This window comes from Nicotiana attenuata, unplaced genomic scaffold (genome assembly GCF_001879085.1).
Source record: "Nicotiana attenuata strain UT unplaced genomic scaffold, NIATTr2, whole genome shotgun sequence".
Taxonomy (NCBI): Eukaryota; Viridiplantae; Streptophyta; class Magnoliopsida; order Solanales; family Solanaceae; genus Nicotiana; species Nicotiana attenuata.
This window is the reverse complement of record NW_017670593.1, coordinates 375,893-447,101: the sequence shown is the minus strand read 5'-3', so window position 1 is coordinate 447,101 and position 71,209 is coordinate 375,893. Positions and strand designations below refer to the sequence as shown.

The window sequence follows — 71,209 nt, the reverse complement described above, 5'->3', positions numbered from 1 at the left end:
GCATGAGTAATTGTTAAAAAGAGAAATTGATTTATTCGGGTAAATATTCCGATAAGTTCTTAATTGACTGATTGAGCATGTATGTCTATGTCGCCTCGGCAGATTAAATAGATGCATCTATGGTTCGTGCCGTTCGACCCTCGGCAGTGCACAGTTTACATTTCTGTGATATAAATTGATAAGATAAAAAGAGTAAACCTTGAAAATCCTTGATTATTTGTTGAAGGTGTTTACCTGTTTTCTGGCTTCGCGAATTTGAAATACCATATAAAACCATGATTTTCCTCGCATTTCTAGAATATTGTTAATTGACCTCTAGTGAGTGTCGAAGTTGGCCATCTCGTCTCTACTTCTTCGAGATTAGGCGGGATACTCATTGAGTACACGTTGATTACGTACTCATATTACACTTCTGTGCATTTTTGTTGCACAGGTATATATACCTCTAGCAGCTTACTGGGCGTAGCAGCGCGAATGATCTTTGGGACTAGGTGAGCTGCATTGTTCGAGGCGACCCGCACCTAGTGTAGTTCCTTTCAGCATTTTATATTTTATTCCCTGTCCACTGTATTTCGGACAGATGTGGTATTTTATTTTCCTTATCAGTAGTTGCTCGTGCACTTGTGACACCGGGTTCTGGGATGGTTTCGAAAGATTTGTACTAATTATTATTATTTAAATTTGAATTCAAGTAGTGATCTTTTATTTATGAAAAATGGAAGGAAAAACCTTAGAATTTTCAAAAGTATTAAGAGAGGATTTAATTGATAATTTAGTTGGCTTGCCTGACAGAGGTGTCTGGCGCCACCACGACCCTTAGTGGATTTGGGGTCGTGACATCCATCTTTCACCATACGGGTGTATTAATGGGTAAGTCATAGACATGAAACTTGGGTGTAAATATGTGATTCTTTGAAGTCTGTTTTTCCGATGTTCTACTATAACACCTCGCTAGAAATTTTCAACAGTAAGATCACCAATTATTAATCTCGCAACTTCAGAAGCTGTGGGTATATTGTATTGTCGGCCATATCTTGTCCTATCAGATAGGAGCCGTAGACGAAAAACAGACTCGGGATGTTGTTTATATCTATCCCTTGCCATTCGAAATGTTTTTGCCAGAATATTATGCTCGTCTAGCATTTCAGATAAGCCTTGGACAATTTTAGGATCAATTTCTTCATGGAGCAGACTATTCATTCTATTATATATCTCATTTTCAGTATCATATATATAGAGCTGGGCAAACTGTGGGTTTTTCCCACTTTCCGGCAACAGAGAGCCAATGTGATGATAATTTTGACCAGTCATCCTGAAAACGTATGGGCCCTTTGAACGATTGATGCTTCTGTCAATTCGGCCTCCCATACATGTAAATGCGAACATCTAGTTATAAACTCTGATATTTTTTCAAAACTGATACCTAGTTGCCCAGAATCTGTGCTCAAAAGATATTTGAGATAGGGTTGGGGGTTGGCTCATTAACGATAGTCTTACATTGCTTTCCATACAACAAAATGAGAATTTGGGTCGTGTTTTCTATTTAGTATTTTTGTCCGTTCTTCATACCATAAATGGCACCATAATATTGGCAAGTGTTTGTAGGAGGACCAAAATTCCATGTTGATATTATGACCTGCCAAATACAAATTTGAAATATCAATATGAACTATCTTTGAAGTCTAATGTTATTGACATCTGTATGCAGAGATATTAGGTGTTTGCGAGCTGTGTTTGAAGTCTTTTAGAGATTTGTATGTCAGTAGAAAGTGCTGAGAACCTCTAATGCTAAAGACCTCCATGTTATTGAGTATTGGAATGAAACAGGTCCGAAATGAGTGAAATAGATATTGATGATTTATATAGCCATACCAGCAAGCTTTATCATGTTCCAAGAACTGCAAAGAACACTGGATATTGTACATGAAGTCCGTTGATTGCAACTTTCTGCTAAGTTGAGCAACATGCTACATTTGTTCCTATTTGGTCCTTGTGAAGAAGGATTTAGTTTGTTCAAACAGAAATTCTATAGAATTGTTATCCCCTTTCTGTTTCCATATCAGGAGACTTAGAGCCTGTTTGGACATAAATGTTTTTTTTTTTTTTTAAATTACTTTTTTCGAAATCAACGTTTGTTCATAAAATTTCCAATTTTCATTTGAAGACGCATTTTGGAAATTTTTGAAAAACTCCGAAAAGCCATTTTTCAAAATTTTCACTCAAATCACTCACAAAAACTTCAAAAACAACCCAAACTGAAATTTATGTCCAAACACAACTCTGAATTTCAAATACCATTTTCACTTGAAAATCACCATTTTTTGGAATTTTACAATTCTTATGTCCAAAGTCCAAACGCCTACTTACTGTTTTCTAAAGTATTTTAGTATGCAACCTTTGAACATGTTATGCACAAATAACAATGTGTCTTTTACCCTTTGACTCCTGTTTTTGTTATGTTTGAAAAATTTCGTAACAACCAAAAAATATGTATCTGTATTGTACCCAAAAATATGTACCTGTATGTTGAAGACTGCACAGTGCATACATGATATATGCATAACTGAATGATTAATCACTCCTCTAAAGTCAAAGACTTTGGGTAACTTATACCACATTAAGCAACTACAACTAGTGAATAACCTTTAAGCTACCAACACATGTTGTAGCCAGTACCCACGAATATTAATTGATCTATCAAGTTCCTTCTTAATCTTGATTAATGTGTTGGTGAGGAGGCCAACTATAGAGTTTTGCTTGTTTTCTCGATTTAATTAGGTGGTTAACATATCATGCAACTATAATGTGCAGTGAGTTGGTTTTGTTATTATGATGGAGAAGAACAAGACTAGTTAGCTGAAAGTGCACTTCAAATAGTTGTATAATTGTGAGTTAGAGGTTTTGGAGTGGTTGATGTTTGTCAAGTCCAAATTTTATTGAGTTCTAGATTTCTTCCAAGTGGATCAGATTGGGCAATTTAAGTGGAGTTTAGGTCTACGAAAAGGTCACTTTATCACTGCTGCACAGTACTCTTGCTTGAACATGAATCTTGAGGGCACCATCATGGCCAATTACTTTGGGCTTTGTGAGTGGTCCTTTGCCGGAGCATTGAAAGGATGAGCTGTGGGAGGATGACAGGTGGTTGTTTGTGTCCAGTGAATGGCAAGATATACTTGACTCAAACATCGTATAAGCATAAAGGTTAACAGTTCAGAATAAACTGGTTTTATCGAAAAATGTGGGTGGAAAACACTATGGTGGCTAGAAAAACCCTAACTTCTCTTTCAGCTGGCTTAACTATGAAGAGGATGGGAATTCGTATTATACCCCACTCAAGATGAATGCACTGCGATCCACTGGTTATACTCATCCATCCAAATTATAAATGAGCTGGAAGTAGGGGAACACCTCCACCATATGCCTGCATGTTAAATAAGCAAAGCATTTGTGGGTATGAAAGGTAAAGAGTAAGAGACTATGTTTGTATGTGGGAGGGTGGGCGGGAAGAGCATAGATGGCAGCATAATTTTCACAGTTAGTATAAGGAGTCGTTGTCTCACTTAGTGGTGAGGAATATCTTCAAGATGAAGAGAAGTGAATCATGATGCACACCTTGGCAACCTCTGAAGTATCAGTAGCAGCATCTACAGTCCTCAGACACATCTTGAGATTCTTCCGCTAAAGGTATATGACTGCTCCTATAGGCCTGGGGTATAATAGAATTAAAGTAAATGTAGCTGTTCTATGTACAAAATTGAGGCAAAAGCATCAAATAACCTCAGATATGCTCTCTTCACATAAATAGTCATGAATGTGGATCATGAAGCTTTTAATTTTTTACTGAACTTGAGATCTTTCTGGTTGGAAAACAAAGTATTAAAGGTCTCGCTGCCCATGCACCACGTTAAAGAAAAGAAAAGGATAAATAAACATAGAAACCTGAGTTCAGCTGCAGCGCTTTTCTCGTTAGTTTCTTGCCAATTTCATCACTTAAGTCTGAATTTCCATCACCTTTAATCCCCTAAAAGATAAAACAAAATTTAGATACTCAACTTAGTCATCTTCAGAAATGGAAACAAAAATTACAATTATAAACGAAATAGATGTAATATTGCTAAGCATGAATAACCTGGCATATGGAACACCAATAGAAGATTGAAACAAGTCAAGCAAACAACTGTACAACATGTTATGAAGAGCTGAAACTAAGTATTCTAAACCCTGACATGCATTCAGTTGTGCTCTCATGGACTTCATAGTAAATTGATTGTTATGGATTGAATTTGCCAACATAAAGAAAACGTCATAAAGAATTATTCTTTACTAAGCATTCACCATAAAGTCCTCTCTCTAGCCGAATTTTGAAAAACTTATTCAGCAACTTCTGTGCAGCAGCCAGTCTCTTTGAAATATAGGAGTTACCATTAGCAATTAAATCGACAGTGGTGATCCCCATTAGCTGTTTTAGGAAGTAAAACAAAATTATTACTGTTATACTTTACTGAGGAAAGACATATTATGTGAACGGAAATGCAACATGAATTTATCTAGTTCATTCTCCATCTGTGCAATAAAATAGAAAATCTACATAGCATCAAATGCGTACTTTACTATCTCCGGTAAAAGAAAAGAAAAGTGGAAATCTTATTATACCAAAAGATACTACTGCATTGCACATATTGCTTTGAAAAAAGGCCCTTTGGAAAAGCGAAATGAATGCAACCCCCATCAAATATGGCTCGGGGAGTACAACCATAAAAAATAGATTACCTCCTTGTTATCATTTTGCAAGGGAAAAGAGACGTACATCTAAGTTTAACCGGAAGGTATTATCCACAGGCGAACTTTAATCGCAAAGATTTACAGCTGTTTAAGCAAATTTGTATCTCTTAGTTGTTGCACGTTTCACTCAATCCCCAGCCAGAAAGAGAATTAACTGCGAACCTGTTCATACATATGTGGATTAGTGATGCAGTTCAGTTTTGAACGCCACTAGATGATTCCAATACCAAAGGCTGTAATATCAGCCAAACTCCACCTGCGAAGATCTCCATCCTCGATATATTTCAGAACATTTTTAATTTGATCTTGAAAAGTATAGTTTAGCAAGCTGATAGCATCACCCTCCTGTGCATTAAACAAACACATATATCACCACTTTAGGAGCTAATCGATTTGAAAACAATCTAACCCAAAATAAGTATTGTCAGTGAGCACTCACAGACAATAGAATGTACCTTACTGGATCCAACCTCTGAAAGCCTAGAAGAGAAATGTTCATAGACAGCAATAGAACTAGATTTCTCAAGGTTGACATGAAATGCAAGACTCCCATCAGAAATTTAATTCAAAGGGAGCTCCAAAAGTGCTGACTTCCGGTGATCAAACCCTACTATCATAATTAAAATTTTAAAAATAAATCACTTGCAGGACCACTATCAAAGTCAAAACCAACAGCCCAGCTACTCAGCTAGCATCTGATGAAATCTGGATTTATTAAAAAATAAATAAAGAAACCAACTGGCATGAGGTCCAGAGCAAGCTCCACTGCAAATCCTTTAGGACCAACAAAATCAAGAAAGTAGCAATTCTACAGCCCGTCAATACACAAGTCTTCAACTCTATCAAAAAAAATTACAAACAAAGGACAAAATTACATGCTCAGCCGCTGAGACATGTTGAAATAAATAATAAAAGGAGACTCCTGGGTAAAGTTACAGATTCTATTATTCTTTTAAAATATGAGCAAAAGCAAACTCCTGCTATTACTTCAGCAATAAAACCTGCCTGCAATGCAAATGACCTAGACCGAACAGCTTAGCTCAATTAACCACACTCAATCAATTAGGCCTCAATCAAGAATTTTAGGATGGAATGCATGATTCTTCTTTATCCATTTTGCTCTGTTCAGGTAGTTTAAACTAATTTTTATGTCAATTTCCAGCATTCCTCCTCCTTGATTTCATTTTTTACTTGCAACTGAGCTTTGTGAAGCTCACAGATGTCGACTAGGTACCTGAAGGGTTCAATGGAAGAAAAAGGCAAGACGAGGTAAGGGAGGTTGAGACGAGAGTGAAAGAGGTGAGCGGAAAGCGCATCAAAAGCTCCAGAGAATGAAGGATAATTGTAGAGTATGAGGTTTGGTATTTTGTCTTCCGACGCTTTAGCCAACGCTTTCAATGCTGCTTGTGACCTGAAGCACCGAATTAACGGCGACACAAAGCCGTAACCCCGGTACCGGAAAATTGACAAGGCCATTACGCCGTCGCAAGAGCGGCTAATCTGTACTGAGACTGAGGAATTATGTGCACGTTTGGCTCAATAATTTAGTGAACATCGCATTTGCCAAAGGAAATAGGTCAAATTTACGATATAGTCCATATTTAACTTTTGTTATATTATTTAATCAAATTTAATATACTATTCGACCAACAAACTTATAAAAATTACCTCACAGCCCATTAAGTAACCCAAAATCTTCCAAATTTCTTTGATTTAAATCACTTTTTCTTCTTCCTGATCTACTATTTTTAGAAATTATTGCATGCTAAAGGTACAAAACTATATAAATTATTCATGGATTTTTTAATTATCATTGCACCCACTATTTTACCAAAAAAGTGTCAAACCTTTTCTTAACACGAATTAATAAGAAACAGGGGGTTGAATCCTAGTTAAATATAATAACTACTAGATTTGAAGACTTAATGGGTTAACGATGTAGGATCATGTCCGATAATATTCAATGCTGATTAAGAGTACTCAATGATTGTCAATGAATGCAATAAAGAAAGCCTGCATGAATATAGATAATGACAGTAAATGTAATAAGAAGAAACTTGTCCCCCAAAAATGTTAGGTGACTTGTATGATTCTCCTTCTAGACAACAACGTGGGGACAATATAAAATAAAGGTGGACAAGAGATCCTTGGATCTTGTGAGTAAAAGAAATATGTTGAATAATGGAATCAGTGGACAAGACAAGTTTTGTATATTCTTTGTAGTCAACCTTTACAATATGTTCTTATCCCAAAAGTGAAGATCCCCCTTTTTGTTATTTATGTCTTCCTATTTATAGGGGATATTCTTAAGAAACCCTAAAAAGTACAACAGAAAGAATATCCAATGGAATATTCCTTCTTTCTATTCTAAAATTATTCTAATGTTGCTTCTGTACATTCTTTACTTGACCTCAGCACTAATCCTTCTTAAGACGACTCCTCGCCATTGTGCCGTGATCGGCTTAATCCTCGACCACGTCCATTTGCAGTAATTAAGTGTAGTCCAAATTTCGACCAATACACCCCCTCCACTCCTTGTGATAATGGAGCTGGAATTACTTTAAAATGTTTATAATTTTTCAGTCATATAGACATCGCAGAATTCAGTAGGTGTATTTATTGAGTATTATATGTGACTATTAACCATGTATGTACATGTGTATTCGAATATATTTGGTAATTGTCTGGTTAATATAAAGTTAGGTTAACTAACTTAAGAGTGCACAATGTATATGCATTTGATTAAAACGAAGTTAAATTCGAAAATGCAAAGTTTTCAAGGAACATCGACTTCTATCACTAATACTTGCAAAGTCTATGTACCTTTGGTGCAACGAATTCATTAAATTTATGGTGTTGTAAATACTTTTGAAATTTAAACAAGCTACCTAATTTAGATTCTTCAATTTAATTTACTTTGTTTACTAATCACTGTATTATTTTACTATGTCTTTCTCTTTTTTTCTTTTTCTAATTAAGAAAGAAGGTAAATGCCAACTATTTTGAAAATAGTGGATCAAGAAGAAGAATAAGTGACTTAACTAAAATAATTTAAGAGATTTTGGATCACCTGACATATTAAGGGAGAACCTTTAAAAGTAATTTTTGCTGAATAGTACTGAGGGAGAACCTTTAAAAGTAATTTTGGCCGAATAGTATTGATAGTAATTAAATTTGGCCGAATAGTATAATATGTTAAATGTAGTTTGACAGTAGAGACGTAAATTTTGACATTTACGTTAAATGAGATGTACAGCGAGATTTTATAATGACAAAAGAGCCCCTTGCTGATGAGCAGAAAAAAAACGCAATATTTTAATACCTCTGTCGAATTGATCCTCCAGATATTTTCTTCTCTCTCCTCCCTTCTTCTACCAAATTCATTCATTCACAAATGCCACTGCGTCCAGAATGAGGTCATTCCTTGCTGTTTGTGTGTTCAACTAAAGCTCTTCTCTCGGGCACGACGTCGACGACAGGTACGGTCGTAACTTACATGCATTACGCAACAGCGATCTTTCATTTTTCTTGCTATTGAATCTTCTTAATTTTTGTTTCTTCGTATGGGTGCTGAATTTCTTGCTTCGTGACACGTTAACAAGCCCTCTTAGACAATCTATTTTCCTTCCTGCCTTTAGGGGTGTAGTCGGATCGGTTGTTTTTTTTTTCATTTTTTTCATGCTGGAGTATAATTATTGTTTTGAAGATGGCACCTGTTGTTGCAAGTTGAGATCTTTTTGTAGATGCAAGTCGTTTTTAGACAAAAAAGTCTATTTGTTTTGTTCTTGGATCCTAGTCATTAATTGTTGGAATACCAGCAGCAAGACCAAACATCATGTTCTTTTACTTCATTTTTTAATTCACTGGGTAAATGCGGTATGCTTTGTGCACCGGGCTGCTCCTTTAATATATCTGATTCTGAATTAAAATCAGGGAGTGGTCCAATAGTTTGCCTTCTTCTACTGAATAGGATTCATTTGCTAATACATGTTGAACCAAAAGAAACTTAAAGAAGCTGAGATGTCATTTCTTTTCGTTTAATTGTAGTGCTTATTGCTTTATATGCTTTCTAGACTGTTGACCTTCAGCTAGGTTTCAGGATTATCAGCTTTTCTGCTCTTTACAGGAGTTATGTTAGGATGCAAATGAGTTCAGGAATATTATATATCTTGTGGAAAGCTCGGATATTCAACAATGATTGACAATTTTGTTGTTCTTGAGACCGTGAGCATGTCATGTTTGTGCATATAGTTACTGATGTATTTTAAGTTTTTTTCTATAGATTTATTGTCCCATGTTCCACATCATGGTATTAACATTGTCATTCTTTTCTAGCTTATCATGTTGAAGATATAAATTGCCTATCGGCTATTACTATATTTGCATACATTGGCCAGTTAGATTATCATTGAAGTCCAATTATAAATTTGGAAAACTATAGGACCTAAAGGAGGTGACGTATTGCACAGAAAATACATGATATATGCATAACTGAATGATTAATCACTCCTCTAAAGTCAAAAGACTTTGGGAAACTTATTTATCAACCACATTAAGCAATTATAACTAGTGAATAACCTTTAAAAACTACCAACACATGTAGCAAGTACCCGCCAATATTAATTGATTTATCAAGTTCCTTCTTAATCTTGATTAATGTGTTGGTGAGGAGGCCAACTATAGAGTTTTGCTTGTTTTCTCAATTTAATTAGGTGGTTAACATATCATGCAACTATAATGTGCAGTGAGCTGGTTTTGTTATTATGGTGGAGAAGAACAAGACTAGTTAGCTGAAAGTGTACTTCAAATAGTCTTATAATTGGAGTTAGAGGTTTTGGAAGTGGTGGATGTTTGTCAAGTCCAAATTTAAATGAGTTCCAGATTTCTTTCAAGTGGATCAGATTGGGTGGTTTAAGCGGAGTTTAGGTCTACGAAAAGGTCACTTTATCACTGCTTCACACTCTTGCTTGAACATGAATCTTGAGGGCACCATCATGGCCAATTACTTTGGGCTTCGTGAGTGGTCCTTTGCCTGAGCATTGAAAGGATGAGCTGTGGGTTTGTGTCCAGTGAATGGTAAAATATACTTGGCTCATACAACGTATAAGCATGAAGATTAACAGTTAAGAATAAACTGGTTTTATCGAAAAGAAATGTGGGTGGAAAACACTTTGGTGGCTAGGAAAACCCTAAATTCTCTTGCTCACAACTCTTTCATCCTTTTTCCATTGACTTTTTCTTACTTCAATCTCAAGGCATTGTCGCCTTGGATTCCGAGATGGCTTCTTTTATCACCAAACCTGAGATATGCAGGCTATAGACAAGGTGGAAGGTGGGCTTAAAAGAGAGGTAGCTAAATGGCAAATTCTCTCGTTTGGTGGCAAATGTTGTCACTTCTCTTGTTTTAGGTTTAGCATATAACAAAATAGTACATTTATTTGACCTCTTTACACTTATTTTCTCGTAATAGAAACATATTCCAAATTTGATTTGTCAGAAAAGGCATTCTTGGAATCTGAGAAATCATGTGTAATTTTATGAGATGCTTAAATATTGACTAAATTAGGACCTGTGTTTTTTTTCTATTTCTTATTCTAAACCAATTTGAGGTCAGAGCTTTTCCAAATTTGGCGTATTCCTTTTGCGGAAGTCTCAATTCTCAATTCTCAATTCTCAATTTGCAGGGCAACTTTGGGATGAGAGAACTTGCACCAACTGCCATTGGTCCTATTATATATTGTATAGATGTCCCAAAAGGTAAAACCTCCTTTGCTGGTGATCCTTTTCTTTGTATTTAATCACAACTTTGTTTTAGATTTACCTTTTGCTGTGGAGTTGCATTTACTAATGAAATTCATAGGATTTCTTTTCCTGTTCTTTTCCTTCTCTTTTTCTTCCTCCTAGGTGAACTGAAAATTTTGATAAATTCTCTTTGTAATTGCATTCAACTCCCAGCCTAAGTTTCTGTTAGCCAAATGTAGCAACTTTGCATGTAGCTGTTTAGTGAATAGTGATAGCCAATTTTCACTGCAGGCTTAAGGCTCTGTTAGCTAAAGTAGAAACATGTCTAAGCTTATTGTTTGTTTCTACTCTTTCAAAGTTTATTCTACTGTAGAGTCATGTCTGGAGTTAAAATTACTGCTCTTCTTAGTCTGAATTGGCTGATATAAAAAGGTGTGTGATGAATTAGTATATTTTGTCCGACTTCCCAATTTAACAGGGTTCAGAGGTTCTTAAAGCTTCATGTGCTTAATTATGTGTGAATTTGATGCATTGCATGTAGGCACTGTCAGTCCTTATCACAATTGAAACATGTTAATGAATACTTATGGAATGGACCTAATGTTAATATTCCTTTGTCATTTTTTTGTGTTTTCAGCAATATTTTCCTATTTCACTTAGTTTGACAGAAAAAATTAGGTTAACTGATAGGATTTTGGCAATTGCAGTAGTTGTGGTAACCTCTATGTAATAATTTGCAAGGTAGTGCATTACTAGTATCTTAAAGCCTTTTCTGTTTGAACTTTGATCATTGCCTTAATTAAGCCATAAGATGAGCATTCTCACAAATAAATTGATAACCTTCCTATTATCAAATTCAAAATTTCCTCTAGCCTCATTATCTTAAGGGACTCTCGAGTATCGATGTAAAAGTTAGCCTTGGAACCCAAAAAAGGTTTTCTCTGAGCTTGATGCATCCCCGTACAGTTCCATGAGATCATATCTTATTTTGAGTCATCCTGGATAGGAGGCACTAATCACAGGCTCATTTAACGTGTACTGAAGCAAACCCTGATATGTGATAATTTCCACAATTTTATTCTTAGTTTAAGTTAACATTACTTTACATAGATAATTTCTGCATGTTTACAGCAATCAATAATCACAAAACTATCCAATATCTAGGCAGAGCTGAATGTGCACTCAGGCTTGATGAACTTCTTTCTTCTAGCTTGATCAAGAATGGGATTCACAGAAGTATCTCTTAGCTATAGGGCTAGTTGAGAAAACAGAGAGCTGTCAGTCTTCTGTCTAATGCAGTTGTAACCTGTTTTGAATGTTATAGTGGCAGAATTAGTGTCACATTTTCTCTCTTGCCCTCTGTGGAGAGAGGCTAGAGACTGAAGGATAATTCTTCTGATAGAGAATTTACCCAAGCTGCATGATGCTTGTTGATGTCTCACTCTTCTGTGTTTGTGGCTGGCTTAGCTGGAGACTAATTGGTGCATGTACATCATATCCATTGCTGATTGCATGTGTGTCCTGAACACCCCCATTTGGTTCACTTCCAAATCCTTGTTCAGAAACCTGGAATAGGTAACTTCTCCTTTAGATAAGGTCAAGGATATCTATGCTTGTGGTAGAAGACTAAAATGTAAAATCAAAATTTTATGGTACATCTTGAAACAACAAGTGGAGGCAATATTCTCTAAATTAATACCTTTTTCTTCAATTCTGTATTCTCTTGTCGGATGAGGTTTACCTTTTTATAGAGTTCTATATTTTCTTGATGAATAAGATTGCCCTGCAGAAGCAGTATTAATCATCCGGGTACCAAAATTTAAAGACAAGAGAATATGGGAAGTTGTGATATTTTTTCTAGTAGAACCTTTTGATTTAGTTCTCTGATTTCATCAGTCAAAATCTGCTCCTGCAAGAAAAAGTAATATATTCAGGATAAGTCGTAGTCTATATAAACATAAGTTTCATGACCACAAAAGAATTTTAAAAGTGTGGATTTTACCTTTTGCTTTCGAACGCCTTTCAAACTCATTTCAAGTTGGTTTTCAAGATTTGTTAGATCTTTGATTCCGAGTCCAGAAAGTTCTTCCCCCAGAAGCTGCCTGTTGTTCATAAAAGAAAGGGATTAGTTAAAATATTTCTCCCTTAGCAGCTTAGCTTACTAAGCTAGATCTCAGACATTGAAATATACACGTTTTATTGTTATTTGATTGCATGTTAAGCATGCCGACAAGCTCGGATACGTTGCTACAGAAGGGGATGTTCATCTTAATATTTTTTATAGTTATTCTTCTCTCCTCCAAGAGTTGTTCACAGAAAAACATGGAAGAAAACAAACAATCTAAAAAAAGAAAAACATGGAGAAAACATTGCAAATTCAAATCGTGGTCCGTGGATGTCTTTTTTCGTTAGTAATCCTTAGATTTTTTTAAAATTTTGTTTTTGGGCACTTTGCAAGTTCTTTCTGGATCGACTTAACTTTTTGATATTTGAGTTTGACTAGGTTTTTGGCTTTTTAGTTAAATTTTGGTGTCTACATTTATTGTTATAGTTCTTCTTGTTACTAGCAATCAATCGCTAGCAACTTCAGCAGTACAAAATTATTTTACTCGGTTCAGAGGGCACTTCTAACTTTAGTTGTGCCAAGAGATGCTAGGAGTGTATCTTATAACCTCCAAATTAAATAATCATGGCATCTTTGTGTTGTTCTGTTTTCCCAGTCTTTGCTCTAAACCATAAATTTGACCATAAGCTTCAAGAAACCTGAATTACTCTAATGCTTGTGAGAAATGAACCTTAAATCAAAATCAGTATGCAGCATCTTTTTCCTTTTTTGTTCCATTTTCCAATCTTTTATTGGCCCCAAGTGTAAAGACTATGATAAGAAGAAGCTTTGAGAAACCTGTCACCTTACTCAAAAAAAGGAAAAAGAAAAAAAAGAAGCTTTGAGAAACCTTAAACTGTTTCAAACACTAGAAAAGAGCCCCTAAAAGTCCTTGCATATTCAACTGAAAACACCAGCAACAGCTGGGGATAAGTAGGTGTAGATTACTGTATAAAAATATTCGATTGGTGAAAATATCATAGCTATTTTCTCGGAAACATGATAAAGAAATTTTGATGATGTTTTAGAAATTCTGGTTAATTACCCAAAATGGCATTTATTTGTGTATGAAGTAAAAGTAATAATGGATTTGATTGTTGATTGGATTTGTCAAGTGCTCGTATTACTTAAACTTTATCTACAATAAAAGTTTTAACTTTTTTATGCATGAAAACTTATAAGAACATAAAGTAAGCAAAAAAAAAAAAAAAAAGAATCAACAATCTATCTTGGAGAACTAGAATAAATAAATAAATGTTTGCTCTCTAACAGTTAACTCAGGCGAGTTAGTTTTGACAATTCACAATCCCGAATTCGAGTCTCATTGCTATCTTTCATGGAATGATTTGTTATGTACTTGGTCCACTAGACAAAAAAAAGCTGACACGTGAGGGTCGTGTTAAGATATAATTAGAAAATGTGTCCACTATAATAATTTTCACATAAGTCAACAGATTAAAAGGTATCGAATTGCTCAATTTATAGTGTATAAAGGTATCACATTGTTCAATCTAGTGTGTACAATAAAAGATCCTGTGGCATAGAGAGGCATGTAAAAGATATACCTTGTCAAATCAATTTACCTGTGATTTTCTTGCAAGTAATGCAGTTGTTGCCTCAAACTTGCTACTTCCCTTTGCCAAAACTAGCCAAAACCAAGAAAAGAAAGAAAAATAAGAAAAAGAAAAAAGTATAGTGCTTAGAAGATGAAATTAGAAGGCTTAATAATTCCTGAGATGAAATCAGGTAGATATTGCTTTGATCTTTCTTTGTAGTGCTTGATGATTATTGCAACCCATGATAAATTCAACCATTCAAGAAAAGTACTTTAGGATGATGAGAGCCACATTTTAGATGTAGAACGTTCTTAGTTCTGATTCAACTATGATTCAATCTAAAATTAGACGGGCTCAATTATATCTACGTAGCATTTTTTCGTAACTTAGAAGTTTATAGAAAGCAAATACATTCATCTCAATTTGGATCTTGATCATTCATCTTTGCGACACTCATCTTGTGGATACTTAGAGCATTTAGAGGCCTACATTTACTCCCATGTATGTAATATTGCTGGTCTTACAATCGTTTTATAGAATTTGCATTTCACTTTGGTAGGTATCCTTCTATTACATAATACTCCGGTAGCAAATGTCCACTTGAACCACTCTATTTTGATCCGATGTGTAACATCCCCATCTATTGTGCCGTTCTCTTGGAACATCAAGCATAGATATATGAATTGGTTGCATTTAAACCTTGCAATCTCGTTTGGTCTCACCTCAACTTCACTCTTCTTATGCGGGTTAAACTTGTAATGCATGTCTTAATTTTACTTATCCTAAAACTTTTACTCTTTAGAGTGCGTATCAGAAGTTCAAGTTTTGGTTGATATCCTTGATGGTTTCGTCAATTAGCACTATGTCGTTTGCAAATAGCATGTGCAATGGAACCTCAATCTGTATAGTGTGAGTTAGCGCATCCATAAGTAGGGTAAACATGGCTCAATGCCTATTCTTGGTATAAACACATGGTTATGGGAAACTCTTTGTATCTCCTACTACTGCTCTCACACTAGTGACGACTATTTCATATATCATTTATGACATTATATATTTAATATGAGTTCCTTTCTTCTCCATCACCCACCAGAAACTTTTCTTGGCACTCTTATCATTCACTTTCTCTAAGTCAATAACACTATGTCTAGATTCTTCATCTGGCAATAAATATTCACGAATCTTCTTAGCATATAACCTTCATTGTATATCTAGCCAAAAATGGTTCTACATTACTTTTATTGTGTCCCAAAGTCTATGCTCTATCGCTCTTTTCCAAAATTTCATAGCACGCTTCATGCTTTTAATACCACGATAGTTTGCAAATGTTAGGGATGGGTGGAGGGAGGAGGAAATGATGTTGTGGAAGGAAAGAAGAAGGATCCTGTTAAGGAGAGGGGAAAATAATTTGGTTCCCAAGCAGGGGCGGATCTATGTAATGAATTGGGGGTGGTACGCCACCCGGTCTCTTGGGTAAAATCTTATATATGTACTAGTATTTTCCTCAAAATATTAACATAATTAACGGGTGGCAACCCAAGTCACAAAATGACTGTAGGTGCCACGGTAAAACAACTGAAACCCCACATACAAGGCCTAGGATTGAGACTCTCTAGGTTGTGGTCCTAGTTGTTCTCTTGTTACTTTTTTCCATTTTCTTTCTTTCTTTATGCTCCTTTTCTTAATTTCTTTTAAATTCTTCATCTTATTTATTCACTTTTGTACAATCCCATTTTTATTATTTATTTAAATTGTATATTTGCTTCCTTTGTATTTTTTTAGATCTTCAAATTTATTTGAATGTGATTTTAATCATTTTCTTTTTTCATCATCTAGTGTTATTTATTAATTTTAGAAAAAATTTAGAGTGATGCATCAAAGACGTAGTATTAATCGTGGTGTATTTCCTAATTTAAAATTCTATTTTTATTTTGTATTTTTTAATCACATTATCCGAATAGAATTTGAATCGAGAGAATTAGACCGAATTAGACAAAACTTATTCGGTTTTTTTTAATCACAAATTCATTTATGCACAAAAAATCTTCTAAATTGAATTGAAGTTATTCAAAATGGACCGAACCGAATTAATCCAAAACGGATCGAATCAACTAAATGTACATCCAAAATTCAATCTTGTCACTAGTGGTCGGTTCGCATTACAAGCAGTGGCACCCGCAGCCGTAGCCTTCAAATCCAGGATCCGCCTCTGTTCCCGAGGGGCGAGGGTTGAAATTGCAGAGTGGGAAAGGTTGGGGGAAAAAGGTGCATGAGGACGGTCAAGGACTGACGTGGGGGTGGGTGGGTTGGGGAAAGCAAAAGTTGGACCTGGAAGAAAGGATTAAGAGGGGGAGATTGAGGAAAAGAAATGAGAGGGGCTTGTCCTCTATTTTTAGATGAACCTTTTGCCTCTTATACTAACTGCTGACCTAGATTAAAGATTAATAGTTATCTGCTGATCAGTTTTTCTCTTAAGATTACTATTAACGTACCTAGCTAAAAATTGGGGGAGGTAAACCTTATCAGGTGAACAGTCTGTGTAAGAATGACTCCTAATCTTCAGGAAGCAAGAAAGAAACCTCTGTTACAATTGCTCAACATGCTTTAAGAATTAGCTTCTCACAAAACTTACATATGCATTCTTGGTCTTTCAGCACCTTAGACATTTGGGATGTTTGGTCAACTAATCATCTATTGGGGACCTGTGATTATCACGGGTAATTAGGAAGTTTACTGCCCTAGGAATGACTATGTGTAATAATGAGCGATGAATTATATAGAATGAGAGGAGGTTTTCCCTTCTTATTTGCATGCTAGGGGCATTTGCTATTTGTCCTACGTGAGTACCAGCCTAATTAATAATCTTGTCCTCACTGGATTGAGTTAATTAATCTTGTCGAGAATAAGTCCATACGAAGTTACATATCCTATCATCTGCGCAATCCATGTACCAAGTGGACCCTGGTCTTCAGGGAGAAAGAAGCATTTATTACAATTGCTGAGCCTGGTTGTAGAAATAATCTCTTAGCCAGCAACTCCATCTGCATCGTTGTGCGTCAGCACTTTAGACAGTTGGATCTCTGAGATTTTAATTAAGCATCTCTTCGACCTGTAGTCTCCCTGCTCAATTTTCTAATTAGGAAACTTGACACCCTTTTTTTGAACAGGTAAAATGGAACTTGACACCCTTGTTTGATCATAGAGATCAACTAGCGGTAAACGATGTATGGCAAATATGTATCGTGTCTCAGTTTTTCCATAGCAATAAGAAACAAACTCTTTAGCGATGAATGACGGAAACACACATTGGTTGGGGTTGATATTGCCTTTCAGGCTGGAAGGATAAACTTTTATCATTGACAATTTAATGACGGAATTCGTAGTGAGATTGAAGTCCTGGAAGAATATAGAGAACTCCTGTGGATGGATTATGAACTTTATATGTATGTGAACATTTTCATTTGTGTTCATGTCCTTTTACTCTCAGGTTATCCTCCTCAGATGGTCAAGGGTGTTTTTTTTCCAACCGGAATGACTGCTTCAGGAATCATTTTTTTTTTTTTTTTGATTTGCACCGGGTGTCCGAGTCTTTAAGAGCCCCGACTAATCCCGGGGGTGCACAGGCCCTCGGCAAGGAGTTTCCCGCAAGTGCACCACGGTTAATTCAAGTTTTATCCAGTCCGATGGCCCTCAGAAATTTTTTGCACCCAGTGGGTTTCGAACTTGAGACCTTGAAAGGGAGCAAACCCCAAGGCTCAAGTCTAACTGCTTCAGGAATCATTGCAAGATTTTCCTCACGCCCTTGCTTGTCTCCAGCCTTAGAAAACTATGAATCCATATTCCATGGTATGTTTTGATTAATCATGCCCTTGGTCATTGACATATATGATTTGATTAATCATGCCCCGAGTCTTTAAGAGCCCCGACTAATCCCGGGGGTGCACAGGCCCTCGGCAAGGAGTTTCCCGCAAGTGCACCACGGTTAATTCAGGTTTTATCCAGTCCGATGGCCCTCAGAAATTTTTTGCACCCAGTGGGTTTCGAACTTGAGACCTTGAAAGGGAGCAAACCCCAAGGCTCAAGTCTAACTGCTTCAGGAATCATTGCAAGATTTTCCTCACGCCCTTGCTTGTCTCCAGCCTTAGAAAACTATGAATCCATATTCCATGGTATGTTTTGATTAATCATGCCCTTGGTCATTGACATATATGATTTGGATTTTATGGAGCACCTGAACTTTTACTTTCGTGTTATTTGAAATTTCTGATAATACTTATTCCCTCACTGCCTTCTTCCCAGTTGGATGCCTTTAATGCTATCCTCATTGACCCGTCGGTAAGTCAAGGATGGTTACCTAAGATATCCGTCAGCTCTGGTGAGGGATCGGTCGTAGATATAAACATGTAACACTGGAGAGACCTCTTACGGCAAAGAATTATACCACAAAGCCCCAACTAGGTACTACCACTTATAGGAGTCTTCTTTGCTAGTAGAATGCCCCCACGAGAAGAAAGAATAGTGGGATGCTCACGCTCTCGTTGGACGTGACAGTCAGTTACAGTGGGTAAACTAACGAAGGGAATAGATGCTAACTTGAGAGCACAAAAGTCTGATTTAGCACCAGGGAAGGATTGATTAGGTCATATCTGAGATGCAATACCAGGGTGCTAGTTTGAGACAGAAGACCAGGATACTCAGGTTCAGGTTATTTATTAGATATGTTAGGTTCCATTTGTTGAATTATCACATGAATTTGCTCCATGAACTATGCTCCCTACATGGGGAAGACTAGTTATCATTATAACTTAATCACGGTATCCATGGATAGGAATTCAAACTTAGGTTTTCCATCTAATTTAATCTATAAACAGTTGCGATGTTGAGCAAATTGTCATAATGTGCTTAGGACCTCTGGTAGGGTTTTCAATCGCTAAACTTGTGTAGACATTTCATCCAACTGAGTTTTTGTATTTTGTGTTTGTGGAATGGTATGCTATTGATGCGGTGAACACCAAAATCTCCTCACGACATATTCCTTTTTGAAATTTTTATATTACTTACCTTTGAGAGTAGATCCTATATCGATTTAGGTGGGGTTGAGACATCCTCCATCCTCTCCTCTGATATAGGGATCTGCAATTTTAAAGCATTCTCTGTTAGACAAACGAACTATCCTCTAATGGAGTTTGTTAAAATAGTGTCTCATCTGGACCTTCAACCTATAGCATTGCAGATGTCTTTTTGGGGTTTCACTTCATTCTTCTGCAAATGCAAATTAAAGAGGCATTAGATCCCAGTTTCAGAGCAGAATGGATATATAGGAATCATATAGCCGGCCTCAACTGATTTTGGATTATGGTTTAGTTGATTAATTAGATCATGGATTCAGCTTATGCAGAGATAAACAAACTCTAACTCCGGCTTATCATGTCAAGACCATCGTATTCCTTCTTCTGCTTGTTAGCCTAATTATCTCATCTGGCAGGCGGATTCCTCTAGGTTATATTCTCTTGTCAGTGGACATGGTGGAGTGGAATTAAGCTGTAACGGGTGAGCATTACTAGTTTTATCGCCACCTTATTCTCCAGTGACCTCCCTTATTCAGGCATCACGACTGTTTGATGGCTGACTTTTGGTCTCAAACTAGTATACCATAAACTGGGGAAAAAGAACCGGTATCAGTTTGTTCCTGCACTATTCGTCTGGGATAAACTATTCCAATTTCCAGCATGCATCTGTTTGATTTGATATGGTATTTCTTGTGGTTTATCTTTCTGCTTATATAGAACTTGTTGAAACAACAAATGCTGTATCAGCCAGAATCTATAACTGTCTCTGGTGATGATGACAGACGACCTGAATCAAATATGTGATAAGTGGTATATTAAGTAGATGGAAGTATCTGCCGTGCTCCCCACCTGGTCGGATTTTACTGGGTAGTTGTTGTTGGAAGTATCTGCCGTGCTGAATAACTCTAAGATAATAGTAATTACCACATGGATTAAGAGTTGATACTTATGGCACTTTTACTTACTATTAGGATGGAGGATTGGAAAAACTTCCTTTAAACAGGTTCGAATCTGCTATTTTGTAATGCAGACAATGCATGAAGCAGAGTGTAGCGGAGACTTTAAGGGAATTCAACACACAGCTCTTGGATTTTTCAGGTTAGTAGTGGAAACATGTAGGTAAATATGGATCTCGACCTTGAGAAGAGAGCTTGTTAGTTATTCTAGGTTGGATTTCTGCTTTCAGTATATTATAGATGATTATAGAGGACTTACTGAATTTGTTTAGGTTCCATCAAAGTAGTTCGCTACTATGGCATAGAATAGCGAAGATGTTGCAATTCATTATTCAATCGTTGGATTTGAACAAGTATAACTTGTTTTGGAACTCTGGATGAGCGTGGAATTAGGTTACAATAGGCTACAATTACGAATTAATTGGCATCCGAACAAACCCTAACATAAGTCCTAATTTGTGCTAATAAAGCATTAACCCTAACAGAGGATCAAAGCATAATTCCAAAATCCTTTTCAAACTAGTTACTATTTAACTTTCTTTATATCGTCATGAGATATTTCTTCTGTTGAGCCGAGAGTCTCCCGGAAACAGTCTCTCTACCCTTTTCGGGGTAGGGGTGAGGTCTGCGTACTCTCCCCAGACCCCACAAGTGGGATTATACTGGGTATGTTGTCATATCGTCATGAGATACAGCATTTGACACACAATTTGCTTCATGCTTATAGAAATCTTATAGAGTAACTGAGTGGCAGTGTTAGCATATGAGCCTGTAGGATTTGATTACACTTGATCAAACTGCTCCAAGGAAAGAACAGGAATCAAGTTTTTGACTGGAGTTAAACCCAAGGTTTATCAAGCTTCCTAGATCTTGATGAAGGAGAGTGAGCATAGCACGAGGAAATGATACTAGTGCCCTTTCAACACAAACACCTCCAACAAGGTCTCCATCCCCCTTTATGTCACCAAACCTTCTCATCAATATCCATTGACAACATATCATAGACAGAACTAACTAATGAGTCTCAGATATATTTGCATTGGAAGAAGGTTAACCGTCAATAGTATAAGAACCGAAACATGAAGCAGGGGGAGAAGGCAAAAAGGACAACAAGATAGGCGTCTATTCAGGGATGCGGAGAGACTAGGAATCAGCCAACAACAAATAAGCAGGAATAAGAGGGCAAAAGAGAATAACAAGAAGACAGCAGAACCACGGAAGAAGACAGCAAAAGTACTTGTCAAGTAATTGTAACATAAAGTAAAATGAAATCATTTAACAATCAATTTTCTCAGAAGCTATAGTTGAGGGTAAGCGGTTTATTTAAAAAAGAGGTCAATCTTAGGGGATACTGCAGTTGATTGATGACTCTGTTCCCATCTCTTTGACTGAAAGCTTGCATCATTCAAATTTAGTAGCTTCTAATGATATCACTTAACTTAAAAAAATGAATCATCTTTCAAATTCTGGCCATACAATATCTTTGATTGAGATTTCGATAGAAAAAAATTGAGGGGATAACTAAAACTCACTAGCCAAAATAAAAAATTTAAATAGATAATGTTTCCCATAGAAGTCCACGCGTGGTTGAAGCATAAGAATAATAACCTGAAAATTTCCAACTATAACATTTAGTTTGAGCCTATCCATTCTATCCTGATGAGTTACTCAATATGTATTAATATTTAATGATGTCGAGTAGTAATATCCCACAATGAATTTACAAGGTCATTTAAAAGGGTAAATAGAAAGAATACAACAACAACAAAGTGACAAACAACCTTGTGGGATCCCACAAGTGGGGTCTGAGGAGGGTAGTGTGTACGCAGATTTTACCCCTTACTCTGGGAAGGTAGAGGGAAGGTAGAGAGACTGCTCGAATAGACTTTGGGCTCAGAAAGAAAACTTAATCCATTATCTTAAAGATTTTTAATTGGAAGTTTAGATTCTTTGACATAGAATGAGAGCAGACTTTTCCTAAATCCCTTCTCACAAGGTAGTGAGTAGTATGATGTAACACATCTAGTATACAAGGACATCCAAAAGGGTATATACCCTCGCAATTCTCCACTTATGAAAACAAAAATTAGATTACACGTTGGTGGTGTTTAGGTATATAATTTTGTTCTTACCAATGTGTATGTATGAGTTAAATTCCTGTGTTAAACTAGTTATCTGTGTGCCAAATTAAACTATACATATGATTCTGCCTTTGCAAGTCCATTATTCCATCAAACGAAATTCTATTTAGGCAATTCTGAAGCAAATTTAAATATAATTAAAGAGCTATACCTTGACCTCTGACATAGGATTCATGAGGTTATGATGCTCCTCCTTCATCTTGTTGTATCTATCAATTATAGCCCTCATGCTGGTAATATAGCAAACATATAATTGTGTCAAGAGTTTAACTTCTCACACTAACGTTATGAATTAAACTTTACATTATCAAGCCACCTAAAAGATAATTATTGTAACTAACTATTCATGTATAATAAGCAGGACTAATAAGAAAGGTAATTCGCCACACTACATTAACAGTTTACAAATTTTTTACATTATCAGTGTGTATGAGTTAAATTCATGTGTTAAACTAGTCATCCGCGCCCTATATTAAACTATACGTATGATTCTGCACTGTGAGTCCATATTCCATAAGACGAAATTCTATTTAGGCAATTTCGAAGCAAATATGCACATAATTAAAGTGATCACAACGTAACATGTATGTTAGTTGATCTGAGGGCCACAAAAGAGTGACAAGTTTCTGGATGCAAATAAAGTGTAGAATTAAGGAGCATCCCGTTTAATTTGTTAGTTTACTAGAACAATATATTTTGCAGCATAATAATGTTTGCATTCACTGATGTGGGATTAACTCAATAAGATCAAGGACACGAATTGTATTAAATCTCATATGCTTTGACTCTAGGGAAACTTACACAAATGTCCCATATAAATCTCAACTTACCAACCTCTAGCCATTAGTCATAGACTTACCAAAACTAGCCAACAAAAATTAAAAACCCAAATAATAGGGTTCTTTCTATCAAAGGATCACATGCAAAAATCACCTTCCATATTTTTAAGCGTGATTAGCAACATTAGATACAAGACGGAAAGGAAATTTCATGGACAGGGTAGCAAATAAGGTGATGAAATATAAAAATCTATACAATATTCCAAAAATCTAAACAAAACAGGAACTTTTTCAATGGGTATAGTTGAAATTCATTGAAAATATATAGATAAGTCAATATACAAAATTTGAGGAAGATTGGAGGTGATTTGGACTAGTTTTGTATCAAAATTCTTAATTAAATCGAGTTCAAAAAAGTCTTCTGCGACACATGTATCAAACATGTATCACGCATGTATCTCACACACAGGTATACATGGATATACACGTGATACACAATTGATACAAATATGATACATATGTGATACACAAATGATACACATATCATTTTTTTTCATGTTCAGCTTTTACTTCGAATTTTCAGTTCAAACCACCTCAAAACTTCACCAAATCATCCCAAAAATGAGATTCAAGCTCCTTAAGTTGTGCCCAATCTATTCTAATAACACCCACTCAAAACAAAGCAAAAAATTTGATATTTTTTTGCTACAAATAGCTAATTGGCTAATTTAGCTAATATTAGTAATATTTTATCAATTGGCCAATTTTTGTAATGAGCTACTTATAAATGGACATAGCTAGTAATTTCCCACCCCGGCGGCCGGTCCTCATCATTAAACCAAATGACCAGGGGCCGAGCCAATGAAGAAGTTATAGGTTCATTTGAGCCCAATAACTTGGGCTTAGGCTATTTACATGTGTTAAAAATTCAGCTAATTAAGTGCAAAAATAGATTTTAAATGGATTAGTTACCTCCTATAGCAAAGGTTGATATCTTATTCATTTTAAATAAATACCCTTTTAAAAAATTATATTCCATAGCCACCTTTTGATTTTTTATAGCCAAATATCTATTTATGGTCACCTCCTACCCTTAAGCCATAAAATAAGCTTTGTATTATTTTTCTCTCTCCACTCAAATTTCTCCTATCCCCTCAAATTTCTCTATCCCTACCCCATCTATCCTCCCCCCTCTCTCTCTCTCTCTCTCTCTCTCTCTCTCTCTCTCATCTTCCACCCTTCATCTTACTACCAGAACTCTCTGGCAAAGCATCATAATTAGAGTTTTCCGGCGAAGACTTTTGGGATGCCGAGCAATCATCCGATATAGAAATTTTCTACGGCGTAATAATGGCAATCGGAGGCAACAGTGACGGCGAGACGACATTAGGGCTGTTCTTGAACAAAGACGACGGAGTTTGGGCTGAGCACTTGAATTTTCTGTTAATATATTTCAATGTATTTCAATTTATCTCGCTGTATTTCCATGTATTTCATTGTATTCATTGTCTTTTTTTTCCATTGTATTTCGATGTATCTCGCTATATTTTATGTATTTCATTATATTTGCTGTCTCGTTGTATTCCATCAATGTAGTCATATATTTTTTAATTAATATAATTTATGTATTCAGATGTATATATGTATTCAAATTGCTCTGTTTTTTTGTATTTATCGGCTGGAAAAATTTTCAGCATATTTTCTCTGAAGATTGGTATGTTTTTTGGGGTGTTTTTCGGTTGAGAATCTTTTTTATAACTGGAAATACAAATTTTGTGTGTAAAATTGAGTTTGTTGAGTTATATTAGGAGTCTATTATGTTAATTGATTCACTTTCCGTTTAAAAACAGCTGAATAGACCATGAATTGCGCTATTTACGTTACTGTATTCACAAATACATATCGTGAATACAGTCGAATACAATAATCTGTCTAGCTGTAATCCTCTGTTTCACGCCGTGAATACAGTCGCATACAAAAATCTGTTTAGCTGTAATCCCCTGTTTCACGCCTAGAAATGCTATGTATTCATGAATACAGTAGTTTAAATACATCTAATACACTCTAAAAAATCTGAAAACATAGCTATAGGAAGTAATATAGTAAATGGTAGATACAACTAGCTAATAACCACTAAGACATAGTGGTTTGTCTCATTTTAAATCTAGTAAATTAGACGCGATATGGTAGAATTTCGAATTTGAACCCATAAAGTTTAAATCCTGGATCCGCCTCTGCAAATGACACCTTAGGGTTTATGTGAAGAGTACTGAAGAGAGAACAACAATATTAGAAGTTATTTCTTACTTGCACCAAATAGAATACAATAGAGATAGTTATCACTGCAGAGCTTTAAACCAAATTCTAAAGTGCGGTTTGTAAATATTACTACTCCTATTAATCGTTCACATTTGGAAAATAATTTCCAGAAAAACATGATTTTTCACAGAGATTGGCTTCTATCATATCAAAAACACAAAATTACTTTATGTAAGAAAACCAATAAATAATTAGTATTCTGATAGGGTAATTAGATACTAGCTTCAACTGTTCAACAAAATGATGCTTAGTCCCTCACCAGCAAAATAAGGCATTTAGGAGTCTCACATCTACTATATATTCTTTCCTTCTGGTTCCTTTTTTGAGGAGTACTATCGAAAACTTTAAATTAGGGCCACGGAGAGCAATTACACCTTAATTTACCCATCTAAACTTCACAGATATTCAAGTTCTATACTAGGGGATAATTAACTCAGACTGTGTAGGCTATATATAGCTTACATTATATTGTCGGTCCCAAGTTTGGAGAAATGGGAGAGTAGCGGTAGGCTGGCAGCCAGCGTAAAATTTGCTAATTCATGATAAATCGTCATAATACATATATGTTCATGATATATATGAGCTGAGCCTAAAAAAAGTAGTGAGGCTTAATATAGTCGATCCCAAATTATTGGGACGGAGACGACGTTGTTGTTGTTGTTGTTATAGAGGATGAGTAGGCTGCTTTAAGGTTTAAATTTCACATGCAAACTGATACTGGACTCTCTCTTCACTGAGGTATAATTTTCACTACAATAGCCTGTAATTTTCTTTAGAATTGCTGCATGTTGTTCCTCGAGTCATTTTCTCAACATTAGGTTTGTATAGAATGGGCCAGGCAAGATAAAATACCTCGTGCATGACAGCCAAATTTAATCGCTGGATTAAAAAGCAAAGCTAGTTTAAGATTTCTCTCAATATTTGAAAAACAAAAACTGAAAAAACAAGAGAAATTATCGTAGCATGCATTTATAAAATATGCACGTTGGAATCTTGATGCAGTAACATCGGTTAATCCACGATCGCATCCGACTACTTTTTTTCCACATACGAAGTACAAACTGGAAAAGTACCAACTTGGTAATTTTATAAATAAAAAATAGCAGTAAATGGAAAGGTACCAAGTTGGTAATTTTTAAACAAAAAAATTACAAAAAACGATAAGAAAGAAATACATGAATATATGAAATAGAGGCAGTTCTACAGCAGGAAAAAATCCCATATTTCAGTCCAAACTTTTCCCAAAGAAAAGGAAGAATACAAAAATTATATATCTCTAAGTTTAGGACCAAACTAAAATTAAAGAGGGGTAGAAATTAAATATGTAAAAATAACTAACCTGTTGCTGGAAAATTCATAGTGTTTTCCAGTACTGGAGAAAATAATGAGTCCAACTTCAGCATCACAAAGGATTGCTAGCTCTTTAGCCTTCTTGAGCAGTCCATTTCTTCTCTTTGAGAAAGTCACTTGCCTGCTTGTTGTATTGTCAATCCTTTGAATCACAATTTTTCCTCTCCCCATCTCTTCTAATTTTAATATATACTTTGATACTAATTATATTTACTTTAGTTCGAGCTTGCTTCTTTCCTCTGCAAAATCAATGAAAAGGGTCAGAATATATAGCTCATAATGATTAACCTATATAAAACATGAAATTAATTAAAAGGTAGAAGTATATATACGAAGAAATTATCGATATAGCTCGAGCTAAAATTAGAAAGCATTTGAGCTATCAAGAAAATACTAGATTAAAATACATCCATAATTAATTTGAGAATCTGATAAAATATACCCAACTTGTTTGGAATTGAGACATAGTAATTATTACTATTGTAATATGATAAAACAACAAATGGGCAAAAGAAGAAGAGAAAACAAAGAAGCTAATAATTTTGAGATTTTGTAGGAAATTAGATAGAGTTGCATTTTTTCTTAATTATATCTAGGGTTTTGACCTTGTTTCTCTCCTCTCCTAGATCAATCAAAAGGGATCAAAAAAGAACTAGAATATTAACAAGAAGCTAATGAATTTGTTTTTTGAAGAAATTAATCATCGGTAGCTTGAGCTAAAATTAGAAAGTTTTATGAACAATCAAGAACCACAAAAATAGAAAGAAATTCAAAATTATATGAATTTGACAAAAAAAAAAAAAGTAAATAGAAGACAAAAGTAAAAGAAGGACAAGAGCAGCTTACTAATTTGAGAGATTTTGATAGTTGATTAGGGAGAGAGAAGAGAAATAGTGGTTTAGTTCTTTTCTTAAAAGAACGATTAATTGAAAGCTTTATATGGAAAGCTTAGCTAAATGATGGTTTTCTTTTTTAAGAGAAACCAGGAACTTGTTTTCTAAAAACCTTAAAACCACTTTAGCAATTTATCTTCCCCACTCTCGCGAGTGATTAATAATAGTTTCACTCGCCGACACCTGTCTAGACAGATCATTACAACTGCTTTGACGCCTAATAGTACGGGTATAAGGATCTGCCAAATTTACAGATTTGCCACTTAGTGACAGCTTTCGAGAATAAAGAGCGAGTAAAGTCAGTACTGTACTCGAGAGAATGGGCTTAATTGGTATCCTCGGAGTCTCAGAACGCTTTTGATTGAAGAAATGGTTGAAATGTTTGTAGAATTTTTAGGTCGTTAGGACGTATAGATGACTGAAAGGTGTCGACATAGCAATGGCTTTTGACCATTTTGGGGGTCGTTTCATTGTTCATTGACCTTTTAGTACTACTTGTGACATGTCTAAATTTTACCAAAGTGGCCGTAACGCCGATAAGTACTCCTTCTCTTTAATTATAGATTTTAGGTTCGAGCCAGGGATATAGAATTGCATGTATTAGGGAAAGTCTTACCCTCCAATGTGGTTTTGTGATGAATTCGAATTTGATTGGGCTCAAATACAGATGCCATACACCGAAAGAGAAACCAAACAACAAACATGTCCAAACTATATTAATGCTCGAGTCTTTCTCAATTGACTAATCAACCCACCCTTAGTATTATTTCCGATTTGTAACATCTTTAACCTTTTCATTCATTGTGTATGGTTGCTCAATATGGTCAGAGATTTCTCACCTTTTCCATCTTTTGCTATTGGAAAAACTGTTTGACCAAAAAGTATTAAACTTTTTTTGTTAAACTAATTAAATAAGAAGATAATGGGTAAATCCTAACTAAACATAATAAGTTCTAGATCTGAAACATGTTTGTACAAATACGTAGGATTGCGTTAAAACCAATTTAATACAATGTGTATTAAATGATGCTATTATGAATGAGTGGGAATAATGATAAGCAATAAATATGTTAAATGGCAATAAATGTAATAAAGAGAATAATTCACCCTATACTGAATGAGGTGGATGATTCCTCTTTCTAACAATGATGTAAGATAAATGAATATGAGAATATATGAAGATTTCTCGGATCTGATGCGTGAAGTATGGAATAGACAATAAATCGAATCTCTTTACATTTGAGTGTCAACTTTTCAAGTGCGCTCTTATCACCTAGAATATTACCTGCCCTTTTCTTCTCTCTACCTTTCTATTTATATGGGACATATCCCTTACCTAACATAAAGTGCAAGTGCAGAGAATATTCAATAGAATATTCCCCTAAAATGTTTTGCTACAAAACTAGCCTTATGGCCGGGCTGAGTATTTGACCTCAGCCCCGGTTACTCAGCTCACCAATGGATCCTCCCATCTTGAGTACGACCTCGGCCTAATCGTCTCTTAGTAATCTGTCTTTGAGCAAGATTCCCTTGGTCAGATTTCGACCCATACAGTTAGTCCCTCCGCTCGTCGGGGTTGTTTTTTGGACGAGCTCGATGGGCGGACTTCGCCAGTTGCAACGTGAGAAATCTGGGCGTGCAGACGGATTAGTAACCTTTTTATGGTGAGGTTACAATGTGGCGCTTCGAGAGCCACATTTGACCATTACGTCAGTTTGAAATGACATCATTTCATCGTGCGTCATTATGGAGCATGTTCCCGATACATTACATCATTTCCCGCGCCTCTTCTGTTTCAAAATCAATGTGGCAGCGCTTGGATTTCTCGATTAGGGTGCCAGTATTCTTATAAATAGGGACGGGAACCTCCCATTTGATTTGTTGCATTTCTAAGTATTTGAATCTTCAAGCTTTCTCCTCTCCTCAGAGTTCTTGCATCCTTATTTCTCCCTATTATAGCGCTTTCTGCTCTTATCACCCCTTTCGTATCTGCAATTTCTTCCCATTTGCGCAACAAGAATGGTCAGTGATTCTTATAACACGGAGGGAGCTTCTGATTCGGTTCCATCGAGGGTGGACATGCCTCCTCACGATGAAGGAGAAACCATGGCTGCAGAAGATGAGAGTTTCCGTACTGTGGACGAAATAATTCCACGCTCAAAAAGGGCCATGTCTGACTTCTCAAAGCGACCTGAAGATTATCCCGAGCCTGCTATCTCTGAGATGGATGCAGCGGCTCTTGTTGAATTTAGGGCCAAATGGCGAATCCCGGACCATATCAACCTCATCCCGGCTGGTGACGACGTGGTACAAATTCATCGCCCAGGATATTGTGCATTCTACGCGTATTCATTCGTCGTTGGCTATTTGCTTCCTCTTCCTTCTTTGGCGGAGGACTTCTACCGCTAGTATGGCGTCCGCCCGGCCCAGTTCTCCTCGTACATCTATAAGTTTTTCTTTATGCTGATAAAGTACGCGGAGCTACCCAACCGCGGGATCACTCTCTATCATCTAATTTATCTCTTCGCCCCAAGCTTTCACAGGGGTACGATGATACACCTTCGCCATCGAGGGACCAAGGGACTGGTGGTGAAGATGGGCGATAAGACAAATCATCCTTTTTGGGTTAAATTCTTCTACATTAAGATAGAGCACGTGGTGTCGAACCCTAACGGATTTCCCGAGGAGTGGAACTTTGCTCGTAAGTATTTTCGCAAACTGGCTACTCGCTGTTGCTCTTTGGTGACTTAATCGTTATTCACCTTTTCTTTTTTTATATGCAGTTGAGAAATCTCCTCTTTTGTTGGTTGCCGATATCCGCGACTGGGTGAGCCAAATTTTACCTCACACGGTGGGGATCCGTGAGTGGTCACAGTTCAATAAGAAGTTTGGACGTAAGCCTTCTTCGACCGGTGAGTCATCTTGTTTCGATCTTAGTAGCCTCGACCTTCGCACCGTCTTCTTTTTTATACTTAGTCTTTCTTTGTTGATAGGTCGGAGGGCTCCGAGGAGGGCAATGGCTCCTACTCCCTCTTTTCGTCAGTCAATTGCCTCGACTGGGTCTCTACTCGCTGCGACTGCAGGCGAATCCGCTCCGATTGCTGTTCCTTTCCGGACCCCGGCCTCGCGTAGGCCTCGCCGTCATGCTGCTGCCCCAGCAGCGAAGATTCCAGCTTCTCTAGTATTGCGTTTAGTGGATGAGTCACGTAGGGCGAGGAGGAAGAGGCTCCGCTAAAAAGGCGGAGAATAGAGGTTGGCGATGGAGCGACAAAGAACGAAGGTCCAACAGAGGGTGATCCCGAGCCGACAACGGCCGAACCAGAGGGCGGCATGGCTTTGGACGGAGAGATTGTGCCCCCTTCAAATGTGGAGATTGCTTCCGTGGAAGGAGGGGGCGATCAGAGGCAGCTGCAATCATTTCGAGGAGTGATCCGTCATCGTCAGAGCGGGATGACGTTCCTTCCTCAACTGAGGAGAGGGGAAAGGAGTGGCCATATATGATTATGGATCCGGCTCCGACGTCCACCCCGAAGAAGAGAGGATATTCGACGAAGGGTTTACTCAGGTCGAGGTGAGAACGGATAGATCATCTCGTTCGATAGTCACCCTCTTGACTGCGACTTGTTGACTGACATGGAGAGCATGGTCCCTTCTTTGGTCCTTCTTTGCTCTGGCGCCGAGAACAGGACTCTACAATCACTTAGGGATGCTGATCTGTCGTTAGGCATGTATGGGATAGCTCTGAGGGTGAGTTTTCCTCCTTGTTGTTTTTGTACTTTGCATCCTTCCCCCTTTCTTTCTTTATTGACTCTTTTCGGCTCTTCCTTTTTTTAGACTCTCATTTTGGAGATCGAGAGCACCCGCCGAGAGGATAAGCGGAAGATTTTATTCAAGAAAATGGTTTTGAAGTACCGCAGGTATCGCAACAAGTATCATGAGATGCGTGTCCGGCTCAGTGTGGGCGGTAACCTCCTGTCCCTTAGAGATGAGTTGGGGCAGAAGGATGATGAGCTTGTGCGGGTCATCGCCAGATGCAGTGAGCTTGAGGGGGCGCTTAGAGCCAAGGAAGACAAACTCGAGGTGAGTAAAGGGGTCTGGTTGAGTGTGTCGACCTTCAAGTGCAAGTGGCGCCCCTGCCGGCCGAGCTTGAGCAATGCTCGATCAGAGCTGTCGGCTTAAGTGATGAGTTGATCGGGAAGGTGGAAGGGTTGGAGAGGACCGATGAGGCCAGGGTAGCGGCTTTGGCGAATGTGACGACATTAGAGGACTCCATCCGTGTCCTTAGATCTGAGCAGGCAAATGATGCGAAAACGGCCGTGCTCCGGGAGGCAAAACTTGATGAGTGAATTGGTGGGCTCGAGAGGGATGTTTCAAGCCTTAGTGATCAAATTGCTGCTATCGAGGCCGAGAAGGCTCGACTGTTGGCCCGACCGTCCTCCTCTCATACTTCTGCTTTCCCTGATGTTCCGCGACACTTATACAAGATGTGGATCCACGCCGAGGCTCAGCTAGACATATATAGGAATTTGATGATGGCGGGGAAGGTTCCTGAGGCTGATTTTGGATATGCTCGTGTTAAGGTGCGTGCGACCAGAGTCTGTTGTGGTTATGACCCAGCTACTCCGGAGACCGGCGATGGCGAGGAAGAGGAATTGGACGAGCTTGAGCAGGATGCCTGGTACGAGGACGAATATCCTCAATGCAATGGGGAAGATGGCACTGTTGGGCCGGGTGGTGAAGGTGACGGTGACGAAGGCGGGGACGATGTCGAGCAATGCTTTGAACTTAGTTTTTGTTTTCTCTTCTTCTTTTTTTGTGTGGGCATCTTTCTAGCCCTTTGTATGATACTTTTTTTAATGGAATGATCGTAACCATTTGTTTTATATTAATGGGTCTTTTATTTTTCTTCGAATGTTTTTCAAATAGTTGCTTTAGAAGGATTGCGTCCGTATGTGTTATCTCGAGCATGGTCGAGTATATACCTGATTGAATCTGGGTGAAGTTTTATGTCATCGTAATTAACTCAAACAAAGTTAGCTTGTAAATCGAGCTCAGGTCAGGTTGAGTATGAGCTAAATTCGAGCGAGGTCGAATGTTACTCGTAATCAATTCGAACGGGGTCGAATGTGAGTTAATTCGAACGAGGTCGAATGTTTAATTAATTCGAACAAGGTCGAATGTGAGTAACTCGAGTGAGGTCGAATGTCACTTTAATTAATTCGAACAAGGTCGAATGTGAGTTAAAATGTCACTTTAATTACTTCGAACAAGGTCGAATGTGAGTTAATTCGAACGAGGTATTTGAGTTAATTTGAACGAGGTCGAATGTTACTTTAATTAATTCGAACTAGGTCGAATGTTACTTTAATTAATTCGAACAAGGTCGAATGTGAGTTAATTCGAGCGAGGTCGAATGTTGACTCTTAGTTGGTTTGGACGAGGTCGAATGTGAGTGCATTGTTCGGTGCGGAGTTAAAACTTGGAGACAGGCGAGCATCGTGTGTTTGCATGCCTTGCTTACATATATATTGGAGAATTTTACATGTTTTTTGGGCTGGTATTCCAGTCCCAGTCTATGTAGTCCCTTTATTGTTCGGCCTAGAGAGGTAGTCGAGGGGTCGAGCGATGAACTTGCCAACATGTAACCTAATTCCACTCGAGTCTTAAACTTCGAGATGTCCGTCGCCTCATTTAAAACCTTCCCGAGAAAACCCAATTGGGACAAAACTCGGGTGAGGGAAAAAGAGTGCAGCTCAGAGAACATCATTCCTTAGTAGTTGAATTACTTGAGGTGGGCGATGTTCTAGTTGTTTGGTAAAAGCTTCCCCTCCATTGTTTCTATTTGGAATGACCCTTTGCTTGCTGCCACCGTGATTTTATATGGGCCATCCCAGTTGGTTCCTAGATTTCCTTCTCGCGGGTCCTTCCTCGCCTGTGTTTTGGCTTTGAGTACGTAGTCTCCTACTTTGAGCGATCTGACCTTGGCTTTATTGTTGTAGTATCGCTCTGCTTGTTGTTTCTGAGCGACCATCCTTACGTAAGCCACGTCTCTTTGCTCTTTGACCTCATCCAGGTCTTGCCTCTTGATTTTGTCGTTAGTCGGCCCGCTCTCGTGTGAGTATCTCTGACTTGGATCTCCGACCTTAACTAGTATTACTGCATCAGTCCCATAGACTAGTGAGTATGGTGTTTCTCCTATGCTTGTTTTCGGAGTTGTGCGGTATGCCCATAGTACTTCTGGCAGCAATTCCGGCCACAGTCCCTTGGCGTTCTCGAGCTTCTATTTCATGATGTTCAATATTGACTTGTTGGAGGACTCTGCCTGACCGTTTCGCACGGGATGATATGGAGTGGAGAGTATTCTTTTGATGTGCCATTTTTCAAAGAACCCGGCGATCTTTTTCCCAGTGAATTGGGGCTTGTTGTCATAACTGATTTCTTTGGGGATGCCGAAGCGGCATATGATATTCCTCTATATGAATGTGATCACTTCTTGCTCGCGTATTTGGGCGAATGCACCAGCTTCCACCCACTTTGAAAAATAGTCAGTTATAGCCAAAAGAAATCGTACATTACCTCGTCCTGCTGGGAGGGGGCTGATCAGGTCCAACCCTACACCACTATAGAGTGGCAAGAGCGGTCGATGCAGCTTTTACCCGAGAAGGTCGGGATCGAATCCACAGGGAGCTAGAATAAGTTTGGGATTGGGTTCCCCTCTAAACTAGCAATGCGCGATGTAATTGTTTACACTTTCAAACATGCTTTGATATTTTTACTATTCTAATTTTTATACTAATGATGCAGGAAATTTGACTAAGTATGATATTTTTTTGTAGGGTTTTCATAATTGGTAAAGAGGCACTAGGGAAGTGACTTACTCCTAGGTGAGTATCTAACGGGATCTAAAACTTAGGGCAATTTGTTATAGCTGGGATCGTGATATAGCCAATGCACGAAACTACTCACTCTATACCTCTCGGTAGTTTGAGTGACTTTGCCCTAATTGACTTTCTCAAGTCCAATTGGGTGTTCAAGTTTGTGCAAGCAAAGTTGGCTCAAGTCGGGTAGTACTATCTCTAGATTTAACCCTTTAATTGGGGATATCGATCTCTTGAATGAGATAGAATGCACCCCAATTCCTTGTTGGCCTGAATTTTCTAAACTGGGGCTCTCTTTCTTAAGAAGAGCCTAAATCAAAAATGCACAAATTAGTGTTTGCAACCACCAATTCAACATTAAAAGCACAAAACAGGCCAAATATCATTCACCTATAAACATCTAAGCCCTAAAATAAGAGACTCATTAAATACCCACACTAGAGTTGAGCCACAACCCTAGCTAATGGGTTTAGCTACTCATAATTGAAGATGAAATCATAGATTGAGATGAAGAATAACCCATAAAATGTAATTACAAGAAAAGATTCTAAGATTAATTGCTAAACAAGCTACAAAATTACTCAAAATAGGTAAAATATGGCGTTCACGTGCTCAACTATAGATAAGATGACCTAAAAATTTGAAAAAGTAGTATTTATACACAGCTAAATTTTTCAGACAAAAATGCCCCTGGCGGAGGTACCGGTGACAGCGAAAAATGGACCGCTGCAGCGGTGGGGCTACCGCGGCCGCGTAAAATCAACCGCGGACCGCGGTCTTCTAGTTTTAGCTTAAACTTTGGCTCTCTGAATCTCTTCTCCGCGGACCGCGGAAAAAGGACCGCTATCGCGGTAAAGGTACCGCGATCGCATAAAATCACCGCGGACCGCGGTAACTTGTAATCCCAGAAAATGCATCTCTCTGAACTTTGCCACCGCGGACCGCGATGTAGGTCTGCTGCGTCCGCGGTGGATTTTCCGCTATAGCGCTGCTTTGACTTGGTTCTGAACTTGTGCAGGTTTCACTCCTTTTTGAGTTGGTTATGACATCCTTGTCTCTTCTTGATCAAACACTGCAAACAAGCACAACAAGTTAGCTTTTGGGAATACTTGTACCCACTTTTAATGCACAACTCAAGCAAAAGGGAGCATAAAATAGACTAGAATCCCTAGTTATCAGGGGCGACGATGTCCGTCCCCCATTGATGAAAGGCCAAGGCGAGGTGCCGGAGTGGAGGTGCTCGCTTTCTTGATGGATCATAGAGGCGTATCTTTGGCATTGTTCGCATTTTTTCACGAAGTCGACAACTCTCTTTTTCATTGTGGGCTGGTAGTAGCCTGCTCGTATGAGGCATCTGACTAGGTCTCGGTTGCCGGTGTGAGCCCCGTAGTGACCCTCGTGGATTTCTTCTAGGACGCGTCGTGTTTGGTTTGGTCCCAAGCACTTTGCTAGAGGGACACCATACGTCCTTTTGTATAGGTTGTTATTGATGACGCTATACCTGGCTGCTTGCATTCGAAGTTTTTTGGCTTCTTTTTTGTCGTTTGAAGCACGCCGTCCTGCAGGTATGCGGCAATACGATTGCGCCAGTCCTAAGTTAGGTTAATAGTACGCACCACGATTTGATCGATCGACGAGTGGAGGAGAGTAACCACGTTTCCTTCTCCGGTTATGCTTTTCGTGGCCGCCGCCCGCGAGACCGCCCGCTTCGATGTTCTGTGCTCGGGGTATTTGATCGAGCTGGCATTCATCGAACTCGGGTAACAATTTGCGGATTTTGGCTTGGTATTTCTGTAGCCTTTGTTCCTTGATTTGGAAAGTACCTGTTGTTGATACCCAATTTTTCCCTATATATTCTAAATATCTATAAGTTCCTTCAAAATAGCATATACATGCATATATAAGCATGCACAAGATTTTTTATAATTTTTCCCATAATTTTAAGGATTTAAATTGATTTATTTCCTTCCCTTTTATTCATAAAATCCCCAATAATTATTTCCTAAATTATTGTTATGATGATTTATTCATTTAATTTATATACTTATGCCAAAATATGGTTAATATATTTTTTATGCATTTTTATAATCGCATTTGGTATTTTTAAACTAAATTGCATATAATTACAATGTTAGCCATTTAATGGATAATTACATTTTTATATGCATAAAATTGGTCCATAAATTTTTAAAATGATAAATATATATTTTAAATCATTTTGGTAAACAAATCTATTTTTTAAAAATTGTTTATTATGTATTATAAATTAATATAAAAAAAATTGGCTATTTAAATTATAGCCAGATTTGGCTTTCAATTGTAGCCTAAATTGAACCCAATCCCAGCCCAATTTCCTACCAAATTATCCGACCCGGACCCTATATACACTTACCCAAACCCGGAATCCATCTACCCGATCAAATCCTGGGTATTGATCTCCTAGATCAACGGTCCATACGATCCCTTTCCTTTTTTAATTCAAACGACCCCTAACCCTAGTCATTTCCTTACAGCCCGCCGCCCTCAGATGCTCTCATCTCCTCTCTTCTCTCAACCTAACCCTAAACCCTTTTCAACTGCCTCCCTTCTCCGATGAGCACCCTTAGACCCCAAGCCTCCAATGGTTCCTCCATTGCCTGGCTCATCCTCTCTGAGGCCTTCAAGGGCCCTGGGCCACGCCGACTTGTATCTAGGGTTGCTGTTTTGGCTGTTCATGGATTCTCCAATGTGATTTTGAGCCAAATCACACTATATTTGTTACGATCTTTGAGGTTCTATACAGGTTCTTCCGTTTCTATTTGGGTTTCCTTTGGAACCTTAACTTTCGTTTATATTTCTGAGATCTGTGCTATTTTTTTTAACAATTCGAGTTTGTTCTCCCTATGTTTTACATTGTTCTCAAACCTTTTTTTAAAGTTGTTTTACTTTCTTTTAAAATTAGGGTTTTTTCGAAACTTCTTATACACTCTGTTTAAATCGATTCTTCATGTTTTAATCTCTATCCTTTGCATATCTCGACTGATTCTGTATTTCTACTCCTTTTTCAAACTCGTCTATGCTGAAAACCCTAGTTCTTGATCTTAACCCTGGGTTCTGAGTCTGTATTTGATGATTTGTTTGTTTAATCTATATGCTTGCTTGTTTCTCATGAATCCCTGTGTTTTCTGTGATTTTACCCTACTATGCTCATTAGGGTTTCTAATTTTTTTTGCTTCTTCCGCCTATGCTATGTTTATTCTGTTAAACTCCTCTAATCAGTACTATGTTCCATGCGAATCCCGGATTTTGCGTGATTTTTACCCTACTGTGCTATTAGTGTTTCAGATTTTTGCCTCTTCTTGCCTATTGTTTGTTTATTCCATTTGTTCATAGAAATTTATGGTAATTCCCCCCCCCCCCTAAATCAGTACTGTTGTCCATCGGAATCCTTGATTCTCTGTGATTGATATCCTTCTAATCTCTTGTAATATTCTCTACTGATTTTCAACCTCTAAGTTATTTTCCTTGCCTTATTTTATGGTCGACTATGTTGTCAACCGATTCTTATGTTATTTCCTTAATTGGGATATTATGTACTTAGCCTTAATTACATGTTCTATACTTGCACTATGCTGAATCTATTTCCTTGTGTGTCATATTCCAGTCTTATATGATCTCTTTCCTTATTTGTCTTTACCATTTGAAATTAACTCCCTTAATTAAGGGAGTACTTCTACTAATTTTATACTAATTGATACCTAGTTCCATAATTACTGCTTGACTTTGATTCCTACCTTATTATTCTACCTAGTTTCAAACTATATTTATGCTGTCTCATTAACACACATGGACACGGACACTTGTTTCAAAACTATCTCTCATACTTAAAAAAATATCTGCTCTCTCTCTTGTGCTACTCGCTACTGCTCTAAGTTAGCCGGCTGCAAGCCAAGGCTAACCATTTGTGCTATCTTGTTCTTTCATTCTACTCACTATCCTCTTTACTGGTATGTCCTAATTTCAATTAAAAGTTTCAACATCAATATGATTCTTTTATTGTTTCAGTTCATCTTGTTTCTAGTTTGTTTCTATTTGTGGTTTTGTTGTGAAACTTGTAGTTGAGGGTTACATTATTAGCATGTTATCATGTCTTCCCCTCCCTTGAGATCAATATATTTCCCCTTCTGTTTGTTTCTGAGCATGTCTACACCAATCATCTCTTACTTGTTATGTGTTTACCACCATGAATCCCCAAATCCCTATCACCCCTCTATGTGGTTATTTCTTCATGTCTGGTTTTGTGACTATGTCAGGGTCAGCTGTTTCTGAGCATGTCTAAACCAGTCCTAGATCTTTGCTGGGTTATGTATTTGCAGTCAAGTGTTCTATGTATCCCAAACCCCTTGACCCCTGTGTGTGACTACTGAGTTTACTTGGTTCTGTGAATTGTCTATGTATAAACCTATCCTAAGATGTTTGGGACTTCTGTTCATTTCTTCAATCTCTTTTCAAACAGTCTCCATTGCTTTACTAAATTACTTTCAAACAGACTTTTGTTTTAATGCAGTTTTTACTAAAACCTTTCAACTTGTGTCAATCACTTTCAGTATACTCTTAGTCAATAAGTTCTGCCCCCTCTAGTATGTGTACTGCCTTGGGATCCTCTTGAGAACCCTCTGAACTCTGGCATACTGAGGCTGGCCTTTCCACACTGCACTTGTTCAATTCTTGGTTACTAAGTCTAGGTGTAAGCACTGCCTGGGATCCTTGAGATCCTTAGGGAACTTTGATGCACCTAGACTCTGCATTGTCTATGGACTTGAGGCAATTATAGGCTTTGGGAAATCTGGGCCTAATCGGAGGCTCCCAATAGAATAGTTTCTTGATTTTTTTTTTACTTATGTAATTCATTCATTTATCTGTAATAACTTGTAAACAGATATTGGGGTATTTAGTGAAAAAGGGTGGGTAGATACATGTTTTATGGGTAATACGGGTAGAAGTCATGTTCATAGGACTATCTGATTGCTTTATCTAGTAGAAATCATGCTCATAGGGCTTTACATTTTGTCACCTCACCATGCTAGAAACTATGCCTATAGGTTCCAAATAATCTTGCCTTCAATGTCTTAAAATCAGATTAATTAATAGATGTCATGCCTATGGGATTTAATCCAGATTCTGTTATGATGAAGGTTATGTATGTTTTCAATGTCTTAAAATCAGATTAGCTAATAGATGCCATGCCTATAGGAATTAATCCAAATTATGTTGTGGCAAGTGTTTATGTCTGCATATCTTAAAATCGGATTAACGAAGTTAGAAATCATGCCTATAGGGAACCACATTCGAAATTCTGCTTGTCAATATAAACTAGTCTAGTAATTCAACTTAGTCCACGCTTAGTTCACTTCTGAATTGTTTAATTAAGTAGTCTATATTTCCTATAACAAGTTCTTTATAACTGCCTCAATTTAACAGTAGAACAGCATGCCTATAGGTATTAAAAAAGTCCGTTTCAAAACCTGCTTTGTTTCTATATAAATATAGTCACCAGTACTCCGCGTATAGGCAAGCCTTTAGGGCGTTTTCAAAACTGCATTTCTGAAAACTGTTTCTATTGCTTAATGTTTTCTGATCCTAACAGGCTTTAAAAAATCCAGCGGCAACTGCTAGGGTTATAACTCCTGAGTTTCTAAAAAAAATAAGTTATTTGTTTCTGCATATTCACTTAGATATCCTTCCTTAGGACATTGTCTAATAAAAGACCTTAACTGTGCTTGAGTCGTGCTGTTTATGTGTTTGTTTGAGGAGGAAACTCTGAGCCTCTAATTGCCCCTTTTATGTACTGAAAGTCCTAAGTGTTTTGATTGTCGCCTTAGAATTTTCACCTTTTTAAAAACTTAGGGGTACGTCTAGAATCACCTATAGGTAGAGGTCCTAACTCCCTCCAGGACCATTAGGAAGGGACGGGTAGCATCACGCAATAGAAATCATTGACCAAACACTCGCTTTGCATGACCGATAAGGGGATGGGAAGGGTAGATATGGGATATGATGACTACGCGATAATGTTACGTGTAGCCCCTCATTGAGGAGTGTTTACCGGACATTGTGTAGGGTGATCCTATAGGATAACCAACCTAGGACCCCTCCTTTACCAAAAATCCCTTTTTAAACCTTTGTTTTACAATTTGTCTAAATCTTATTACTTGAGTTATCTAACGTGCTTTACTTGCAACCTATTTGATTCAACTGTTTACTTGTAATGGACTAATTTGTGAATATAAGTTTGGCCGGGACCCACAGTTGTGGACCAAGAGGGGTGCCTGACACCTTCCCCTCGAGGTTACTTCGAGCCCTTACCCTAATCTCTGGTAATGCAAACCGATCTGAGTTAATCACTCTAGGTGCCCCTAACGCACCATAATCCGTTAGGTAGCGACTCTCCAAAATACCCAATTCCCAAAAGAAATGAGTTATTACTCCCATGAATGTCGAAACCCGGACTTCCCCGTCAAAAGAGGGAAAAAAGGGGGCGCGACAGCATGGCGACTCTGCTAGGGATACCTTAGGCTCTTACCATAACAAACTTGTCTTTCACAAATTAGTCCAAGCATGCTTATCCTGTACCCTTATCCCTTATTTGAATTTAACCGTCTATTTTTTTTCCAAGCATTTATGATTTCTTTATTGCACTGAAACTAACTTGTCTCTTTGTTTTCTTTTTCCTGTAACTGTCTTTCAATTATTGAATATTGTATTTATTTTTCTTACGTGAAAATATTTGACAACATGTTATTAATTACTGCATAAATCATGCTCCGCATCATATTCCACTCGTGCGTATCAAATCCTATAGCAACTCTTTAGTGAGTGGTTGCGCCCTTCCTATTTACTACCCTTAAATTCAGAAAGGCTTATTTGCGGTAAAACAAGTCGATTAGCGGTGCAGTTGACGGTTCCGTGCCTTCCCTCTCGAGTTGTCCGCTCGACGGTACCAGTCTAAAACCTCATAGAAACCTTACTCTGTTTGAAATTGTGCATGCATCATGGTCAAACCTAGTTGGACCAGTTATGTTGTCCACATAATGATCCTTTAAGATAAGCCTTTCCAAAATCCATCGGGTTTTCCATAATACCAACGGACGCAACCACATTTTGTGCATTAATTTGGAGAACTAAATGCCGATATGTTGATCATAAATGTATAAATAGTCGAGTCCGGTTGGGGGTAAGGTCTAACCCTTTTATTTTGCAGAAAATGAGGCACGAGGTCCCCAGATTCGATATGGTTAGTAGTATCCCACCATTGTTGCTAGATTGGTGGGAGGACCTTTCCTCCAGTGACAAGAAACATGTGAAAAAGTACCCGGGCAACATGCCTTCCCTGCTAGATATTGAGCCAAACAACAAATTGATCGAAGCCGCCACCTTGTTCTGGGATAGTGAAAGAGTCGTGTTTCGTTTTAGTGACATAGAAATGACGCCGCTTCTAGAGGAAATAGGAGGGCTTGCAGGATTGACTTGGGACAGTCCCGGGCTATTGGTACCAGAAAACCGTACGGGCAGGGGATTTTTGAAGATGATGGGGTTGAAGAAGAATGTCGACCTAGTGTGCTTGAAGGATTCCCACATACCTTTCGAATACTTGTACGAGAGGTATGTCCATTGCAAGTCTTTCCGCACTTACCATGACCAGATCTCTCTCACTTCAGTGGGTCACATCCACCGCAATTATTCATTGTGTGCTTTCTAGGCCTGATAGTATTCCCAATGAAAAAGGGAAGAATCCACACTAGGTTGGCCATGGTCGCTAAGACTCTGATGGAAGGGATTAATAGGCAGACATATACCATAGTCCCCATGATCATAGCCGACATCTACAGGGCTCTGGAGCGCTGTCAAAGAGGGGTCAAGCATTTCAAAGGTTGCAATTTGTTGCTGCAGTTGTGGTTGCTGGAGCATTTCCAAAAGGGTCGCTATCGTCAGGAATTTCTGTGAAGGGCTTCGAACGACCATATTGCCTTCCATCACCATAAGCAGATGACTTAAATTCCAGACAGATTTGCTCAGTCGGAAAACGCCAAAGAATGGGTAGAGTTCTTCGACAATCTGACCGAGGAACAGGTGCAGTGGATGTTTGAATGGTTCCCCACGAACGAGTTTATTATCAGATTCAGGGATGCTCCACAATTGGTGTTGATCGGGTTAAGAGGGATATACCCATATATCCCTATGAGAGTTATGAGGCAAGCAGGCAGAAAACAGGTTGTACCAAGGGTTGTCAAGATGAGTCACTTCAGGGCATACTTTCAAGACGACGATGTCCCTTACAAGTGCCAAGCTCAGCATATGTGGCACTGCAAAATCATTGTGGAGAAGAAGACCATTGAGCCAGATAGATATCATGCAGGGTGCGAGCCTCCATACCCGGCATGGTTAGAGGACAATCTCAAAGGGATGGTGACACCAGGGACCGGTCGAGGGAACACAATCATAGATGAGGAAGCTGAAACCCAAGTTAAGTATAATAGGCTGCGCAAAAGGGTCCATGACTCTGAGAATGAGCACCGGGAAATACATGAGAGGAATGTGAGGTTGATTGAGGAATGGAAGGAGATGGCAGTCACTTTCCAATAGGAAATTGGAATACCTGGAGCGAGGAATAGTGGAGCTGGAGGGAAAAATCCTAAAGAGGATTGAAAACTGCCAGAACACTGAAGGAGCTGAAGGAGGACATTTGGCCAGAGCCTACTTGATGTTGGGACTGCACGAGCTGGGGGATCTATATGACGGAGTCCGGAAGATCGAACCCGGGGAAGGTCCTTCTGGGACCAAATAGGCTAGATTTACTTGCTTTTCCTAAAATGTAATAAGGCCAAGTGCCAGTAGTGACTTAGTTTATTATTATTTTAGTGTCATTTTGGGGATTCGTCTATTTTTATATTATGAAATGAAGCATTTATTGGCATTTGAAGTTCTCCAAATTTATTTGTCGCTAGGCCTACCTCGGGCACAACGAGGCTCCCAAATTAGGATATGAGTTTACATTTCGCAATACGTGTTTAAATACTGCAAACATATCAGAATCCCTACTAACTTGTTACCTTTTTGTTTTTGCTTATTTTTATTATTCCCATCCCTTTAGGTTGGTTCGCTCATACTGGCCTCATCAGCATATCACACCAGATCTAGAGGCTCTCCACCACCTCCTCCTCCAAGCAACACAAAAAGCAGAGGAAAAGCAAAGAAGGATGACTTAAGCGAAATCCGAAAGGAAAATGTGGAGAACGCAGAGACTTCCGATGGCCGTAGTACGCGGCCCCAAACGACTTGGTCTTGAGACTAGAATAAAAGATACTAGAACTGCAAGGAGAACTTGAGCAGGTCCGCAACCTGGCAAACCTATCACTCGCCCTCAATGTCCCTGATGTCCACCAACAAAACGCAAAGAACCCAGCACCTCCTCAGAACACACAAAACCAAACACAAGCTCCTGGCACCCATCAGAGAAACCCCATATACGTGGAAACTATACATTATTCTACCCAACCAATCTCCTGTGCACCGGAGCCCTCCTGGCCGAAGAACTCAAGAAGTTAACAAGCCGAGTTCAAGGTGTTGAAGGCGACAGAGGAATAGAAGGTTTAAACTATGAAGACCTGTGCATACAGCCAGATGTGGAACTGCCTTAGGGGTACAAACTTCCCAAGTTCGAGATGTTTGAAGTACAGGTGATCACTGGGGACGCTTTGTCCTGGTATATCAGCTAGAATCCCAAGAAATGGGCTAACTAGGTAAGCATGGCATCAAAATTCATGGACCGGTTCAGGTTTATCACAGAGAATGCACCGGATATCTTCTACATTCAGAATCTTAAGAAGAAACCTACTGAGACTTTCCGTGAGTACGCTACTCATTGGAGGTCGGAAGCAGCCAAGGTCAGGCCCTCTCTAGACGAAGAACAGATCAATAAATTCTTCGTCAGGGCACAGGATCCACAATATTATGAGAGGTTGATGGTCATCGAAAATCACAAATTCTCTGATATCATCAAGCTCGGGGAAAGAATCAAGGAAGGAATCAAGAGTGGGATGGTAACAAACTTCAAGTCTTTGCAAGCCACGAATAAAGCACTACAGTCAAGTGGCATATCGAAGAAGAGAGATGTTGGGGCAGTAATGGTAGCCCAGGGTTCAAAATCTCCACTTGTCTATCAAACACCTCCACCTACATTTCACACGCCTCCACCCACATACCAGGCATCATCGCCCATATACCAACCTTCATCTCCCAGATACGCCCAACCAGCCTCTGTCCATAACACCTATAACTCCCAACCATCCCACTTCCAATCACCACCAGGTCGTCATAACTATCCAAGACCACGACCAATCTTCGACCGCAAGCCACCCAGACAGTATACCGCCATTGCTGAGCCCATCGACCAATTATATGAAAGGTTGAAAGCCGCCGGTTATGTGTCAATCCGAACAAAACCTGTGCATACCACTCCGATATGAAAGGGAACACCACTGCTGAGTGCCGAACATTGAAGGATAAGATCCAGACACTCATTGATAACAAGGTCATACAAGCAAAGGAAACCGCACATAATGTCCGCAATAATCCCCTCCCTGATCATAGAGGCGATGGTGTGCATGTGATAGAGACAAATGAAGACTGAGGGGTCAATCGAGCTTATTCGCTATTGTGGTTCAGACTCAGGCACCTATCGATGTTGAGGTGACTGCATCAGTTCCATTCGAGGTAGAAGTGGCTCTCCTCAGCCACCTAGGAGTACTCTGTCATTGACCATCTGAACAAAGTCCCTGCTCATATATCTATCCTGTCACTATTGTAGAATTCAGAGGCACACCCTTAATGAGAGTGTTGAGCGAGGCTTATGTGCCCAACAACATCACTGGTGGAGAAATGGCCAACATGGTCGGTCAAGTGCTGGAGTTCCACGAAGATGAGCTACCGCCCGAGGGACTGAATCACAATCGAGCAAGATCGACTGGATACTCTGAAGAGACGAGTAGGAAGCATGAATGTGAAGGCTTTCGATGGGTCCCAGAGGGCCACGATCGGGGAAATCAACCTTTGCTTCTAGATAGGGCCAACTTGGTTCGACGTTGAATTCCAAGTGCTTGACATACCGGCCTCATACAATCTTCTGTAGGGCCGACCATGGATCCATGCCGCTGGGGCCGTGCCTTCCACGCTACACCAAGCCATGAAGTTCGAATGGAATCGTCAGGAGGTGATTATTCACGGGGATGGAAGTAACCCCATCTACACCAGTCAAACCATCCCGGCCATTGGACATAGAAGAGGCTAGAAGGGGAAACCTATCATCACATTGAACGGGTCAATGCCGTCGAGCAGTATAAGTGGTGGAGTAACAAGATAGAAAGCATACTAGCATGGTCTGGATACGAACCCGGCAAAGGGTTGGGAAAGGACCTCTAAGGTATCACCAAACCAATACAGCTTAAAAACCATGGTACCGCCTTTGGGCTCGGATACCAGTACACATGGCAAAAGTACAGGGAGTGGTCGCCTCCGTGGCGTGGATCGTATTACCCTCTTGAGCAACTGGTACCACGTTTGGAACAAGCTTTCCATCAGGCAGACACAATATGGGGAACTGCAGAAGAAGAAGCACTAGCTGGATTGAAAGATTTGTTCTTGGAAGATGAGGATATGGACTGCAGTGCCATAATTGAGGAGGAGGAGGAAGAAGGCCTCACCATTCAGACTGTGGCAAATGGAGCTATTCTCAGAAACTGGACCGCCACACCATCCCGAGCCCGCCGAGTCCCTGGGTAGCTTGGCAACGTTTATAGCCGTTCTAGGCATTTAAAATTTCCGGCAATTTTGTTTTAAGATTTCTTTGTCTCAAAATAAATGCTCGATTCATCAAGCCAAGCTTTGTTTGAACAATTTTCTCAATTTTAGTCAAATGCATATCATTATTCATTACTATTTTTATACTTTTCCTTTCTACAGTGTTATTATTACTTTTCCTGATGAACCAGTGACTGTGACGTGTAATGAGGCAACGCAACATGGGAATAGTGACTCAGATAAAGAAGATGAGATACCCGAGGAGATTGTTAGAGGGGTTGAGAATTTTGAGAATAAGCCTAAGTCCAACTTGGACGAAACAGAATCAGTAAATTTGGGAGATGCCGAGACCGTCAAGGAGACTCGCATCAGCATTCACTTATCACCAACAGAGAAAGAGGAGTACATCAGTTTCCTAAAGGAGTATGAGGACATCTTCGCATGGTCGTATGACGATATGACCGGTTTGAGCACATGTATAGTGGCTCACAAGTTGCCTACCAATCCCGTGTGTCCGCCAGTAAAGCAAAAACTCAAAAACTTCAAACCAGACATGAGTTTGAAAATCAAGGAGGAAGTTACCAAGCAGATCAAAGCCAAAGTTCTCAGGGTGGTTGAGTACCCAACCTGGTTAGCTAACATTGTGCCAGTTCCGAAGAAAGACGGGAAGGTCCGAGTATGTGTTGATTATCGGATTTAAACAGAGCAAGTCCCAAAGACAACTTCCTACTGCCAAATATACATATCCTGATCTATAACTGCGCCAAGCATGAACTCCAATCCTTTGTAGATTGCTTCGCAGGTTATCACCAGATCTGGATGGATGAAGAAGATGCCGAGAAGACATCTTTTATTACGCCTTGGGGTGTATGCTGCTACAAGATGATGCTATTCGGTCAGAAGAATGCTGGGGCTACTTACATGAGGGCCATGACAACCATCTTCCATGATATGATACACAAGGAAATAGAGGTATATGTGGACGATGTCATTATCAAATCCAAGAAGGCTGCAGATCACATAGCAGACTTGAGGAAGTTCTTCGACAGGCTAAGGAGGTACAATTTGAAGTTGAACCCTGCAAAGTGTGCATTTGGGGTTCCCGCAGGAAAGTTACTGGGATTCATTATCAGTTGCCGAGGGATCGAGCTTGATCCATCTAAAGTTAAAGCTATCCAGGAGTTACCGCCACCTAAGAGCAAAAAGGACGTAATGAGCTTCCTAGGGCGGCTCAACTACATCAGTCGATTCATAGCACAGTACACAGTCATATGTGAACCCATCTTCAAGATGCTAAGGAAAGACGCTGAGACAAGCTGGACAGAGGATTGTCAGAAAGCTTTTGATAAAATCAAGAGTACCTATCCACACCACCAGTTTTGGTCCCGCCAAATCCAGGACGACCTTTGCTAATCTATATGTCTGTATTGGATGGAGCCTTCGGATGTGTTCTGGGACAACGTGACGAGACAGGAAGAAAAGAGCATGCCATATATTACTTGAGCAAGAAGTTCACACCTTATGAAGCACGGTATTCTCTGCTTGAACGCACTTGCTGTGCTTTGACCTGGACGGCCTAGAATTTGAGGCATTACTTCTGTGCCTACACTACATACCTCATATCCAGGATGGATCCTCTGAAGTACATATTTCAGAAACCCATGCCTACTGGGAATACGAACCCTTGAAAACGTATTTTCCTGATGAAGAAGTTCATTCGTAGGGGAAGACATTACCGAAGCATACGACGGTTGGAGGATGTTCTTTGATGGGGCCAAAAATTTAAGAGGAGTGGGCATTGGAGTAGTTTTGGTATCAGAAACGGGTCAGCACTATCCGATATCTGCTAAACTCAGATTCCCCTGCACTAACAACATGGCGGAATATGAAGCCTGCATACTAGGGCTCAACATGGCAGTCGACATAAACGTCCAGGAGTTGCTGGTGATCGGTGACTTAGATTTGCTTGTGCACCAGGTACAAGGAGAGTGGGCCACCAAGAATTCCAAGATATTGCCATATCTGCACCATGTGCAGGAATTGAAAAGGAGGTTCACAAAGATAGAATTCCGACACGTGCCCAGAATTCATAATGAGTTTGCCGACGCATTAGCCACTTTGTCATCCATGATACAACATCCAGATGAGAACTACATTGATCCCATTCCAGTGAGGATCCATAATCAGCCAGCTTACTGTGCTCATGTCGAGGAGGAAGCCGGTGGAAAGCCTTGGTTCCATGACATCAAAGAATACTTATCAAAAGGAGAATACCCGGAGCATGCAAATCGCACTCAAAAACGCACGCTCCAGAGATTGTCCAATCACTTCTTCCATAGCGGAGGGGACTTGTACAGAAGAACTCCTGATTTGGGGTTACTAAGGTGTGTCGACGCGAAGGAAGCTTCTAAGCTACTTGAGGATGTGCATGTTGGGACCTGCGGTCCGCACATGAATGGTTTCGTTCTGGCTAAGAAGATACTCAGGGCAGGTTACATCTGGACGACCATGGAGACGGATTGCATACGGTATGTCCGCAAGTGCTTTCAGTGTCAAGTACACGCCGATATGATAAAAGTGCCACCAAATGAGCTCAATGCGACAAGCTCACCATGGCCATTCGCCGCCTGGGGAATGGATGTTATTGGTCTGATCAAGCTCACTGCTTCAAACGGACACAGGTTTATTCTGGTAGCCATTGATTACTTCACAAAATGGTAGAAGCTGCATCTTACAAAGCGGTAACCAAGAAAATCGTCGCAGATTTATTCAAGGATCGTATTGTCTGCCGATTCGGGGTTCCTGAGTTCGTTATTACTGATAACGCCGCCAATCTCAACAGTGATCTGATGAAAGTTATATGTGAGACTTTCAAAATCAAGCATAAGAATTCTACAGCCTACAGACCTCAGATGAATGGAGCCGTAGAAGCCGCCAACAAAAATATTAAGAAGATACTAAGGAAAATGGTAGATAACCACAAACAGTGGCTTTGCTCTGTTAGGGTACCGCACCATAGTTCGCATGTCAACCGGGGCAACTCCCCACTTATTGGTTTATGGTACCGAGGCTGTCATCCCAGCCGAGGTAGAGATTCCTTCTTTAAGAGTCATACAGGAAGCCGAACTCAGCGATGCGGAGTGGATAAAGAGTCGCTATGAACAATTGGCCCTTATCGACGGCAAGAGAATGAACGCAGTATGTCACGGCCAACTCTATCAGAACAGAATGTCCAGAGCTTTCAACAAAAGAGTCAAACCAAGACAGTTCGCACCAGGGCAGCTGGTATTGAAGAAAATCTTCCCACATCAAGATGAAGCCAAAGGGAAATTCCCTCCCAACTGGCAAGGTCCATACATGGTCCACAGGGTACTAACAGGAGGAGCACTCATACTTGCAGAAATGGACGGAGAAGTTTGGCCAAAGCCGATCAATTCAGACGCAGTCAAAAGATACTATGGTTAGATACTATACATTTTCTCTTCTAATGTAATTGAACTACGCTTGACCTGATTCCCGTTTAAGAGGGGTACGTACGCAGCCTTATGGGTTCGGTCATATCATAATAAAATTTTCATTTTCCCCAAGATCAGAAACTTGGCAGAATTTTGAGGAGGGTCCTCAAAATTCCGGAGCAAGTCCAGCCAATGCCAACACATGCCAAGAAGTCAGTAATCGGTCGAGAACTGGGGCAGAATTTTGAGAAGGATTCTCAAAATTCCGGAGAATGTTCAGCAGGGTCCGTCATCCGCAAAAAGTTAAAGATTATCTACCAAACTGGGGTAGAATTTTGAGGAGGTTTCTCAAAATTCCAATATGAGAGAGTTGCAATGCCTTCGAAAAGTGTTACAGTCACTAGTTCATCAAAATTATTTGATACGTTTCCAAAACAACTCTACTTTTATCAATAATTGCATATTTTCGAAAAACTCTATTTCCATAACAGCCAGGTGTTACCCAGGGGAACTCGAAAGGCTTTCAGACTGGAGCAAAGCAAAGCCAGCCGATAGGAGCACGGACCAACCTTCCCCTCATAAAACTTACGACTTTTCTTTGAATGCAGGCACATTTGACGTAACGGTAGCATTCGCAAAACATGTGTACACAAAGATAATTCACTATCCATCAGCCCGTCAGACATCGAATACATTTCCAGCTAAGAAATACACTACTCTTATTTGCTATTTGCTCTCTGCATGAGGCTAATCCCTGCCTCCTCACTTGCATGCGTCTAATCCTTGACTCCATACCTGCATGAGGCTAATCCCTGCCTCCCCACTTGCATGAGTCTAATCCTTGACTCCATATTTGCATGAGTCTAATCCCTGACTCCCTATTTGCATGAGGCTAATCCTCTCCTCCATCTGCATGAGGCTAATCCTTGCCTCCATCTGCATGAGGCTAATCCTTGCCTCCCACCTGCATGAGGTTAATCCTTGCCTCCCTACTTGCATGAGGCTAATCCTTGCCTCCCTAACTGCATGAGGCTAATCCTTTCCTCCACATTTGCATGAGTCTAATCCTTGACTCCATATCTGCATGAGGCTAATCCTGGCCTCCCTAACTGCATGAGGCTAATCCTTGCCTCCACATCTGCATGAGGCTAATCCTTTCCTCCCTAACTGCATGAGGCTAATCCTTGCCTCCCTACTTGCATGAGGCTAATGCTATCCTGCCTCCCTACTTGCATGAGTCTAATCATTGACTCCATATTTGCATTAGTCTAATCCCTGACTCCCTATTCTGCATGAGGCTAATCCTTGCCTCCATAACTGCATGAGCCTAATCCTTGACTCCATATTTGCATGAGTCTAATCCCTGACTCCCTATTTGCATGAGGCTAATCCTTGCCTCCCTCTGCATGAGGCTAATCCTTGCCTCCGTCTGCATGAGGCTAATCCTTGCCTCCCATCTGCATGAGGCTAACCCTTGCCTCCCTACTTGCATGAGGCTAATCCTTGCCTCCCTAACTGCATGAGGCTAATCCTTGCCTCCACATTTGCATGAGGCTAATCCTTACCTCCAAAACTTCATGAGTCTAATCCTTGAATCCCTATTTGCATGAGGCTAATCCTTTCCTCCACAATCGCATGGGACTAAGCACTGTCCCTTTGCACAGACATTGCTCTATTTTACTATCTAATTGCTTTCCAATCGGGCTAAGCTCTGCCCTCCATTTCACAAGACTAAGCCTTGTCTTGTTAACATCTTATTATTGCATATCATGGGCTGAAATATCGCCAATCTTTCCAAAGGCATCATAGTCTAAAGGCATCATCCTCATAGCCGGAAGACACCATGCCATGGCATGAGGATCTCTCAAATTTGCATAATACTATTCAAAGGCGTCATGGTTCGGAGGCACCATCTTCATGGCCCGAGAACATCATTTCATCGCCTGCAAATCCCTTATCATACACTTCATGGCCCAGGACGTCATGGTCTGAGAACGACATCTTCAACCGTCCAAAGACAACCCCTCATGGTCCGAAGGGAATTTGCATCATGTTTAAAACTTCGCAAATATGTTTGTAGCATCATTTATGTGCAGGTAACCAGTAAGCAACCACTATCCTAGTAGGAGCAATCTCGCTCCAGTTCCCTCCAACTATCCGGAGCCTCAACCGCTCACCGTAGCCACTTCTGCATCGCGTGTCCGATCTTGCAGTAATTTCATCGGCATATTCCGCAGATGAATCCAGAACTACACATGGCCTGATTCCTGTAAAACCAGGGATATGTAGGCAACTCGAAAATCGGAGTCCGGCCTCTGTCTTTCAAAACATCTCCGTCTGATCAAAATTGGCCATCATTTCTTTACCCGAAAACTCTTTCATCCTTCCCGGGTAAAGAGGGGCAGCTGTTGATACCCAAATTTTCCCTATATATTCTAAATATGCATAAATACCTTCAAAATAGCACATACATGCATATATAAGCATGTACAAGATTTTTTATAACTTTTCTCATAATTTTAAGGATTTAAATTGATTTATTTCCTTCCCTTTTATTCATAAAATCCCCAATAATTATTTCCCAAATTATTGTTATAATGATTTATTCATTTAATTTCTATGCTTATGCCAAAATATGGTTAATATATTTTTTATGCATTTTTATAATTGCATTTGGTATTTTTAAACTAAATTGCATATAATTGCAATGTTAGCCCATTTAATGGATAATTACATTTTTATATGCGTAAAATTGGTCCATATATTTTTAAAATGATAAATATATATTTTAAATCATTTTGTTACACAAATCTATTTTCTAGAAATTGTTTATTATGTATTATAAATTAAAATAGGGAAAATTGGCTATTTAAATTATAGCCAGATTTGGCTTTCAATTGTAGCCTAAATTGAACCCAACCCCAGCCTAATTTCCTACCGAATTGCCCGACCTAGATCCTATATACACCTACCCAAATCCGGAACCCATCTACCCGATCAAATCCCGGTCGTTGATCTCCCTGATCAACGGTCCATACGATCCCTTTCCTTTTTTAATTCAAACGACCCCTAACCCTAGTCATTTCCTTACAGCCCACTTCCCTCAAATGCTCTCATCTCCTCTCTTCTCTCAACCTAACCCTATACCCTTTTCAACTGCCTCCCTTCTCCGGTCTTCTCCGGTGACCACCCTTTAGCCCCAAGCCTCCAATGGTTCCTCCATTGCCTGGCTCATCCTCTCTGAGGCCTTCAAGGGCCCTGGGCCACGCCAACTTGTATCTAGGGTTGCTGTTTTGGCTGTTCATGGCTTCTCCGGTGTGATTTTGAGCCTAATCACACTATATTTGTTATGATCTTTGAGGTTCTAAACAGGTTCTTCCGTTTCTATTTGGGTTTCCTTTGGAACCTTAACTTTCGTTTATATTTCTGAGATCTGTGCTTTTTTTTTTTAACGATTTGAGTCTGTTCTCCCTATGTTTTACACTGTTCTCAAACCTTTTTTGCAAAAATCATCGATTTCAAGTTGTTTTACTTTCTTTTAAAATTAGGGTTTTTTCGGAACTTCTTATACACTCTGTTTAAATCGATTCTTCATGTTTTAACCTCTATCCTTTGCATATCTCGACTGATTCTGTGTTTCTACTCCTTTTTCAAACTCATCTATGTTGAAAACCCTAGTTCTTGGTATTAACTTTGGGTTCTGAGTCTGTATTTGATGATTTGTTTGTTTAATCTATATGCTTGCTTGTTTTTCATGAATCCCTGAGTTTTTCGTGATTTTACCCTACTATGCTCATTAGGGTTTCTAATTTTTTTGCTTCTTCCGCCTATACTATATTTATTCTGTTATACTCCTCTAACCACTACTATGTTCCATGCGAATCCCGGATTTTGCGTGATTTTTACCGTACTGTGCTATTAGGGTTTCTGATTTTTGCCTCTTCTTGCCTATTGTGTGTTTATTCCGTTTGTTCATAGAAATTTATGGTAATTCCCCCCTAAATCAGTGTTGTTGTCCATCAGAATCCTTGATTCCCTGTGATTGATATCCTTCTAATCTCTTGTAATATTCTCTACTGATTTTTAACCTCTAAGTTATTTTCCTTGCCTTATTTTATGGTCGACTATGCTGTCAACCGACTCTTATGTTATTTCCTTAATTGGGATATTATGTATTTAGCCTTAATACATGTTCTATACTTGCACTATGTTGAAACTATTTCCTTGTGTGTTATATTCCAGTCTTATGTGATCTCTTTCCTTCTTTGTCTTTACCGTTTGAAATTAACTCCCTTAATTAAGGGAGTACTTCTACTAATTTTATACTAATTGATACCTAGTTCCATAATTACTGCTTGACTTTGATTCTTACCTTATTATTCTACCTAGTTTCAAACTATATATATTCTCTCTCATTAACACACACAGACACGGACACAGACACTTGGTTCAAAACTATCTCTCATACTTAAAAAAATTTCCGCTCTCTCTCTTGTGCTACTCGCTACTGCTCTAAGTTAGCCGGCTGCAAGCCAAGGCTAACCATTTGTGCTCTCTTGTTCTTTCATTCGGCTCACTATCCTCTTTACTGGTATGTCCTAGTTTCAATTCAAAGTTCCAACAACAATATGATTCTCTTATTGTTTCAGTTCATCTTGTTTCTAGTTTGCTTCTATTTGTGTTTTTGTTGTGAAACTTGTAGTTGAGGGTTACATTATTAGCATGTTATCATGCTACCTTGAGATCAGTATATTTCCCCTTCTGTTTGTTTCTGAGCATGTCTACACCAATCATCTCTTACTTGTTATGTGTTTACCACCATGAATCCCTAAATCCCTATCACCCCTCTATGTGGTTATGTTCTTCATGTCTGGTTTTGTGACTATGTCAGGGTTAGCTATTTCTCAGCATGTCTAAACCAGTCCTAGATCTTTGCTGGGTTATGTGTTTGCAGTCAAGTGTTCTATGTATCCCAAACCCTTTGACCCTTGTGTGTGACTACTGAGTTTACTTGGTTCTGTGAATTGTCTATGTATAAACCTATCCTAAGATGTTGGGACTTCTGTTCATTTCTTCAATCTCTTTTCAAATAGTCTCCATTGCTTTACTAAATTATTTTCAAACAGACTTTTGTTTTAATACACTTTTACTAAAACCTTTCAACTTGTGTCAATCACTTTCACTCTACTCTTAGTCAATAAGTTCTGCCCCCTCTAGTATGTGTACTGCCTTGGGATCCTCTTGAGAACCCTCTGAACTATGGCATACTAAGGTTGGCCTTTTCACACTGCACTTGTTCAATGCTTGGTTACTAAGTCTAGGTGCAAGCACTGCCCGGGATCCTTGAGATCCTTAGGGAACTTTGATTCACGTAGACTCTGCATTGTCTATGGACTTGAGGCATTTGAGGCCATTGGAGGCTTTGGGAAATCTGGGCCTAATCGGAGGCTCCCTATAGAATAGCTTCTTGATTTTTTTATTTACTTATGTAATTCATTTATTGGTCTGTAATAACTTGTAAATAGATATTGGAGTATTTAGTGAAAAGGGGTGGGTAGATACATGTTTTATGGGGTAATACGGGTAGAAATCATGTTCATAGGACTATCTGATTGCTTTATCAAGTAGAAATCATGCTCATAGGGCTTTACATTTTGTCACCTCACCATGCTAGAAACTATGCCTATAGGTTCCAAATAATCATGCCTTCAATGTCTTAAAATCAGATTAATTAATAGATGTCATGCCTATAGGATTTAATCTAGATTCTGTTATGATGAGTGTTATGTATGTTTTCAATGTCTTAAAATCAGATTAACTAATAGATGCCATTCCTATAGGACTTAATCCGAATTATGTTGTGGCAAGTGTTTATGTCTGCATGTCTTAAATTCGGATTAACGAAGTTAGAAATTATGCCTATAGGGAACCACATTCGAAATTCTGCCTGTCAATATAAACTAGTCTAGTAATTCAACTTAGTCCACGCTTAGTTCACTTCTAATTGGTTTAATTAAGTAGCCTATATTTCCTGAAACAAGTTCTTTAAAACTGCCTCAATTTAACAGTAGAACATCATGCCTATAGGTATTAAAAAAGTTCATTTCAAAACCTGCTTTGTTTCTATATAAATATAGTCACCAGTACTCTGCGTATAGGCAAGCCTTTAGGGTGTTTTCAAAACTGCATTTCTGAAAACTGTTTCTATTGCTTAATGTTTTCTGATCCTAACAGGCTTTAAAAATCCATAGGCAACTGCTAGGGTTATAACTCCTGAGTTTCTAAAAAAAAATAAGTTGTTTGTTTCTGCATATTCACTTAGATATCCCGCCTTAGGAAATTGTCTAATAAAAGACCTTAACTGTGCTTGAGTCGTGCTGCTTATGTGTTTCTTTGAGGAGGAAGCTCTGAGCCTCTAATTGCCCCTTTTATGTACTAAAAGTCCTAAGTATTTTGATTGTCGCCTTAGAATTTTCACCTTTTCAAAGCCTTAGGGGTACGTCTAGATCCACCTATAGGTAGAGGTCCTAACTCCCTCCAGGACCATTAGGAAGGGACGGGTAGCAGCACGCAATAGAAATCATTGACCAAACACTCGCTTTGCATGACCAATAAGGGGATGGGAAGGGTAGATATGGGATATTATGACTACGCGCTAATGTCACGTGTAGCCCCTCATTGAGGAGTGTTTACCGGACATTGTGTGGGGTGATCCTATAGGATAACCAACCTAGGACCCCTCCTTTACCAAAAATCCCTTTTTAAACCTTTGTTTTACAATTTGTCTAAATCTTATTACTTGAGTTATCTAACGTGCTTTACTTGCAACATATTTGATTCAACTGCTTACTTGTAATGGACTAATTTGTGAATATAAGTTTGGTCGGGACCGACAGTTGTGGACCAAGAAGGGTGCCTGACACCTTCCCTCGAGGTTACTTCGAGCCCTTACCCTAATCTCTGGTAATGCAAACCAATCTAAGAGTTAATCACTTTAGGTGCCCTAACGCACCATAATCCGTTAGGTGGCGACTCTCCAAAATACATAATTCTCAAAAGGAAATGAATTATCACCCCCATGAATGTCGAAACACGGACTTCCCTGTCAAAAGCGGGAAAAAAGGGGGAACTACACCTGTGACTTGATTGACGACGAGCTGTGAGTCGCATTGCAGGGATACTTGTCGTGCTCCTATTTGAGTGCCAATTTTAATCCTGCAATCATGTCCTCATACTCGGCCTCATTGTTAGTCATATTAGGGCACCGTATGGACTATCGAATTATTTCGCCTATTGGGACCTCGTGCAAGAGTCCCAGTTCAGATCCTGACGCGTTAGAGGCACCATCGGTGTACAGAATCCATAGGTCGTGTATTTCGAGGGTACTGGAGCTTCCCTTAAGACTTCGGGCATTATTTTTGCACTGAAGTCGGTGACAAAGTCGATAAGTACTTGCGACTTTATCGCCGTTCGCGACTGATAAGTGATATCGTGCTCGCTCAGTTCTATGGCCCATTTGGCTAACCTACCTGACACCTCAGGTTTGTGCAGGATGCACCTTAGAGGAAATGTTGTGACCACTGAGATGAGGTGGCACTGGAAATAGGGTTTAAGCTTTCGTGAAGCTACGACCAAGGATAGGGATAGCTTCTCGAGGTGGGGGTACCTCGTTTCAGCGTCAACTAAACTTTTGCTAATATAGTAGATTGGAGACTGCGTACCTTTATTTTCTCAGACCAGGACTGCGCTTACCGCCATATCGGACACGGCCAGGTAGATGAGAGACGTTCTCCGAGCTCAGCCTTAGCAAGCAGCGGGGGCGAAGACAGGTACGCCTTCAGTTCTTTTATGGCGTCGACGCACTTGGAATCCCATTGGAGTTCGTATTCCTTTTTTAGTACGCCGAAAAATTTGTAGCGCTTATCAGAGGACCGTGAGATGAATCTAGACAGGGCAGCTATACGACTAGTCATCTTCTGCACCTGCTTCTTGCTGTTCAAGTTTTCTGGTATTCCCTCTATAGCCTTGATTTGGTCAGGGTTGACCTCAATGCCTCCTTGTGATACTAAGAAACCGAGGAACTTTACCGAGGTTACACCGAAGGCGCATTTCTCGAGGTTTAGTTTTATGCCTTACCTCCTATGGATGTTGAAGGCCTCTCCCAAGTGGTCAATGTGGTCTTCCTTTCTTTTCAACTTGACCAGCATGTTGCCTATATACTTCCATGGTTTTGCCGAGTTGATCTTTGAACATCTTGGTTACCAGCCTCTGATATGTCGCCCCTGCATTTTTCAACCCGAACGGCATAACCCTGTAACAGTACGTCCCTTGGTAGGTGATGAAAGCGTTTTTTTCCCGGTCTTCCTCCTCCATGAGGATCTGGTTGTAACCCGAATAGGCGTATAGGAAACTTAATAGCTCGTGCCCGGCCGTTGCATCGATGAGTTGGTCAATATGGGGAAGTAGGAATGAGTCTTTCGGGCACGTTTTGTTTAGATATGTAAAGTCTATGCAAATCCGCCATTTCTCATTTTTTTTTACCATGACCACGTTGGCGACCCATTGGGGATATTTTGATTCTCTTATAGAGCCGTTCTCAAGCAATTTTTCCACCTCCTCGCGGACAACATCATTTATTGCGGCATTGAATTTTCTTCTAACTTGCAGCACTGGGGGGGGAGGGGGTGAAATGGGTCGATATTTAATTTGTATGTTGCTATCTCCTTTGGGATGCCCGGCATGACAGCATGGAAAAAAGCGAACAGCTCTACGTTATTTTTTAAGAATTGACAGAATTTACCTGGTTCTTGGAGTTTGTGGCCGATGAAAGCTTTATAGTTGTGGTCGTTATCGTTGAGTTGGACGGGGTCGAGATCCTCTACGTTTGACCTTGTGGCTTCTACGATTTTGGGGTCTCTGATAACGCCTTTCCCTTCATCGCCATCTGACCCCGACTTCGTTAATTGCTATGCCTCATCGGCTTTGCCTTTCAGTTGTTAGGTGTATGTGCAGTCTTGGGCAATGTGGTAGTTCTCAGGCAGTGCGTTGCTCCCCTCAGATGCTGATACTCCCCCGGGGGTGGGAAATTTGATGACTTGATATATGCTGGAGGGGACGGCTTTCATGGCGCGTATCCAAGGTCGACCTATGATGGCATTGTACAATGTATCCTGGTCCATGATGTGGAATGTGGTCTCTAAAGTGACGCCGCCGGCCAGGACGGGCAACATGATTTCTCCAGATGTTTCTTAATTGCATTGTTAAAACCGTTAGTGCGATGCAGCGTGGTGCTATCCTATCCTCGAGCTTCATTTGGGTGTGAACTCGAGGGTGGATGATGCACGCGCTACTCCCGTCATCGATCGTAATATATTTTACATCGGTATCAAAAATGCGTAAAGTAATGACAAGAGCGTCATAGTGAGGAAAAAACAAACCGTGGGTACCTGACTTATCGAAGAAGATACTTTCTTCGAGTTCGTCATACTGTTCGTGAGTGATTGAGCGTTTGAGTTTGTGGGTGGTGGTGAACACGTTGTTGATTGATGCGTCACTGCCCCCTCCGATGATCATTTGAATGGTTCGAGCTGGGGAAGGTGGTTTGGGAGGTCCCTGGTGTTGTTCACGTCCTCTAGCGAAGTTGGCTCTCCCCCGGTCGCTCATCAACTTTTTCAAGTGTCCTTGGTGAAGCATGTTCACGAACTCCTTTCTTAGGGTGATACAGTCCTCAATTTTTTGACCCCGCTCCTGGTTGAATTCATAGAGAGCATTTGACTTTCTGGTGCTCGGGTCGGATCTCATCTTCTGTGGCCACTTCACTCTTGGGCCGAGCTTCTCTAGTGCGTAGACTATTTATGAGGGGGAAAGACAGAAACTGTGAGCAGATAATAAAGGAGGTATACCTCTCTCACTTCGGTGGGTTCCCGTTCGCGGCCTGGATGGGCCTTCATCGTGGCGTGGAGGCGGCATGAGGGTGCCTCTGAAGTAAGGCTGATGTCTCTCCCGATTAGGTCGGGGTCCCACTAGATCTCTCCTATTGTCATTTCTCTGGTCCTTCTTGGACTCCATTTGGACTGAGGTCAACCATTGGGTAGGTCCGTTGAGAGCATCCTCGTCGGCTCTTACCTCAGCACAGTAGGCGTTGTGTTTCTCGCCTAAGTGGTTGGAGGGTATTTCATGAGTCGACTTAGCAACTTTTTGGTCGCCCTTGACCCACTTGTGCTTAGCCCATTTTGGAAAGCGGCTACTGCCATCCTTCAGATACATTTGGAAGGGTCAATCTTACACGGTTGAATCAGGAAAGGAAGTCCCTGAGTCCTTCGCCATGCGATTTCTTAATGGTGAATATGTTGTTCACCCTCGCCTCTGCTTTCTTAGCCCCTGCATGGGCGGTAACAAACTTGTCTGCCATCTCCTTGAACATTTCTATGGAACGCGCACAGGTAATTGTGAGTACCAAGTCAGCGCTCCCCTGGTTAGGGTTTCTCCAAACTTCTTCAGCAATATGGATGATACTTGTTCTTTGGCGAGGTCGTTGCCTTTCACTGCAGTGACATAGTGGGTCACATGATCCTCCGGGTCCGTTGTGCCGTCATATATTTTTAAGTATGGCAGCATTTTGAAAGTCTTAGGTATGGCGTGTGGTGCATCCTCGCCGCTATATGGCTGCTTAACAAACCGACCGGCGTCTCTTTTTGGAGTTTTTGGGCACCCGGTATTTTGTCTACCCGTTCTTGGTGCTCTTTCATTTGGTTGTGGAGAATTTTGTTCTCGTTCCCATCTCTTCCATCTTCCTTAAAATAGCTGTGAGGGTGTCATTACCTGCATCACTAGCATTGTGAGTAATACATGTTGCAGAGGGGGCATGCTGCTCGTTAGTTGCTGATGCAACGCCAACCCTTGCCTCTTCTCTGCTCGGCCTCCGAGCGGGCTTGTCGAGGAAGCTGGTTAGCGTGTTTGTCAACCACGCCTCGAGTAGCTTTTTCACTGCTGGTGGTGCCTCTTCTATTATGGATGTAGAGGCCCCTTTACCATGCGAGGTCGTGATGCTACCGTGAGGTAGGGACAAGCTATTTCGCCTGGGAGAGGTTATATCTTCACCCTCCGTTTCATCCACTTCGTTGATGGTGTGGTCGGCTATTGCCTTCCTCTTTTCCTCTCTGTTGCCTGCCATGTTAGATTTTTGCAAACAAGGAAGTATACAGTTTTTGCAATGTTTTTTTTTTATCTAGAAGAAACTAAAATTTTAACTAGAAAGTCCCCATAGACGGCGCCTAATTGTTTGACCAAAAAGTATTAACCCTTTTTTGTTAAACTAATTAAATAAGAAGATAATGGGTAAATCCTAGCTAAACATAATAAGTTCTAGATCTGAAACGTGTTTGTACAAATACGTAGGATTGCGTTAAAACCAATTTAATACAATGTGTATTAAATGATCCTGTTATGAATGAGCGGGGAATAATGATAAGTAATAAATATGTTAAATCTCAATGAATGTAAATAGAGAGAATGATCCACCCTATATTGAATGAGGTGGGTGATTCCTCTTTCTGACATTGACGTAAGATAAATGAATATGAGAATATATGAAGATTTCTCGGATCTGATGCGTGATTTATGGAATAGACAATAAATCGAATCTCTTTTGAAAGGTGGTGTTTGTATTATATTTGAGAGTCAACTTTTCAAGAGAGCTCTTATCACCTAGAATATTACCTGCCCTTTTCTTCTCTCTACCTTTCTATTTATATGGGACATATCCCTTACCTAACATAAATTACAATTGCAGAGAATATTCAATAGAATATTCCCCTAAAATATTTTGCTACAAAACTAGCCGTTATGGCCAACCTAAGTATTTGACCTCGGCCCCGGTTACTCAGCTCACCAATGGATCCTCCCATCTTGAGTATGACCTCGGCCTAATTATTTCTTAGTAATCTGTCTTTGAGCAAGATTCCCTTGGTCAGATTTCGACCTATACAAAAACAAAAGAAGAAGATAAATAATTCTCTCATAAAAGACTAATATATTTAATCTTAAACAAGTTAGGTTCCAACTCTGATCCATAATAAATTACTACACCCTCCGTCTGAATTTATTAGTCATAGTTACTATTTTGGGGGTCAACTAGTACTACTCTTTGACTATATTTTCCACATATATATATATATATATATATATATATGTTATAATTATTTTAAAATATAAATTATTATGACTTATAGTATTTTTTTATGTAGTTTTTGACTATAATAATTTAATTTTAAAAAAATTAAAATCTATATCTAATTTATGGTCAAAGTTAAAAAAAAAATTGACCCTTGTGATTCGAACCATGACTAATAAATTGAAACGGAGGGAGTTATTGTCAAATTAATTTATCTCAAACCACTATTATACAAACTTATTTTTAATTTCTACTTACTGTCCTGATATCAGTATTCATTGTTCTAATATTATATTTAGTTGATCAATAGTAATTTAATTTCCAAGAGTGTAGGGTAAAAAGTTTACAATATAAAAGGTAGCTCACAAGTAGCACTCCTACTCGGAGTAAATGAATTGTCATTATTTAGTTAACAATTACAGTCAACATAATACAATTTGTTTTGGCGATCAGGAAGTTTTCAGAATTAACAAAAATACATGGAAACATAAGGCTCTCATACTGAAATATGACTCTAAGTATCAAATATTTCGTAGTGTATTTTCTCTTTGAAACGAAATACCATGGCGCTGGACAATTACCGAAAGTTTGCGAAAATATTCTATTTGAACATTTGATTACTATTCAGGCCTCAATTGATTAACCAATATAATCATCATGTACAACCTTAATAAAAAATTAATTAATTATTGTTAATTATGTGAATTCTCTATATCTGTATATAATGAGCTATGTAATAGTCATGATCCAGGTTGATATTGTATAGGTTAACTTAATTATAGTTAGGTCATATTGTAACTATAGTTAGTTGTTAATATTAGTAGTTGACCATAGTTACTTGTTAATGAGGTATTAGTCGGTTATGTTAGGTATAACTGTAGGTTGTACAATACTCTGCAGTTTCAGTATCAGAAAATGAGATTCTTTCTCCCATCTCTCGCTTCTCTCTCTCTGCTCTATTTTCTCTCTTTGTAAGAGGAGTTTCTCTTCACCCAGATTCACAAAATTGACATGGTATCAGAGCTTGTAGACGATTGAATCTAGAGGTTTTCACTGAGAATTGTTGAAAACGAGAAATTCGTCGTTTATTTCTCAAAATTTTCAATCGGAATTATCAATTGCTCGCCGGAACCCTAAATAGACATGGCCGGAGACGAAGCTACAAATCAATCAGACGAAGTTACAAATCAATCGACAGTTGTGATAGATCACAATCATCCGCTGTATTTACATCCATCGGACACACCAGGAGCTTTGTCACTTGGTTTTGAGCTGCAAGGAATGGAAAACTACACGATCTGGAGCCAAGCTATGGAAGTTTCATTGCTAACACAGAACAAGTTAGGGTTTATGAATGGTTCAATAATGCGTGACACCTATGGAGATAATTATGTAAATCTATGGGATCGCTGCAACGCGATTGTGAAATCGTGGATAATGCACAATGTGAGTCGCGATTTGCTGAGTGGAGTACTATTCCGGTCAAGTGCACATGCAATCTGGTCGGATCTACGGGAACGCTTTGATAAGGTCAATGCATCACGAATGTATTACCTACACAGGGAGATTTTTACATTAACACAAGGTACATCCTCTGTTACAGTTTACTACTCGAAATTGAAGGATTTGTGGGATGAATATGACTCGATTATGCCTCCTCCTGTTTGTTGTGATAAGTCAAAGAAGTTCATTGAACGACAGGAGTATCAAAGTTTATGGCAATTCTTAATGGGATTAAATGATGGCTAAAGTCAAGCTCGCAGCCAAATTATAATGAAATCCAAAATCCCTACGATTAATCAAGCTTATGCTATGATCCTAAGGATGAGAGTCAAAAATTAGTAGCAGGTGGTAGTTATAGTGTTGAGTCCATTGCCTACAGCCAGTGGCAAAGCCAGAAATTTCTTTAAGGGTGTTCAAACTTGAATTAAGTGGGGAAAAAAAATCCCAATAAAGAATGTTCAATATATATTATATACCTCTAAAACCTAATATTTTACCTATATATACACTGTAATTTTTCGGTGAAGGGTGGTCAATTGACCACCCTTGAGGGAATGTACCTTCGCCCATGCCTACAGCCCTGTTCAGTTCTAAACTTGGTCAAAAGCAAAGGAGAAATTTCAATGTTGAATGTGACTTCTGCCATTTGAAAGGACATACTAAAGAAGACTGAAATGTGATTACTGCAATAAGAAGGGACATTTGAGGGCCAATCGCTATGAACTGATAGGGTATCCTACAGATTTTAAGCCTCCGAAAAGAGCAAATATGGTTGGAAGTTCAAAAAATCAACCAATATCACCTTCATAAGTCATGATGACACAAGAGCACCATTTGGCACATGTGCAGGGTTTCACTCCTGAACAGCACAATCACTAGGGGCAACAAAGCTTAGGGCCTATGCAAATGTTCAATCCTGAGCAATATAGTCAGATTGTAAGCCTACTAAACAAAGCGTCAATCTCTAAATCATCTGGCAATGCACATATGGCAGGTAATGCTTCTTATGAACCAAACACTGATGAGAAATGGATAGTAGACACTGGAGCTACAAACCATATGGTTGGTAATAAACAGCTTTTACATGATAAATTGTTAGTAGGTAATGCAGGAAATGTACAACTGCCTACTGGAGAGTCTACTAAGGTGTCACATGCTGGTAGTTGTCAATTAGATGGAGGTGATACTATTAACAATGTCTTTTGTGTACCAGCTTTCAAGTTTAATCTTTTGTCTGTGTCTCAATTGACAAAAGCTTTGAACTGTTGTGCTGAATTCTTTCCAAATTTTTGCATATTTCAGGATCTCTTCACTAGGAGGGTGATGGAGATTGGTAAAGAGGAAGAAGGACTATATGTGCTTCACTCACAAAGAAGAAACAAGAATACAACTAGATCATTAGTGATGGTTGCACATAGGAATAAAGCTGAGCTGTGGCACAAGAGGATGGGACATGTTCCAATTCAAGTTCTCAAGAAAATTCCTAGTCTTAGTAGCAGTAGTAAAGCAGAAATAAGCCTATGTGGCATATGTCCTTTAGTCAGGCAAGCTAGGACTCCTTTTCCAGTTAGTAATAACAAAGTAGACAATGTCTTTGATTTGATACATATGGATGTTTGGGGACCCTATAAAGTTCTTACATATAATGGAAAAAGATATTTTCTCACAATGGTTGATGATCATTCTAGATGGATTTGGATCTTCTTATTACATCTTAAGTCTGATGTCATTACAGTCCTCAAGAATTTTATTGTTATGCTGAAAACTCAGTTTGGTAGAGTGATCAAGTGCTTTAAATCAGACAATGGTTCTGGATTCTTTAATCATAATTGTGCTAGTCTATTTCAAATGCACGGGATTATACATCAAAGCTCCTGTCCACACACTCCTCAACAAAATGGAGTGGTGGAAAGGAGACATAGATGATCGGTTCCAAGCCTGTACCACTATCGAGTGGCAAGGATGGTCGATGCAGTTTTACCCAACAAAGGTCAGGATCGATTTCCACAGGGAATTAATTGATTTGGAGTTAGGTATCTAACTAATTTAGATGTGCATGTTGTTCCAAATTGCACCTCCAAACATGGTCATGATTGATTATACTTCCAATGCTATACTATAATATGCTAGAATAGGCTAAGTACACTATTTTTGTTTGTTGTTTTCAAGGATTAAAAGGGACTAGGGCAGTGACATTCGCCTAGGTGGATATCTAACGGGTATCGAGAATCCAGGGCAAGCTTGTTATGATTGGGGTCGTGATATAACCATCACATATAAGTGCTCACTCTATACCTCTCGGTAGTTTGAGTGACTTTACCCGATTTGGCTTTCTCAAGTCCAAATGGGTGTTCATGCATAACAAATGATATTGGCTCAAGTCGGGTATTACTATCTCTAGGTTTAACCCTTTAATTGGGGCTATCAATCTCTTGAATTCACCCCAATTCCTTGTTAGCCTAATTTTTCTAGACTTAGTCCCTCTTTCTCAAGAAGAGTCTAAGTCATCAAGGCACGAATAAGTGTTTGCAACCACCAATTCTACAATTAAAGCATGAATTAAGCTAAATATCACTAACCCATAAACAATTAAGCCCTAAATTCAAGATCCATTAAATACCCATACTAGAGTTGGGTCACAACCTAACTATGGGGTTTAGCTACTCATAATAACAGTAGAAATAAAAAATGGAGATGAAATATAAGCCATAGTATTCAAATACAAGATGAAACTCTAAAGATTGAAGATAAATCCACTCTAAAATTACTCAAGAAGGTAAAAACCAGCCGTTCACGTGCTCAGCAAAACTGTACATAACCTAAAAATCTGAAAAAGATCTATTTATACTAGGCTGAAATTCCCGGAAAAAAATGCCTATAGGGAGGTTTTGCGGACGTGTAATTTTGACCGTGTCCGCGCTTGAGCTATTGCGGCCACGTAATAATGAACGCAGTCCGCGTTTCTCCATATTTGAATCTGGACTGGGACCTATTTCACGGACAGCGTAAAATTCACCGCGTCCGTGTTAGCTTAAACCGCGGCCGCGTAGTTTGGACGTGGACCGCGTTCTTCAGTCAAGCTTAACTTGCAAGGTCTTTGAACCTCGAAGTACGCTCTCAACGAAAATGCCATCGCGACCGCGCCAGATATTTCGCGGCCGCGCTTTTCCATCGCGGTCAGTGGTCAATCTTGTGCCCAAAATAGCTTCTCTGAATCTCATTTTTGCGGGCAGTGTATTTGTGGTCGCCTCAGCGGTGGTCCTTACACGGCTGCTCTTTTCTGCCGATGTCAGCGCTCCAGTCCCAGCTTTAGATTTGTGCAAGTTTAACTCCTTCATGAGTTGATTATGTCTTTTTTGCCTCATTTTGATCAAACCCTGCAAGCAAACACATTAAGTCAGTTTTCGAGAATACCTTTACGCATTTTCGACCCAAAACCTAAGCAAAAGAGAGCACATAATAGGTTAACATCCATAGTTATCAATAGACATGTTCTGGAAACTGCAAGGGCCATCTGATTTCAGGGGCACTTACCAGTGAGGTTTTGGGTTGATTGTGTGGATGCAGCTGTGTGCTTAATAAATAGGATTCCCTCTACAATACTAGGAAACAAATCACCTTTTGAGTTGATATATGGAAGACAACCTTCATTATCACATATGAGGATCATATTATGCTTATGTTTTGCAACAAAGTTACCAAGGGGTGACAAATTTGCACCCAGGTCCATAAGGTCAATTTTTCTGGGATATGCAAGCACACAAAAGGGATATAGACTGTATGATATTGAACACGAGACACTCTTTGTCAGCAGAGATGTGATATTTCATGAAGATGTATATCCATTACAAGGTCTTGCTCAAAATTCTTCTTTCTCTATAGATGAATTTCAGAGGCTTGATCTTCCTCTTGATCAGCCTCCTATTGTTCTACCTTCTAGTGCTAGAGATAGGGACAACCTAGTTTCATCTTCCTGTCCTACAACTGCAGAATCTGTTCGTAGAAGTATTAATTCATCATTAGATAATCAACCTCTGCCATATATAGATGAAGCAACTATTACACAACATGAAGAACATACTAATAATACTGGGGAGTTGAGAAGATCAGGGAGAACTACCAAGCCTCCCATTTGGCTTAAGGATTATATTGGGCCTATATCGAAGTCCAATTCTTCTCATGCAGTTCATTGCCAATATCCTATTGGTGATTTAATTCAATACACAGGACTGACTGCTTCATATCAAGCTTACATCAATTGTCTTCTGAAGTTGAACCAAGTTCTTATCATGAGGCAGCTAAGGATGTGAAGTGGGTTGAAGCCATGAAAGTAGAGATACAAGCATTGGAGGATAACAACACATGGGAGGTAGTGTCATTTCCTCCGAACAAAATTGAAATTGTATGTAAATGGGTGTACAAAATCAAGTACACATCCAGTGGGGAAGTTGAGAGGTATAAGGCTAGATTAGTAGCTAAAGGGTATAGTCAAAAGGAGGGACTGGATTATCAAGAAACCTTTTCATCTGTTGTGAAAATGGTTACTGTTAGGTTTGTTGTATCCATAGCAGCTACCAGAGGTTGGACCCTATATCAAATGGATGTTTACAGTGCTTTCTTGCAAGGAGATTTGGAAGAAGAGGTATACATGACCTTACCTCAAGGTTTTTCTCCTGGACAAGGGAAGACACATGTATGTAGATTACTCAAGTCACTCTATGGGCTTAAGCAAGCTTCAAGGCAATGGAACATTAAACTCGCCACAGTACTTCTTAATTCAAGATTCAAGCAAAGTCATTTTGACTATTCTTTATTTACTAAGAGACAAGACTCCCATATTGTAATTGTTTTGGTCTATGTTGATGACCTCTTGATCACTGGGGATGATGCAGACCTTATTTTTGCTACTAAACAAAGTTTGCATCAGAATTTTAAAATCAAAGACTTTGGGGAGTTGAGGTATTTTCTGGGGATTGAATTTGCTAGAAACAAAGAAGGGATCTTGTTACACCAAAGAAAGTATGCACCTGAGCTAATCTCAGATGTTGGTCTGGCAGGATCTAAACCAGTTCATGCTCCTTTTGAGCTAAATCAGAAGCTCACCACAATGACTTATGATGATCATTTAGGCCTTAAGGATGATAGTCTGCTTGTAGATCCTGGTGCCTATCAAAGACTGATAGGGAGACTTCTTTATTTGACAATTACAAGGCCTGACATTTCCTTTGCTGTGCAGTCTTTAAGTCAGTTCATGCAAGCCCCCAAACACTCTCACATGGAAGCTACCCTTAGCGTAGTTAGATACATCAAGCAGAGTCCAGGCCTTGGGATTCTTATGTCAGCTGCAGCATCTACACAATTGAAGGCTTATGGCGATGCTGACTGGGCAGCATGTCCTAATACCAGGAAGTAAGTCTATGGCTACTTAGTGCAATTTGGTAATTCCCTCATTTTATGGAAGTCCAAGAAGTAGAGTACCTTTTCCAAAAGTTCTGTTGAGGCAGAGTATCGGAGTTTGGCTTCCATAGTAACTGAGATCGTGTGGCTCGTTGGTCTATTTGCTGAGTTGGGTGTTACTCTCACATTACCAGTTCCCCTTCATTGTGACAGTAAATCATCAATACAAATTGCTGCTAATCCTGTGTTCCATGAACGAATAAAGCACATTGACATTGACTGCCACTTCATTCGTGAAAATGTTCATTTAGGCTTGGTTCAAACAGTCTACTTGAAGTCTGCTGATCAACCTGCTGATATCTTGACCAAGGGCTTGAGTAGTATTCAGCACAATCACTTACTGTCCAAGCTAGGACTCAAGAACATCTTCATTAGTCCTAACTTGGGGGGGGGGGGTAATGAGCTATGTAATAGTCATGATCCAGGTTGATATTATATAGGTTAACTTAACCATAGTTAGGTCATATTGTAACTATAGTTAGTTGTTAATATTAGTAGTTGACCATAGTTAGTTGTTAATGAGGTATTAGTCGGTTATGTTAGGTATAACTGTAGGTTGTACAGTACTTTGCAATTTCAGTATCAGAAAATGAGATTGTTTCTACCATCTCTCACTTCTCTCTCTCTACTCTGTTTTCTCTCTTTGTAAGAGGAGTTTCTCTTCACTCAGATTCACAAAATTGACTGTATATCATTCCATTACACAAAAATCCATTTGATTTCAGGTGAGCCTAGGCTAGACATGTCCTGATGATTTAATTCACATTATTTATCATTGTAAGATTAATTTTGTAGTGACTATCAACTTATTGCAATCCTCTTTCTTTTATCGAAACTTAGGACAGATCATTCTTTACAAAAGTCACACATGCAGATCAGTTATTATATTGAAGTACAAACCTCAAATTAACAAAAACAATTTGCGATATTTATCTCATTTAGCCAAGTAAATACCCCCAGATTAATTTGACTTGAGTTAAAAGGAGTTGCTTTAACTTGTAGAAGTGAACTCTAATTAGCTAGGTTTTGGTAGGCATAATGAACCATGGAAATCTACTGTTGTTGACCTATTTCTGGTTTCATTTATATTAAGAAACAACAGATTCATGTGATCTTGTATTTATCTATTCAATGCTTAAATGCGTCTTGCCCCTTGATCCCAATCTGACCAAAAGTTGCTGGAAAGAAGCAAAAGCCGGACCTAACAACATTTTATTTTTATGTGGATTTGGACGTGAGATGTACTCCTCTTTTTTAAAGAAAATTATTTGCTTCTTTGGCTAAATTTAAATATGAAACATTTGACTGGATAATCTACATTTATGTTATAAACCTAACATAACAGTGCATAGCCCATTCAATCTATAATTTTTTTTTCTTTCGAATTCAACGTGTGAGTTTCTATGTATGCAATAACTTTTGCACATACTCTGTATATTTTATCCATAAATATTTGATTATGTACTCAGTTACTTATTGTATATTTACTTAAGGTCGCTGTAGAAACTCATAGACTTCAAATCATAGATTCGCCTCTGCCTATAACCTAATTTAGCGACACTCTAAGGAAATATTCCTTGGCATCTTTGACTTTCTTCCATTAACTCTTGTAGTGTGCGAGTTGTAAGCACTACTGTATAACTATTGTTTTTAGAAAATATGAAGACTTGGCAACATGTTATTTCTAGTTCAAAAATTTCTTTTAATTTTTTTAGTTGTGCGAGAAAACGTGAAATGATATTAGGATACTCAATTCATCACTTAAATCGAGTAAAGAAGCATCTCCCGTCTTCAGTTATCGGCACTATGTTGTACTTTTATATATGTTGTATAATATAGACAACCAAAGAACTTAAAGAATTATAAGCAGCACAAGAATTATCTAATGTTTTATTTTATTTCAGTCGTCTAATACTTAATTATAGTACGGAACAAAGTGTGAACTCGTTAATAGTACTATTAATTAAGAAAAGATAAAATATACTTACAGTACAAATGATCTGTACTGGTACTGCAAGTTTTTTTTAAAAAAATATTTACACATACTCCCTCTATGTGGAGTGTTATTTACTGAAAAAAGCAAAATAGAAAGAAACCAACATCCAAAGTACAGTAGCAACATATATTGTCACTCACTAGTACATCGATCTTGCACGCCTTAAACAGTTGTACGAATTCACCATAGCATGAAATGAAAGGTAAAAAGACTTCACATATA

The 71,209-nt window shown here is 39.1% G+C and overlaps 1 protein-coding gene and 1 pseudogene across 1 annotated transcript; both read right to left on the bottom strand.

Moving 5' to 3' along the window:
• Positions 1–4,033: 4,033 nt before the first annotated feature.
• Positions 4,034–6,336, bottom strand: LOC109241347 (annotated as a pseudogene).
• Positions 6,337–11,788: 5,452 nt separating this feature from the next.
• LOC109241351 (MADS-box transcription factor 23-like) lies at positions 11,789–27,729 on the bottom strand. Its single transcript, XM_019408086.1, has 9 exons — positions 27,645–27,729; positions 26,788–27,037; positions 22,502–22,580; positions 14,212–14,273; positions 12,527–12,626; positions 12,392–12,433; positions 12,224–12,307; positions 11,936–12,090; positions 11,789–11,830 (listed from the first exon to the last, which is right to left on the bottom strand). The coding sequence occupies exons 2-9, from the start codon at positions 26,967–26,969 to the stop codon at positions 11,815–11,817; spliced, it is 720 nt and encodes a 239-aa protein (XP_019263631.1). The 5' UTR covers positions 26,970–27,037; positions 27,645–27,729; the 3' UTR covers positions 11,789–11,814.
• Positions 27,730–71,209: the final 43,480 nt, after the last annotated feature.

Coding starts and splice junctions, on each gene's coding strand:
- LOC109241351 (XM_019408086.1), bottom strand. CDS start 26,969: ATGGGGAGAGGAAAAATTGTGATTCAAAGGATTGACAATACAACAAGC. Junction 12,434..12,526: donor AAGGCGTTCGAAAGCAAAAG/GTAAAATCCACA, acceptor TTTTTCTTGCAG/GAGCAGATTTTGACTGATGA. Junction 12,091..12,223: donor ATACAGAATTGAAGAAAAAG/GTATTAATTTAG, acceptor TACCTATTCCAG/GTTTCTGAACAAGGATTTGG.